This window comes from Cotesia glomerata, linkage group LG4 (assembly GCF_020080835.1).
Source record: "Cotesia glomerata isolate CgM1 linkage group LG4, MPM_Cglom_v2.3, whole genome shotgun sequence".
Lineage (NCBI taxonomy): Eukaryota > Metazoa > Arthropoda > Insecta > Hymenoptera > Braconidae > Cotesia > Cotesia glomerata.
In genome coordinates, this window is record NC_058161.1 from 18603323 (window position 1) to 18675411 (window position 72089).

The window sequence follows — 72089 nt, forward strand, 5'->3', positions numbered from 1 at the left end:
ACAATTTAGGAAAAAAAAGTACCGTAGAATTAAATAAAATTTTGCAACCTCAAAATACCGTTCTGCTTACAGTAAACATAGTCGGTAGTCTGGCGCTCCGTTTACAGCAGATTTGAACGGAACTTGGCGCCAGATTCTACCGAATCTGTGGATTAATTGGAATTTTAGTTTTATATTTTTTATTTTCTGAAACTTGGACTAAAAAATTAAAGAAAAAAACTTTTCACAATCATTTAGTTGAACCTCTTATAATAAAATTGAGGTGAAATGTATATTGCATCAATTTATTCATGATGTGATTGGTCAAATATATCATAAGCATGAAAATATATGCAAGCTCTACTTTCAAGTGCGCGCAAATTACTTTCTGGTGTATAAAATAACGTAATCAATAATTATATATTATATGGGTGATTCTCTGTAAGGATGTTTTTTGCTATCCCAGGTATTTTTTTATGAGAAAAATTGTTATTTTGTTACTAAAAAAAAAATTTATTACGAAAGTAAAAAAACATTTCTATTTGGAGCATTGAAAACTAAAATGAAATAAATTTTGGTTTTTTTGCGATAAATTCGTAAACCACCGAAATATCAGTTCCCTAGGCGGTCCCATTCCCAAAATTAAAACATTAAGATTAAATTTTAAGTTATTCGTCAATAATATATAATTTGGTCCATAATGTTTATAAACTTAATTAGTTAACTAACAATCTTTTTCAATAAAAAATACCGAAAATTAATTTGTTTCATTAAATTCATTAAACCAAAGTTTGTCACAGGTATTTTAAGAACAGTCCCCTGCCAGAAGTTCAAAGCCAAAAAAAAAATCCAGCGTGTTATTTTACCTTTTGTAAGGTTTATAAGGATCTAACTAGCCTTGAGTTAATAAACATAGGGCTGTTAGCGCTTTATCGCCATTTTATTTAGTGTCAAAGCACAGTTTGTGCTGGAAATATGTGTTTGGGCCACCTCAAAACTCAGTCCCCTGGCAGCTATTTTTATTTATAATTTATTTATAAAATTGGATCCATAAGTCTTAATATTATTCTAATTCATGTGAACATTCATTGAGAACTTTAAAAGTTGAATGCATTGGAATAGTTTGCTTGATTTTTCTCAATTTGATAAAAAAAACAGTCCCCTGTGATGTTATATGGCAAAAGATACACAAATATCGAAAAAGCAAAAATTAAATCGGCTGTTTATTTATTATGATTAAGCTTATAGTTTTGTAGCCCTTGTTAATTTTTTTTCTGATAAAATCGAAAATAATTTGGTCGGACAATTTTGGACAGATTTAAGACGTCCTTAGAGAGAATCACCCATGTATAAAAATAAAATACACTTCTCACAGAAATTAAAGAAGTAAAAAAAGAAATTTAAAAAATTTTAAACCGTATTTTTTTAACTAACCATATTTCAGAAACTTATTTATTTATTTTCAATGCCAAGGCAAAGGCCAAATGGCAAAAACACATATTTTATGAAGTAAAGTAAGTTTACTTTTTTTGTTTTTTTTTTTTTGGTTTTTTTTTTTTTTTTTTTTTTCTAATAATGCCAATGAGAAATTAACAATTTATGTACCATGGATTATATTCAGGATAGACATTCCTACAATTTATATCTATCGACGTATTCTTTGACTATTTTGGTCATTATAGTTATCAAAGCAAGCTATGTTTAATGACTTAAAAAATTGTTGAGAAACAGTAATAGTGCACTTTATAATTTTATCAACTTTGTGACCTTGTCATCATCGATTTGACAAGTCAGCCGATGTTTTCTTGCTTGAAGATTCCCTAAAGTGGGGAATTCCAAACAACAGTTTTATATTCTTTATGTGCCGATTGCTATAAAAGCTATTTGATATTGACATTAAAATTAGAACAAGACTTGTTTTGTTTAGCTAAACCTCAAAATGAAGCTAACATTTTCGTTTGTGGTGTTAATTTTTTTGTAAATTTTAAGATTAGTTTATTATAAATAAATCTGTTATTTAAATACCACTTAACAATTATTTTACACAAATAAATTTATTTATTTAAGATAAAGATATCGTTTATGAAGTGTATTTATTTTAACTAAATAGTTACTTGTTTATAGTTAAAAAAGTTTATTTTAATGAAATAAAAAATTAGTAATACGGTTCACCCTAAAGGCCATTCCTGCAACTTCCCGCTAATTCCATACCTGGGTGCTTAAAATTGTACTTATGACGTTTTTGATATTTTTGAGCTCAAAATATAATTTATGCAATATTTTGAGCTCACAGAGCTCAAAGAGATAGTATTTCTATGCATATGAGCTCTTCGAGCTCAAAAGTCTGATAAAAGTTTCATAGAACACTACTTTTGGAATTTTCAAATCGCAATAACTTTTGAATGGATCAACCGATTTCGACCAACTTGATGGCGATCGACGTGGTTTTTTATTGTCTAAAGCTGATTAGTTTTTGGAATCGATCGGTAAAGCCGTTTAGAAGTTATCCAAAAAAACCACATTTGAAAAAATTTTTTTTCTTAGTTTTTTTAAGATTTCTCAAAATCTACTGATCCGAATCGGTCCAAATTATACTCAAAATCTGAGTTTGGCCAAGCCCTTTCAAATGGCACCAACCGTGATGAAATCGGATGAGCCGTTCAAAAGTTATAAGCGGTTCACATACTTTTACACACACACACACACCCACACACACACACACACACACACACACACACACACACACACACACACACACACACACACACACACACACACCGTGATAACCTCGTGGGAGTAGTCAGGGAAGCTTCCTATGACCTTCAAACGTCAAGATCTGATGAAAACTCGATTTTTGCAAAACGGTGTGAAAACAATAACTTCCCGATTTTTGAAAATCTTCGATTTTTTTAGCGGGAAGTTAAAAAAAGAATTAAATGAAATAAACTGAAACAAAATAGTATTAGGTTAAAAATAATCCATATTTAAATAAAACAAATTTTTTAATATTAAATACGTATGTTTAAATTATTTTAAATAAATCTACAAATTTAAGGAGATCCACGTGAAGCAGTGAAATTTTTAAAACTTCCTAAAAATTTTTAAATTCAATCTACGTAGCCTAATAATTAATAAAAAAAATTAGGAAAACGGTTGACCCTAAAGGCCATCTCTGCAACTTCCCGCTAATTCCGTTAATACATGGCCGTTTTTTTGAGCTCTTCGAGCTCAAAAATACAATCTGTGTGTTATTTTGAGCTCAAAAAGATACCTTTTCTGTGCTTTTGCGCTCTTTGAACTCAAAAGTCTGATAGAAGTTCCATATAACACTATTTTTAGAATTTTCAAACCGCAATAACTTTTGAATGAATAAACCGATTTTTACGCGGTTGGTGGCATTTTACGCAGTTTTTTGAGCCTCATAAAAAATTTCTAAGTTTTAATTTGTCAAACTAGAAATTTCGGAGTAACTCCGAAAAAACACTTTTTTCGGTTTTCGTTCGTTCACGATATCTCTCGAACGAATCAACCGATTTTGACCGGATTGGCGGCGATTGACGTGGTTTTTCAAGGTTGAGAGCTTATTAGTTTTTGGAATCGATTGGTAGAGCCGTTTAAAAGTTATTCCAAAAAAACCACTTCTGAAAAAATTTTTTTTCCTATTTTTTTTTAGATTTCTCCAAATTTCTCAAAATCTATCGGTCCGAAACGGTTCAAATTTTCAGGAAATCTAAGTGTAGCAAAGCCCTTCCGAATGGCACCAACCGCGATGAAATCGGATCAACCGTTCAAAAGTTATAAGAGGTTTACATACTTACACACACACACACACACACACACACACACACACACACAGTCCAGAAAAACCACTGAACCGATCGATCTAAAAAAATTAGGGGGTTCTTCAGGGTACATTGGGCTAAAGAATTTTCCTCTGACCAAAGTCTTTCTCCCAATATTGACGAAGATACAGTCGATTAACCAAAAAAAGGGAAAATGGCATTTTTTTGCTCTTTTTTTACGTTAACGTTACAGGTGGAAAAAAATTTTTAACTTCCCGTTAAGAAAATCGAAGATTTTCAAAAGTCGGGAAGTTATTGTTTTCACCCCGTTTTGCAAAAATCAAGTTTTCATCAGATCTCGACGTTTGAAGGACATAGGATGCTTCCCTGACTACTCCCACGAGGTTATCACGATGTCTGTGTGTGTGTGTGTGTGTGTGTGTGTGTGTGTTTTGTTTTTTTTTTTTTTTTTTAGGGGGGGAATCCTTTTTACGGATTCTAGGCATAGCTGTTTGGCCTGGATATGTGGCGACTCGACGCAGCGTCATACTAAAACTCGACACTAACGCCCCTACCCACTAAACCCTAAACCCCTTTTCCTTCTTTCCTCTAATCCCTCATGGAAACCGCCGTCAGGCATTACTTCGTGAAGAGAGGATCTAGCTACTGCTCTTCCTTCTGGTGGCCAAGGTGTTAACTACCTTCCTTCTATCTTCTGCTATTTGCTCTTTTTCTTTCGGTGGAACGCAAGTCTTTAAGGACTTCTGTTGCAAACGTGTTGGTAGCGTTCCAGGCAGCTTCTGATGACAACATTGCTTCTACTAGTGAATCTGGTTGCATTCTCTGGTTCAGGATCCTCTCCAGTTCTTCACGCTGTGGATCGAAACGAGGACATACAAAGAAGACGTGCTCCGCGTCTTCAGCAGCTCCTGGGCAGGACGGGCACTCCGAAGAGTCATCGTGCTTAAAGCGGTGTAGATACTCTCGAAAACACCCATGTCCCGACAACATCTGCGTAAGATAGTAATTGACCTCACCGTGATTCCGGTTAAGCCAAATGTCGATCCGAGGTATGAGACGGTGCGTCCACCTACTCTTCTCTGCAGCATCCCATTGTAGTTGCCATCGGCCTATGCTCTTCTGCCGTTCTTCAATTCTAAGTTCTTGAGAGCTCAGTGCCGTTGACCTTTTTCGTTGGTAAAGGGTCCGCCTTTCCTCTGCTAGAACTCTAAGAGGTAGGGTTCCAGCAATGACGCACACTGCTTCTTCTGATATAGTGCGAAAGGCACTAGCTACTCGTAGGGCACTCAGTCGATATACTGGTCCAGCCTTTCTCCATGATTCTTGCGTCTTTAATGCGTCGGCCCAAATGGATATTCCGTAAGTGAGCACCGATATGACTACTGATGACAATAATAGCCTCCTGCTCTGTTTTGGGCCTCCGACGTTCGGCATCAGTCGTGCGAGACTAGCCCTCACTACTGACGCTTTGGCACTGATATGTTCCACTTGCTGCTTGAAGTTGAGTCGGGCATCAAGCATCACTCCCAAATATCGGATATAAGGTTGTGATGTGATTTCTTGTTCGCCGACTTTCAGCTTAATGATCTCTACCACTTTTCTGCTGGTAATAAGCACTGCCTCAGTCTTGTGTTGCGCCAGTTGCAGGTTCACTGCGTCCATCCACCGGTCAACGCGCTCAAAAGTGAGATCGAACATATGGTTTATCTCGTCAAGGTGTTTGGCAACAATCACTACGGCTACGTCATCTGCATATGCTACGAGTTTGACGTTTCTTGGCAGAGTTAGTCTTAATAGACCGTCATACATAATATTCCACATGAGCGGGCCTAGGACTGAACCTTGTGGTACACCTCCAGTAATATCATACTCCCTCGGACTGTTCTTCGTGTCATACTTCAAGACCCTATTTTCAAAGTAGCTTGTTACGATCTTAAGAAGGTATTCTGGTACATTCTTCTCTTGGAGGGCCTGCATGATGCATTCCCAATTGGCGGAGTTGAATGCGTTTCTGATGTCTAGGGTCGCCACCAGGCAATACTCTTTCGTTCCACCCTTCCATCTGGTTGTGTGTGTGTGTGTGTGTGTGTGTGTGTGTGTGTGTGTGTGTGTGTGTGTGTGTGTGTGTGTATGTGAATCGCTTATAACTTTTGAACGACTAAACCGATCGGAACCAACCAAACGGCGTTCTAAAGGGTTCTCTCAAACTTATATTTCCTGAGAATTTGAACCGATTCGGACCGACAGATTTTGAGAAATTTTGAAAAATCTCAAAATAAAATAAGAAAAAAATCATTTTTGAAAGTGGTTTTTTTGGAATAACTTTCAAACGGTTCGATCGATCAACTCCAAAAACTAATCCGCCCTTTACCTTAAAAAACCACGTCGATCACCGCTAATCCGATCAAAATCGGTTGATTCGTTCGAGAGATAGCGTAAACGAAAAAAAAAACCGAAAGAAAACCGATAAAAGTGTTTTTTTCACATAACTTCGACATTTCTTATCGGATCGTTTTTGATAAAATAAAATAATTTGTAGAGCTTAAAAAACTGCATCGATAGCCGCCTAAAACGTAAAAATCGGTTGATTGGTTCGCGAGATATTCTCGACGAAATATTTGGAAACAAGTGTTTTTTCAACATAACTCCGACATTTTTTGGAATAACTTTTAGACGGCTCTACCGATCAACTCCAAAAACTAATCAGCTCTTAACATAAAAAACTACGTCGATCGCCGCCAACCGCGTAAAAATCGGTTCATTCATTCAAAAGTTATTGCAGCTTAAAAATTTGAAAAATAGTGTTTTATCAAACTTCTATCAGACCTTTGAGCTCGAAGAGCTCAAAAGCATAAAAAGTTATCTCTTCAAGCTCAGAGAGCTCAAAATAACAAATAAATAGTATTTTTGAGCTCGGAGAGCTCAAAAACATCATTAGTGCAATTTTAAGCAACTAGGTAAGAAATGAGCGGGAAGTTGCACGGATGGCCTTCAGGGTCTACCGTTTTTCTAATTTTTTATGTCAAGTTTTTGGAGGAGTTTTTAATAGTTTTTTGGTTCTATAAATTTATTCCGTCACATTTGTTCATTAAATTATTTTTTATTGATCCTGTAATATAGCACTATTATTTAAGATATAAGCTCATTCCGATGTTACACTCATCGAGACATTTCATTTAAGTACCCACACGCATTATGAGTCCTGTAAAAATATTTCTTTTTTCCATAATTTTTCTTTAACCTCAAACTAATTTTAATTTTTTTTCTTAAAATTTTCTACAATTTTTATCAAATTCAAGTTAATTTAGTCATTCAATATTATAAAAGGTTAAAAATTCAAACAATTAGTCTTCAATAATCCAATTTATTTAACAAATACCACTTACAATTTTTACACAAATTAATTAAATTATTTCGCTTAACAACACAATTGTGAATTGTAAGAAATTGTGTGAATTATTAACCTAATTTTGCACACGATAAGTACTAAATGACACTATAAGTTGACCTTTCTCATACATCAATAATATCGGCATTGTTGGATCTAGTTCCAAATCCACCGGACTGATCTTCTGATAATTACCAAAGTGCGATTGAATAACTTCGGTTCCGGCGCTTGACGGACTGAGGTTGTAAGCTGCGGTAATTGCACCATCAGAGTCCATATAATTTTCCTCCAATGAATGATTGCTTCGCCACTCTTTGGGAATTCTGATTTGGACATTCCAAGCATCGAATGTCTGATTAGGACTTGGCTTCAAGGTCCAAGAATTACGATTGTCCATCTGTGCCAAAAGATAATCAGAGACGTTATCAAACGGCCTGTCAACAGGATGGATGAATTCAGCTATCCATTCGGTCGGGAAACTTTCAGAATGTTTGAGGTAATAGATCGTATGAGTTTGAACTCCACTTGAGTTTATATATAACATTAAGATGTTTGGTGCTTCTATTGACGAAAATAAAACGTGAGAAACTGATTTTTCAACTGCCATACCTCCGACGAAAGCTGCAAACTGACCAATTTTAAATAATAAACAGTACCCCGAGAAAAAATATTTATATATAAATTGGTTATATGTATATGATTATATATGAAAAATGGCCAAATATAATCATATATAACTATATATAACAATAATTATTTATATATTTATCACATCTTATTAATTATTGGGTTAATTTTATGGATAGAGTATTTAATATGGTCCTACTCAATTGTCTGTAACCAATTAAAATGCAATAAAAAATCTAGATATAATTTTACGACTATAACACCAGCGGTCACCCATCTAAATATTAACCCTGCTCAATGCTGCTTAACTTGGTGATCTCCGTGCGTTTTGAAGTTTCTGTCTGCTGTGCTGCTGTCTTAGATGATAACGATTGTATGATCTACTTAATGTATCATATGAGTTTATCATAAGTATAATATAAAAATTGATTTTATAATATATTTGGATAGTCATAATTCATAATTTATTTATTTGACCGAATCTCATTATAATATAACACTTATTTAAATAATAAAATAAATAATGATTTTACTACTAGGTAATAGCAAAGCAGACCAAAACATCTCATAGGAAATGTAACAAATTTTGTATTTCCGAATTATTTAAACGTAATTATAAAAATCATTTTACACTTTTTGGGATTACCAAAAAAAAAATTTTTTTCAAAGAAAAAATTTTTATATACGTTAATTATATATAATAGCATATATAATTATGTATACTTAAATATAATTATATATTGGACTACATTTATTCTTGCATGGCTGTATATTGCTCCATATATAGTCATATATAATTATATATGACTTCATATACAATTCCATGTATAATCATGTATGATTATATATAATTATAAAGAATTATATATAATTGTATATAATTATATATGTGATTTCATATATAATCATACATGATTAATTGATTATATACAATTTTGTATGATTAGATAGAAAAATTTTTTCTCGGGACTAAATTTTATGATCACTGATAAACAAAATATCTTCATTCAAGAAAAATATTCTTGCTCCAAGAAAATTATTTTGAAGAGAACTAATTGACTTATTACAAGAAATTCTTGTCTTGAATTAATGTTTCTTGGAGTGAGAGATCTAATCACTTCGATCGATAACATTTTTACTTTATTCAAAAACGTGAAGAGAATTGTTTTATTCAAAAACGATTCTCTTCAATAAAGAATAATTTTATTTCATTTCAAGAATTATTGATTGTTGATTCAAGAACAAATTTTTTTATTCATAATGTGAAAAATATTTATTAATACAGAGAATAGCAAAAATACAAAAATTTATATGCTTAAAACAAGTAAAATAATATGTTAATTTTCGAGTCGCACCATACTTGGAACAAGTCGGTAATATCTTGAACCAATGTTACCGTCTATCTTGATCCAAGAGACAGAAATTCTTGGGCGAATTTTTATATATCTTATTTTAATACAACCAAGTTTTTTGATTCGAGAATTAATTTCTTAATTTAAGAGAAATGGAAAACTTAATAAAAGAATTACATTTTGAAGAAAAAGTTATTTTTGAGTTAAGTAATTTTTTTATCAGTGTAAACTTACCAAAAAGGAGAGCGCGACATTCATCTTGATACTTTGTTAGCCGAAACAAAACTTGTTCTATGCGTTTAGTCAGTTTTGGGCAGCTTTTATACCATCAAGTATCAAAGGAACATCAAATTATCATTTTGGTTTTTTCCATCATGAGTCATTTCTGACAATTCCAATAGTCAATGAATTATTAAATTAATTACTAAATACTCGCAGTCTTCCTTTGTGTTCAATGTTTTTAAAGGTGTTCTGTGAATGTCTTTTAGTTATCTTATTTTTGATACACTTATTTAGAAACTAATAACAAAGATAGAGATAGGTAATTATTAATTAATTGGAATTTTAGTTTTATATTTTTTATTTTCTGAAACTTGGACTAAAAAATTAAAAAAAAAAAATTTTTTACAATCATTAAATTGATCCTCTTATAATAAAATTGAGATGAAACGTATGTTGTATCAATTTATTCGTGATGTGATTGGTTGAATATATCATAAGCATGAAAATATATGCAAACTCTACTTTCAAGTGCGCGCAAATTACTTTCTGGAGTATAAAATAACGTAATTAATAATTATATATTATATAGGTGATTTTCTGTAAGGATGTTTTTTGCTATCTCAGGTATTTTTTTAATAGAAAAATTGTTATTTTGTTACTAAAAAAAAAAATTTATTACGAAATTAAAAAAACATTTCTATTTGGAGCATTGAAAACTAAAATGAAATAAAATTTAAGTCATAGGGCGGCATTTTCTTCAGTGCCCCAGGGCGGCACAAATTTAAATCCGACCCTGCTGGGCCACCTCAAAACTCAGTCCCCTGGCAGCTATTTTTATTTATAATTTATTTATAAAATTGGATCTATGAGTCTTAAGTGCCGGTCTTATCTTTTTCTCGCGTCGCACTCACGGCGAAAAACGGTACTATCTTTGTTGCACTCGTGATGATAAAGCTAATTGCAGTTTGATGTTTTTCACTTAAACAAATGAGAATTTCGAAAGAAACGCTCTGATATATAATAGATAATTAAAAAATCTATTACGTAGCAGAGCGTTTTTTTTCGAAAATCTTCTTTGTTTAGAAGAGAAATGAAAAATTGCAATCATAGGAACCGGTTCTTAACATTATTCTAATAAATGTAAACATTCATTGAGAACTCGAAAAGTTGAATGCATTGAAATAGTTTGCTTGATTTTTCTCAATTTGATAAAAAAAAACAGTCCCCTTGCAAACAGTCCCCTGGCAAACAGTTCCCTGTCATGTTATATGGCAAAAGATACACAAATATCGAAAAAGCAAAAATTAAATCGGCTGTTTATTTATTATAATTAAGCTGATAGTTTTGTAGCCCTTATTAATTTTTTTTCTGATAAAATCAAAAATAATTTGGTCGGACAATTTTGTACAGATTTAAGACGTCCTTTCAACGAATCATCCATATATAAAAATAAAATACACTTCTCTCAGAAATTAAAGAAGTAAAAAAAGAAATTTCTAACTTCCCGCTAAGAAAATCGAAGATTTTCAAAAATCGGGAAGTTATTGGTTTTACCTCGTTTTACAAAAATCGAGTTTTCATCAGATCTCGACGTTTGAGGGTCACAGTAAGCTTCCCTGACTATCCCCGTGTATGTAAGTATGTGTGTGTGTGTGTGTGTGTGTGTAATATGTAAACCTCTCATAACTATTAAATGGCTCCACCGATTCGATCGCGGTTGGTGCAATTCGAAAGGGCTTGTCCAAACTTAGATTTTGAATACAATTTGGATCGATTCGAACCGATATATTTCGAAAAATCTAAAAAAAACTAAAAAAAAAATTTTTTTTTAAGTGGTTTTTTTGGAATAACTTTCTAACGGCTTTATCGATCCACTTCAAAAACTAATCAGCTCTTAACCTTGAAAAACCACGTCGATCGCCGCTAATTCGGTCAAAACCGGTTAATTTGTTCGAAAGATATCGTGCAGGAAAGAAAAACCAAAAAAGTGTATTTTCGGAATTACTCCGAAATTTCTAGTTTGATCAATATAAACTTAAAAAATTTTCATAAGGCTTCAAAAACTACGTCGACTACCGCCAACCGCGTGAAAATCGGTTCATTTATTCAAAAGTTATTGCGGTTTAAAAATTAAAAAAATAGTGTTCTATGAAACTTGTATCAGACCTTTGAGCTCAAAGAACTCAAAAGCATAGAAAAGGTATCTTTTTGAGCTCGGAGAGCTCAAAACAACACACAGATTGTATTTTTGAGCTCGAAGAGCTCAAAAACGTCGTAAATGCAATTTTAAGAGCCCAGGTATGGAATTAGCGGGAAGTTGCAGGGATGGGCTCAGGGTCAACTGTTTTCCTAATTTTCTTAATTTTGAACCAAAAGCACATATTCTATGAAGTAAAGTAAGTTTACATTTTTTTTTTTTTTTTTTTTTTTTAATAACAATAATGAAAAATTAACAATTTATGTACTATGAATTATATTCAGGATAGATATTTCTACAATTTATATCTATCGACATATTCATTGACTATTTTGGTCATTATAGTTATCAAAGCAAGCAATGCTTAATGACTTAAAAAATTCTTGAGAAGCAATAATAGTGCACTTTATAATTTTATCAACTTCGTACGCTTGTCAACATCTATTTGACAAATTAGCTGTAGTTTCCGTGCTCGAAGATTCCCCAAAGTGGGGGATTCCAAACAACAGTATCACGTTCTTTGTGTGCCGATTGCTATAAAATCTATTTGATACTGACATTAAAATTAGAATAAGACTTGTTTTGTTCAGCTAAACCTCAAAATGAAGCTCACATTTTCGTTTCTGGTAAGTATTAATTTTTTTGTAAATCTTAAGATTAATGTATTATTAATAAATCTGTTATTTAAATACCACTTAATAATTATTTTACACGAAGAAATTCATATATTTGAGACAAAAATATCGTTTATTAAGTGTATTTATTTTAATATAATTAAATCTTTAATTGTTTATAGTTAAGAAAATCTTTTTTTATTACTTTAAAATCATATATTTCAGTCAAATCAGATTTGTTAACTATAAACAAATGTGATATTTAATGGTGATAAAGAAATCATGCTTTGTAATATAGTAAATAATATCTGAGATATTTTTAGGGTTATCGAAACAATGAGGAACAGTTTATTTCTATAATTTCTATTAGGGTAATTTCTAATAAACTAAAATTATTAGCTAAGAGTTGGATTTTTATAGTTTTTTTTCCATTATTAAATTCATTTAAAATTTATGTATGTATATAAAATTAGTGAATTATAACAGGCGAGGATAAAGGTATTAAAATTATTACAACTCAAATAGCGACAAGCGACTCAAAGGTCTTTTGATTTATTTCAAAGGAGATTTGTTAACTATTAAAAAATATTTTATTAATGAAATAAATAAGCAAATTAAATGAAATAAACCAAAACAAAATAGTATTTGGTTAAAAGTAATCCATATATAAATAAAACAAAATTTGTTACTATTAATTACGTATGTTTAAGTTATTTTAAATAAATCTACGAATTTAAGGAGATCCACGTGAAGCAGTAAAATTTTAAAACTTCCTAAAAATTTGTAAATTCAATCTACGTAGCCTAATAATTAATAAAAAAATTTTAAAAACAGTAGGTTTCCGGGATATTTAATTAAATAATTAGGTTTGGAAATTTCAATTTTTACATGTAGGTAAATGGAGATTCCACCAGCCGTGTATTTGGCTGAGAATTTAATGCAATTAACGATGTTAACAAAATTTTATTTTCATTAAATTTGATTGAAAAAATAATAAGCTTTCGATTAAAACAATAAAAAAGTAGCTTTCCGAACATATTACGAGGATATTTTATATTTTTTATGAAAAATCACAAGGAACTTCCGTTTTTTAAAGTCTTATTGTATACGGAAAAAAGTAAACTGTAATATTCACTCGGATTCCGGTTAATTCTTATAGTTTCAAACAGTAAAGCGGACATCGGGGTGGCAAAAATATAAATATTACAGAACTTAATGTAGAAAGTATAAAAGCCACAATTCATCATTTAATATCCAAAATAAGTTATTAGTAGCTGTCACTATAGTAAATAACGACTCTTTCATCTTTAAAAATTACAGTTTTAAACAGTAAAAATTGCCATTTCAATATATAGTCGATATTATGAGGAGAAGGGGAACTCAGATGAAAGAGAAGGGGGTCTCACTTTGGGAGAATTTAACATTTCAAACAGTAAAAATTATACTTTAAAATATACATTTTACCAGTCCAAACGAGACAATAATTACAGTTTGATTTTTAGCGTTGCGTTTAAAATTTACCATTTTACTTTGTAAGTATTGACGATGCTTGTGTTAGAAATTTACTAACTTTATTGCACGACTCATGATGCGAAGCATCAGAGAGTGCTTTAGATCGAAAAATTTTTTTCGCCTCATTTTGGCGGCTATTTTTATTATTATAGCCTTGTTAGTTCACGGAATCAAGATATTTTGCATACTATTGTCGAGATAATTTAATGGAGATTATTTTCATACTTTTTAAAAATTGATTTACTGCAATAGAATTGGAAAAAACACCAAAATAGGTCAAAAAATTTTCCTGTCTGTCATGTGTGAAACCCGGAAACACTGTAACTTGTGAAAAAATCCATTATTTGAGTTAAATTTTTTTTTTTTTAATTCTAATCGACGATTGTAGGTCACTGAATGCGAATGATTAATTAATTCAGTGTCGTTTAATTGCAATTAATAAAAAACGAAAACTACAAGACTGTATATCTATATATATCCATGTAAAAATAACATGAATGGTGACATATCTATAGATATTATGTACATTTATTCCACCAGAGGCGCTTGTGCAGTATCTTCCTAGTACAGCTGTTTTTTCGGCAACTAATTTTGAACGACTTATGTTTTTATTTTTTTTTTTTATTTTATAATTAAATGAGCATCATGAGTCGTGCACTTTTGGATTTTCCAAACTTTTGTTTATACTTTTTACATATCATAAGATCATTTTTTAGCTACGAAATGATAAATATCAAAGTCTGAATTTCTTAATTATTATACTTTAACATTTTAGACATTTACATAGCGAATATTACTGTTTAAAATAGTATTTTCTTCCATGTAAAGAGTAAATTGTAACGTTGAAATGGTAAACATTATATAGTGAATAGTAAAATCACGATTTTACTGTTTGAAATGGTAATTTTTAGCAGTTGATCATTACTTATTATACATCGACTGTTATTTATTACAGTTTACTTTTTTCCGTGTAGTCAATTAAATGTTAATAATTATTTGATGAGTAAATTTTTCGGAAATTTCCTCAAAAATGTTATTAATTAATTTAAAAATTAATTTTGAGATAACAAAAGTATTTCTACGTATTACTTTTTATGGACATTCTTTACATTAGGCGAGTACTTGGATCTCCTTAAATCAAACTGTTTTCTCAGTATAGCCGCTGTAATAATTTCTTAAAATTTTGTTTAGTTCGCAGCTACAGTTCTTGGTTTGGCGGCATGTTTTCCACAGGTTTTTTTATATTACAATAATGAACTGAATACTATAATTTCATCTTGGGACTTCGAAGGAAATCATGTCGAGGTAATAAATAGGGAGATTGGAAGCGTTCCTCTTCAATGGACTGTTGAAGTCATCAATCCTGTCGACAGACCAAGCAAATATTCAGTTAATGATTTTCTATCGCTATTAGTCGATACTGAATCTTGGATTCTGAAGCCGTACTTTGAAAATCCGAGTAAAGCATTCGATTCTTGGAATGTTTGGATCCGAGTTCCAGTCTACTGGCGATATAATAAAATCTTACTATTCTCAGGACAGAAGAATTATTTCTATGCGAATTTCTTACTCAATAATGATTTCGTTCGATATCAGACTGTTCTATCACGTTCCGAAAACATTTCATCAACCGGCTGTCGGGAATTTCTGGATATAGATTCAACATTTCCGTTGTCATTGACGTACAGAAACAATAAGCTCACAGTGGGATTTACCGCCCGACATTTGCAATTCTCTAGATCTGAAACAGTGAAAATCACTGGAAATTAGTGGTATATTCACTATTTCACAGTTATACCACTTGGTATACTTATAGCTGTGAAACAGTGAAATCCCGGGAAAAAATGATCAGATATGAACAGGCATGAGTCTTCAGGTCTGATCAGATATGAAAAATGACCGGGTCTGATCAGACCTGGCCAGGCATGTTCATGTCTGATCAGACCTGTTCATGTCTGACTGGATCAGGTCCATAAAAAAAAAAAAAAAAATTGGCGCCGACGGGGATTCGAACCATGTTGCGCTCTTCAGACTGATACTTTACCTGTTGACCCAATGACTTATCTTATCTTTAATGTACCTTTCAAACTACTTTAAGTAATTTAAATTTTATACATGACTTATCCTTATAGTTAACGGAGTTCTATACTTAATTTATTAATTATTAATAATTAATTATACACAGTAAAAAATTTCGCGTCATTGCGTCAAAAAATTCGTGATAAAATTTTATGTTAAATATTTAACACTTTTTGTGTTAATTTAACAAAATAAATGTTAAATTTACACATAAAAGTGTTAAATATTTAACACAAAAATTTTTAACACAAAATTTTTTGACGCAATGACGCAAAATTTTTTACTGTGTATATTAGAGTGATTTATTTGGGACGGGAATGTATTTTTTTCGATCCATTAACATATGGTTCACTGTAAAGTAAAAAAAAAATTTCTTCAAGGTTTATTCCGCAATTATAATTTTATTGTTTTTTTTTTAAAATTGAAGTTTTTTTTTAATTAAAACGTATAGGAAATGAAAAATTATTTGTGTGTTCTACAATTTAGCAGCTTTTGACACTACTGCAATGGACCAAGGCGGTAGCTTAAAATAATAACAGACACCTTGGAAGGACTTATTGCCTATCGATATCAACTGATATATTTTGGTATTTTCACGCTATCAAACTCAAACTTTTAATAAATAATCTTATTTTTCGCGTATTTAATAGAACTCAGTAAAAAATTTTATGTCACTGCGTCAAAATTCATCGTTAAAAATCATCGTTTTGGCATGGAAAATTAAAAAGTTCATGCTTATATAAGCCGAAATTTTAGATGAAAGTTGTACATTTAAAATTTATAAGGGGATAGAAACTGGTACGTCATACGGAACAAATTAATTTTAAAAATAGAACTGCAGTCTATAGTTCGATAAAATTTTTCTTCCAGATTTAAAATATCATTTAAGAGGGCAAATCATGCATGAAAAGTTCTTGTCAGCTGATATATGGAGTTTTAATCCTTATCTATTTTAGGCTAGATCAGACATGATTAGACATGGACAGGTCTGATCAGGTCTGAGCGTTTTTAACGCTTTAGACATGAACAGGCATGGACAGGTCTGATCAGGTCTGAGCATATTTAATACTTCAGACATGAACAGGCTTGATCAGATCTGATCAGGTCTGAGCGTATTTAATGCATCAGACATGAACAGGCATGAACAGACATGAGCAGACATAAGCAGGCATGATCAGGTCTGATCAGGTCTGAGCGTATTTAACACTTCAGACATGAACAGGCATGGACAGGTCTGATCAGGTCTGAGCATATTTAACGGTTCAGACATGAACAGGCACGGACAAGTCTGATCAGACCTAATTTCAGGACTGATCATACATGACCAGGCCTGATCAGGTCGGATTTCAGGCCTGATCAGATATGAACAGGTCTGATCAGTCCTGATCATTTTTTCCCGGGATTCCATTGATTCATTTTAAGAGAGTAAGATAGTTTTCCTATTCACGATTAAACGTTAAAATAAGTCTCAAAATATTATTGTTTATTATGTAAAAATTTAAATAATGTTTGTTTAATAAATTTTGTTGGGATTCAATACTTTTAGTTCTTATTTAGATAAAAAAAATAACTTCATTCAAAAAAAATATTCTTGCTCCAAGAAAATTATTTTGAAGAAAACTATAGTTGTCTTATTTCAAAAAATTCTTGTCTTGATTTCATGTTTCTTGGATTAAGAGATCTAATCACTCCGATCGATAACATTTTTACGAGGCTCAAGACTATATTATCTTCGATCGATACAAGTGAATTCTTTATTCAAAAACGATTGTCTTTAATACAGAATAATTTTATTTCATTTTGAAAATTATTGATTGTGGATTCAGGAAGAAATTTTTTTATTTATAATGTTATAAGTTTAAGTCAGAAAAAAACTTTGAAGTAAAAAAATTTCTATGTCTCTATATGCCGAAAAATATTTATTAATACAGAGAGTAGCAAAAATACAAAAATTTATATGCTTAAAATAAGTAAAATAATATCTTAATTTTTGAGTCGCGCCATACTTGATACAAGCCGGTAATATCTTGAACCAATGTTACCGTCTATCTTGATCCAAGAGAAAGAAATTCTTGGGCGAATTTGTATATATCTTATTTTAAAACAACCAAGTTTCTTGATTCGAGAATCAATATCTTAAGTCAAGAGAATTGAATTACTTAAAAGAAGAATGACATTTTGAAGAAAAAGTTTCCTTGAGTCATTTTTTTTATCAGTGTATATGTTAATAAATATGTTTTTCTTATCATGTTAATTAAAAAATTATTAACCGACTGAAAGTTTGTTACCGACGATTTTTTAAATAGCTTAACTGAAAGAGCTCTCAATGCGTAACCGTAAGATCCGGGTTCGATTTCCGGTCCGGGCTGTCCGAATTATTTTTCTGTTTTCTGAGTTAGAGTTAATCAAAATGACTACTAAAGCCCATAAAAATAGTTTCAGTTACTATACTGTATATAGTCGCTACTCTCTAACCTTAGAGGCGCCAATTAACTGCTTTCTTATTGGCCTACTTTAATTAGCTGTCATTTAAATTGCGATACAAATTTTTTTAAATCGTTCAGGAACTTTTGATTGAAAATTTCCATCTCTATACCCTATTATAAAAGCTCTTATAGTAATTTTGGGACACTTAGTGTATTGAAGTTAAACATAATAAATAATTTTAGGTGTAAGAAGTTTAATTAAGTAACGATGATGCTATTTAACTAGATTTTTATAGTTCATAGGAATTGTTACATTCTTTGATTCAATAAAAAAATAAAAAACGAAATTATTATCAATACCCGAGAAAAAATATTTATATATAATTATATATATTAATATATAAATTGGCTATATATGATTATATATGAAAAATGGCCAAATATAATCATATCTAATTATATATAACAATATTTAATTATATATTTATTACATCTAATTAATTATTGGGTTAATTTTATGGATAGAATATTTAATATGGTCCTACGCAATTCTGTGTAACCGATTAAAATGCTAAAAAAATTATCGAGATATAATTTTATAGCTATAACACCAGCGGTCACCCATGAAACTATTAACCCTGCTTAATGCTGCTTAACTTTGGTGATCTCCGTGCGTCTTGAAGTGTCTGTCTGCTGTGCTGCTGTCTTAGATGATAATGATTCTATGATCTACATAATGTATCATATGAGTTTATCATAAATGGAATATAAAAATTGATTTTAATATATATTTGGATAGTCATTATTCATAATTTATTTATTTTACCTAATTTCATTATAATATAACACTTATTTAAATAATAAAATAAATAATGATTTTACTATTAGGTAGTAACAGAGCAGAACATAACATCTCATAGGAAATGTAACAAATTTTGTATTTCAGAATTATTTAAACGTAATTATAAACATCATTTTACACTTTTTGTGATTACCAAAAAAAAATTTTTTTTCAAAGATAAAATTTTTATGTCTGTTAATTATATATAAGCATATATAATTATATATGGGACTATATACAATCTTGCATGGCTGTATATTGCTCCATATACAGTCATATATAATTATATATAACCTCATATACAATTCCATATATAATCATGTATGATTATGTATAATTCTATATACTTATATATAATTGTATATGGAACTATATATAATCCTGCATGGTTGTATATTGCTCCATATATAGTCATATATAATTATATATGATTATATATAACCTCATATACAATTCCATATATAATCATGTATGATTATATATAATTATGTATGATCATATATAATTGTATATAATTATGTATGTGATTCCATATATAATCATATACAATTATATATAATTATATAGAAACATTTTTTTTCGGGTAATTTTAATTATTTATCTAAATTATCCAGTATCCAGTCTAAATAATACGATACACTTGTATAAATTCCATAGTTATTCATTCCATAACTAATAATGCCATGCTGAATAACTCGTGCATCATTATAATATCGACCTGTTGATAAAAGCGGACCACCACTGTCGCCAGAAGCTGAATCTCCGCGGCTTATACCGATAGCGCATATCTCTTTGTACCAAATAATAGTACTACTGGGTCCTAAGGCTTCGGTACATTTTTTAATAGGAAGAGGCTGTACGTCAACCCTTAAAAGTTTCTTACTAAGAATATCAAACTCAGTGGCGCCCCAGCCGGTCACTGTTAAAGATTTGTAATCCATCTTTTGATTTTGTTCAATTGGCAAACAAATAGGCTTGGTATTTATTGGCAGAAAGTCTATATTTTTGTGCAGACGTATCAGTCCTACGTCATTCCGCAGCGTTGATAGCTTGAAGTCAGGGTGGAATTTTGTGCTCTGCACAAGAAAATCTTGATATGAATCGTCGGAACACATGATTTCCAGGCCATCTTTATCGACGTCACAGTCACGTTTCGTACTCCAGTCATGCTCTCCGACTCGTACTCCGATTAGAGTTCGACCTACAAAAAAATATTGTTGAGGAGTAATTTGTAATATTGTAATTCTTATTATGATCCTACCTTGTCCACATTCCTGAGATAAAAAATTTATTGCTAAGGAGGTTCAAGCGAATCTAATGTGAAAAAAAATTTCCAACTTTGAGCTTTGAAATTAAGTATCTGTATGAATAAATACGCTATTTATCTAATCCCAAAATTTTAAAAAGATTCACCGTTTAGTTACTTAGATATTAAATTTCAAAAATCACATTTTTTATCTCCTTATACACGGGCTCTTATGGCGGACAAACGTTTAGTCGAGACTTTAATTATTTTTTTCAATATTAACCTCCCAACTTTAACGAATAAAAAATTATACACAAGAAACTTGGATTATCTATATATATATAAGAGATTCCCACCTATATATTGACTCATCACGATATCTCTGGAACCATTAGAGCTAAAGACTTGAAATTTGGTAGGAATATTCTTTTCACCGAGTAGAGGTCAGCTAAGAACGGATTTTACGAAATTCCACCCCCAAGAGGGGTTGCGGGGGTGTTAATTGAAAAAAATTCACATTTGAAAAATACAGCTCTTATAGGTATTAAACTTAGTCAGGATATTCTTTTTGGCATGTTTGAATTTACTAAGAACTAATTTTATGATATTCCACCCCCAGAAGGGAATGCGGGGGCGTTGAAAATTAAAAAAAAATTTTTATCTTCCAATCTATAGCTTTTAGAACTCTGAAACTTGACCAAAAAATTTTTTTTAGCATCTTTGAGTTCACTAACAACTAATTTTATGATATTTCACTCCTAGAGGGAGTGCGGGGGCGTTAAAAATTAAAAAAATTGTTTTTTCCAATCTATAGCTTTTGAAACTCTGGAACTTGGCCAGAATATTTCTTTTGGCATGTTTGAATTTACTAAGAACTAATTTTATGATATTAAACCCTAAGGGGGTTGTGCGGGGGCGTTAAAAATATTAAAAATTTGTATCTTCCAATCTATTGCTTTAAGAACTTTAAAACTTGGCCAAAATATTTTTTTTGGCATGTTTGAGTTTATCAAGAATTAATTTTATGATATTCAACTCCAAGAGGGTTGTGCGAGGGCGTTAAAAATTTAAAAAAAAATGTGTATTCCAATCTATAGCTTTTAGAACTCTGAAACTAGGCTGGAATAGAGTTCGGGAATAATGCCCTTAGAAAAAATGCATGGTGTAAAATAAAAATAAAAAAAAAGTCAAAATATTTAATTAATAGCTGCAATAGATCAAAACTTGAAACGATTTTTTATTTCGTCCTGTTAAACAACCAAGAATAAATACTTATCTATATATATATGAGAGATTCCCATCTATATATTGACTCATCACGATATCTCTGGAACCATAAGGCGTAGCGACTTGAAATTTGGTAGGAATATTCCTTTCGCCGAGTAGAGGTCAGCTAAGAACGGATTTTACGAAATTCCACCCACAAGGGGGGTTGCGGGGGCGTTAACAATAGAAAATTCCCATTTTTAACCTATAGCTCCTATCGACTTCAAATTTGGTAGGAATCTCCTATATGTGATGTAGAAATGATCTAAGAGCGGATTTTACGACAATCTACTCCCAATATGGATTGCGGGGGTGGACGTTAACAATGAAAATTAAAAATTTCCGACTTCTAGCTCCTACAGACTCCTAATTTTGTATGAATTTTGTGTAAGTGATGTAAAAATAATTTATGAACGAATTTTACGATATCCCACTCCACAGAAGAATGCGGGGGTGGGTCTTAACAATGAAAATTTTAAATTTTTTAGCTGTAGCTCCTAAAGGCTCAAAATTTGATAAATATCTGCTATATGCGAGGTAGAAATGATCTAAGAGTGGATTTTATGACAATCTACTCCCAATATGGATTGCGGGGGTGGACGTTAACAATGAAAATTAAAAATTTTCGACTTTTAGCTCCTACAGACTCCTAATTTTGTATGAATTTTGTGTAAGTGATGTAAAAATAATTTATGAACGAATTTTACGATATCCCACTCCACAGAGGAGTGCGGGGGTGGGTCTTAACAATGAAAATTTTTAATTTCCGAGCTGTAGCTCCTATAGGCTCCAAATTTGGTAAGAATCTGTTCTATGGGATGTAGAAATGATTCAAGAGCGGATTTAATGACAGCCTACCCCCAATATGGATTGCGGGGGTGGGCGTTAACAATGAAAATTTTAAATTTCCGAGCTACAGCTCTGACAGACTCATAATTTTGTATGAATTTTCTGTAAGTAATGTAAAAATCATTTATGAACGAATTTTACGATATCCCTCCCCACAGGGGGGTGCGGGGGTGGGTTTTAACAATTAAAATTTTAAATTTTCGAGCTGTAGCTCCTATAAGCTCCAAATTTGAAAAGAATCTGCTATATGCGATAAACTGAAACTAAGGAAACGACCCAAAGTCGAAGAAAGTATTTACTAGCGTTATAGATTGAAATATAGATTAACTATCAAGTTGAAATACTAAAATAAAATAATAAATTATAAAATTAGTGTAAGAAAAGTAGATTTAAGCGAAAGATGTATCAGAGTTTGTTAGACAAGCTGTACATCTGGTGCCAATAAATCTATCTATATATATATATGAGATTTCCACCTATATATTGACTCATCACGATATCTCTGGAACCATAAGGCGTAGAGATTTGAAATTTTGTAGGAATATTCCTTTCGCCGAGTAGAGGTCAGCTAAGAACGGATTTTACAAAATTCCACCCACAAGGGGGGTTGCGGAGGCGTTGACAATGGAAAATTCCCATTTTTAAACTATAGCTCCTATCTACTCCAAATTTAGTAGGAATCTCCTATATGTGATGTAGAAATTATCTATGAGCGGATTTTATGATAATTCATCCCCAATAAAGATTGCGGGGTAGGGGTTAACAATGAAAATAAAAAATTTCTAAACTATAGCTCCTATAGGTTTCAAATTTGGTAGGAATCATTTATATGTGATCCAGAAATGATCTAATAGTGGATTTTATAACAACCTCCTCCAAATATGGATTGCGGGGGTGGGTGCTAACAATGAAAATTTTAAATTTCTAAGCTAAAGCTCCCACAGGCTCTAAATTTGGTAAGAATCTGCTATATTTGAGGTAGAAATGATCTAAGAGCATATTTAATGATAACCTACTCCAAATATGGATTTCGGGGGTGGGTGTTAACAATTACAATTTTAAATTTCCGAGCTATAGCTCCCACAGACTCGAATTCGGTGAGAGTCTTCTATGTGTGATGTAGAAGTGATCTAAATGAGGATTTCAATAAATTCTACCTTCAATAGCGATTGCGGGGATGAGTGTTAGAATTTTCAATTTCAATTTCCAAACTGTAACTTTTATAGACTCTTAATTTGGTAGAAATCTTCCGGTATAATTTTCCTGTCAAGTTCAGCTAAGAATGGATTTTATTAAATTCCTCCCCCAAAGGGGTTTGCGACCGCGTTAACAATGAAAAATTCCCGTTCTTAAACTATAGTTCCTATCGACTCCAAATTTGGTAGGAATCTTCTGTAAGAGATATAGAAATAATCTATAAACGAATTTTACGATATCTCACCCCACAGGGGTTGCGAGGATGGGTATAAACAATGAAAATTTTGAATTTTAAAGTTGTAGCTCTTACAGACTCCAAATTTTGTAGGAATTTTCTGCAAGTGATGGAAAAATAATTTATGAACGAATTCTACGATATTATACCTCAAAGAGAATTGCGGGGGCGTTAACAATAAAAAATTTCCGTTTATAAACTACAGCTCCCATATATTCCAAATTGGGTAAGAATTTTCTGTAAGAGATGTAGAAATAATATACGAACGAATTTCACGATGGTTCACCTCACAGGGGTTTGTAGGGGTAGTTGTTAACAAATAAAATTTTTATTTTCCAAGCTATAGCTCCTACAGACCCCAAATTTAGTAAAAGTCTTCTACATATAATATAGAAATTATTTAAGAACGGACTTTACAACCAATTACCTCCAATAAGGATCGCGGGCGTGGGTGTTAACAATAAAAAATCTTAATTTCCAAAATATAGCTTCTAAAAACTCTAAATTTGGTAAAAATCTTTTATTTCTCATGTAGAGATCATCTCACAATGAACTTCAATAAAGACTATTTCCGATAGGAATTGCGGGGATGGGTGCTAAAATCTAAAGTTTTAATTTTCAAACTGTAACTTCTACAGACTCTAAATTTGGTGAGAATCTTCGTGTATGATGTCAAGTTCAGCTAAGAATGGATTTTCTCGAATTCTAAACCTAGAAGGGATTGCGGGGGTGTTAACAATGAAAATCTCTCATTTCCAAACAAAAGTTTCTATGGACTTGAAGTTTTGTTGAAACCTTTTGTTTATAATGTAGAAATTTTCTCGAATAGGATCTTATGGAATTCCTCTCCCATATAAGAGTGTGGGAGTGATAATTGTCAAAAAATTTATACTTTTCAAATACAGTTCCTACAGATATAGAATTTGATAGAATCGCAAGAGAAACAGGAACTTACGGGAATGGCCTCCAAGGCCAACGGATTTAAATATTTTCCTTTTTTAATAATTATATTTTCTCACAACAATCATCTCTTTGGCAGCGGCAAAAAAAGTCATTGTAAGGTTTCCAAAATTTAACTTTACATGTAGCTATTCACTCAACGGACTAAGAATTTTACATACATTTTACTTTTGCTGATCACATAACCCATGAATTGTTCTTATTACCGGATCGCGGGAACGTAACAGATTGAAATGAATGCATTTTCTAAGCACTTGAGATGTGAAAAAGGAATTTGGCTATTTATTCTAAGAGAATTCGTTAAAAACATGTACAAATAAGTTTCTATGAAAATTGATGTCACGGAGGAAATTTAAATTAACGGCAAAATTCGTCACGCTTTAAGCTAGCCAAATTTCAACTTCACTTATGAGACACGCAATTACTTTAACTGAAACTTTCAATGATCATTTCAAATTTTTTTCTTCGTTTCAGTCATTATTCATTTTTGGAAAAAAACCACTGGAATGTCATAGTGATTGCACATTAAAATTTACAATGAATATTAGCTAGAATAATCACAGGGATAAAAGGAACGGGCCAATCTGATAAAATTTGAAATCTGTACAAATTTAAACAATACTCCCATTAAATTTCAAGTCTAGATCTCTAAAAATACAATTCTATGAAGTGCCCAGTGGAGCGGGCGGGTAACAGCTAGTTGTAAAATATAAAAAAAATTTAATAATAATACATTACCGATATAATTTTTGACATATTTAAAGTTTAATTTAATGTTTTTGACTCGTTTATCGTCAGCTATTTATTCGAATAAAGATTTGGCAACGTCGCGTCAACAGCTGAGAAAAAAGAAAAGGATCGAAATATAGTTACAGAGAGAGAAATATTTAACTGACACACTCATCCACATCCCTGTAATGGGTATAATCATACGCGCTGTTGCCAAATCTTTATTTAATCCGGCAATTATTAAATACGAAAGTCATTTTATTACTTTATTTTATTAAATAAGTAAAAATCATCAATTATTAAATTGTTCAAATTATTTTAAATTAAAATAAAGAATTTTGACGAACTTTGGGAAGACTGAAAGTAAAAAAAAATTTAAACATTATTTTGACTCATAAGTTACGCTCGAACCTCTTTAATAAGATATAGTACCTAATCCAATTTTGGTTCAGATGACAAAACACTTACCTGACGGTAAATCCTTGATACAATGAGCTGCTGTCAAAATATACCTTTTGTTGATAACTGTCCCACCGCACCCAAATTTCTTCTTTCCCTGGTGAAGATAAATTAGCAGCGCCATCCATGGGTGATCAAATACACCTGCAATTTCACCTCTGTATACTTTAGCTTCATTCACCGGACCACAGAGTTCGTGGTCAAGTAACCTCAAATTAGGATGATTAGACACATCTGGTGGATTTGGAACTAATTCTGACGCTTCTATTGTCAAGTTATCTTTTTTAACGGAATCTGTACAGCATACAAACGGCATTTCTCCTTCTAGTCCACATTGTGATTGACGAAGAAATCTCAAAGTAGCATCCGACAACGGTTTTCTACCTTTGAGAATATTCACTATCGACGGACACTTTACTACCGGAATGCAAACACCGATTTCTTCACGTGGTGTTTCGCAACTATTTTCTGTAACAAGTCATTTAGAATATTAGTTTTTAATTTAAAACTTCAATAACGCTCAATTGATAAAAAAAAATAGCTTACGAGCACTAATAGTTATTATTACATAACTGAATAATATCAATAATTTCATACTGTTTTTCTGATGCGTATCTTCTGGTTCTATTTACGAATGATATATTAAAGTGAAATGGTAGCAAGTTGATATCTATCTGTAATAGCAATAATTTTACGGGAATTTTGGATAGAGTCACGTGGGGTGACTGTGCGCAGTAGGTAAGTGTGCGCAACCCTTTTATTTCCCTGATTAAACAACTGAATTCGACCGAATTAAAAATTTTAATTCTGTTATATTCTGTTAAATTCGGTAAAGAAGAATTCAAAAGAATTAAAAAATTTAATTCTGCTCAATTCTGTTGAATTTTGCAGAACAGAATTCAACTGAATTAAAAATATCAATTCTGTTATATAGTCTAGTCAACAAGTGCCTTTTAGGTCAAAATTTTTTCGCCTTTTTCGAAAATTATGATTGAGGTGTCATTCGATTCGGAATGTCATGTAGATAGTTTTTGAGAAAATGCTAAGCCCGCCCGCAAAAATTGCAATAGTGATAAACAATTAAGTGAAAAAAAAGAGGGTTTGGTTTCTCGTTAATATCTCAAAAACTATTTGAGATAATTTAAATTTGAAAAAAGATTCAAAAAGAGAAAGAAATTTCCTAAAAAAAATTTTGACTTTTAGAATTGTCGAACTAATGTTTATAATTTTCCCAGAGGGTTGAAAATACGCTCGAAAACGGGTACTCTGGCTTGCGCAAGCCACGTCCCTTTCGGACTTTTCATGAATAAATATTATTTAAACTTATTAAATATGAAAATTAAAAATTAAAAAAATTCAGGCGCCTACAGGATAGATTAATGAACAATAATCCGTGGTCAAAAAATTTTTATCGCGATTTTTCAATAAGTTATCCATTAATTAATTAACAATTTTTTGTAGCATGAACATTAACATTGCAAGTGCGATAATTGTTAAACTATCAATCTGAGATTTTTTTCCTTTTGTGGAGCTATATTTTAAAGGTCTTAGAATAGATTTCCGTTGGAAAAATTCAAAACTTGTTAATTTTCGTTTTGTTATTAACAATTTACTGAGGGAAAAAATTATAAAGCTTAATTAAACATTGAAAAAAAAATTTTTTTTGTAATATTATTATTGATCCGTTTTCTTATGATCAGAAGCTACTTAAAAATGATTTTTAATAATTTTTATCTCCTATTGTTTAAAAAATTGTTATAAACAAATGTGTTGTTCATGAGATAATTTAAAATTTTTTTTTGATAACATAATCTTTGATGATTATTATGATTTAAAAAAAAAAAACCGTTTCTTAAAAAAATTTTTTTATTGCTCCAAAACGCATTTGTTAAATAACAATTTTTTTTTTACCACTTATTATGAAAATTAAGGAACCATTTTTTTTTTAATCATTATTTATCTTGGTCTTTGATAATAAAAAAAAAAGATTCGATTATTAATTAAATTTTCATTGTTTATTTAATAAACAATTTGTTATAAACAAATTAATTATCTCTTTGTATTTTTTTTCTTTTTCTACTTGAAAAAACAAAAACAACCATGTATTATTTTTTGAAAAAAAAAATTTATTTATATTTTTTATTGAGCTTCAAATTTTCTGTTATATTTAATTTCACCACTCTGACCTGGTTTTTTATGTTTAATTTTATTATAACTTTTTAACTAATGAAGATACAAAGAGGACAAACAAGACTTATTTATTCCTTATCAATTAAACAACAAATTAAGCCAAAGTTTGAAGCTCTGACACAATTATTTATTTAATTTATACCATTTGTTGATAAAAAAAATCTTTCAGAGCCAGAAATCCGAGTCAGAAATTCGCGGATTATTTCCGAATTTGAAAGAATTGAACCGAATTGAAAATTTTGAATTTGTTTTAATTTAGTCTAACTTGAAGTCAGAACCAGAGATTCCAGGATTATTGCAGAATTCAACAGAATAGAACTAACTTAAATATTTTGAATTTGTTATGGCACGCCGTTTTACTTTTTAAACTCATAATAAAATAGTTGTCATAATAATTCATCGAAAAGACCAATTCCATAATAATTATAACAATTTCATGACAAATCGTACCGATATATTATAATATCGTATTTTTTTACTTTATTAAATATTGTGCGTAAGTAAAATATTTACAAACTATGTATACATATTGAAAATTGTGTGCATTTTTATTCTTTAACATATAATTAGTTATTTCATAAAAAAAGAAATAATTATTTTGATTTATGTGTAATATATACGTTAAGTATTTATTTAGAATGTACAATTTCCAATAGGCGAATATTATTGATGCTGCATCGAATTTTATTTTTTTTGTAGGAAGTGAAATAATATGACGATTTTATAATTTCAGGTATCGTCCAATAATAGCTAAATATTTCAACGATATAAAAAATTAATGGCTTTAAAATTATGTACATAATGCTAATTTCTTTAATTTTTAACTGATTCTAAAGAATTATAACTTATTGTTGAAAAAGTTTTTAATGTTATTTTTGAAGACATCCAAAGTGCTAAAAGATCTATATAATTGACCATTAAATTTCTGTATCTAGTGATTTTTTTTCGCATTATTAAATAAGTAACGAAAAATAAAAAATAAATTACCAGGGAAAACTTTATTTCATAATAAAATATGAATAAATTTTTATAAATCATGAGCTTGATTTCATATTTATTCATGATGTTCTATCATCATAAAAATTCAGCAAGTACACTATAACAAAATATTTAAGGAATTATTTTGACCGTTTGAATAAATAAATAATTCGAAAAATTATTTTTACCGACAGTTACGAATGATTTCATGAATTAAAATTATCAATATTGATAATTTTAATTTAGACTTCAGGTAAAATTATCACTAAATATTTTCAATGCAGCCAATACAAAATGGCGGGATTTCATTGGTCTCATTTAAAAGTGGAAAATTGGCCTTGGGTATTGAGTACCATCCCAGTAGTGACATCTCAGTTATCTTATTTGTTTTAAAAATCAGTGCAGCCCAGTTGTATTATGGTTACGCTCTGCAAAACGCACAAAACGATTAAATCCTGCAGGATACACACATGTGTATTTAGACAAGATTCTGAGCATTATGTACGTGGCCTATATGGTACAGTAGTATTTTATTAGTCGTCTCGTGGCGCGAAATCGAAAAATTCGCCCCTCTCATAAATTCGGTAAAAATTTTTTTTTCCATTTTCCATTAAGTAATGGCCTCTATGATGTTTTTATGATATTTCGAGCCAATATGTAATATGTGGGGCATAATGGACCACTCGAAAAAAAAATGACAAATTTAAAGAATTCATTATTTTAGGACTTTTCTGGTCAATGAATTAGAATGAATTTAATTAAACTAAAAAATATAATGGAAAGTTAAATTATATGGCTTATAAAAAATTGAAAACACAGTTTTTTTTTCAATTAAAACAGTAATAATTATATTATCAATTATTGATCACGGTATCCTCTGCACCAGACAGAAACCTAATCTCAAAGTTTTATTTGAATTCCTCCAAGGATGTCTTACTCTACGCAATTCATATTTCTAATTTTGACTTGATAAAAATATAAAAAAAAGGTCTGGTTCAAGATATTACGTATTTAAAAAGCTCAATCTGAAAACTGAACGTGTGTTTTCAATCAATGTAAACTAATGTTACCAATTCATTGCTAAATAACATCTTTGTATTTTTTCTTGTACGTAGGTTTAAAACCTCTGAGTGCAATAAAAGAAATTAATTATATTTTTGATTATTATCAATTTAAAACTATTTAACAGCTAAACAATAATATAATAATAAAATAAGATCACAAACATATTCGTCATAATAGTAATTTTCGCCAATTCGTGCGCAAAAATCATAAGACCATTTATTACAATTTTTACATTGAATCCATGACTCTGGGGACTCTAAGGAAAGTCCAGTGCAATACAGACAGTGGTAATTGTCATTTTTATACTTAAAATATTTTTAACTTCCCGCTAAGAAAATTGGAAATTTTCAATAATCGGCAAGTTATTGTTTTTACCCCGTTTTTCGAAAATCGAGTTTTTATCAGATCTCGACGTTTTGAGGTCCTAGGAAGCTTCCCTGACTATTCCCGCGAGGGTGTCACTATGTCTGTATGTATGTGTGTGTGTGAGTGTGTAAGTATGTAAACCTCTTATAACTTTTGAACGGTTGAACCGATTTCATCGCGGTTGGTGCCATTCAAAAGGGCTTCACCAAACTTAGATTTCCTAAAAATTTGAACCGATTCGGACCGATAGATTTTGAGAAATTCGGAGAAATCTAAAAAAAAATAGGAAAAAAAATTTTTTTAGAAGTGGTTTTTTTGGAATAACTTTTAAACGGCTTTACCGATCGATTCCAAAAACTAATCAGCTCTTAACCTTAAAAAATCACGTCAATTGCCGCCAATCTGGTCAAAATCGGTTGATTCGTTCGAGAAATATCGTGAACGAAAGAAAACCGAAAAAAGTGTTTTTTCGGAGTTACTCCGAAATTTCTAGTTTGACCAATTGAAACTTGAAAATTCTTTATGAGGCTTAAAAAACTGCGTAGAATGCCGCCAACCGCGTAAAAATCGGTTCATTCGTTCAAAAGTTATTGCGGTTTGAAAATTCAAAAAATAGTGTTCTATGAAACTTCTATCAGACTTTTGAGCTCAAAGTGCGCAAAAGCACAAAAAAGATATCTTTTTGAGCTCGGAGAGCTCAAAATAACACACAGATTGTATTTTTGAGCTCAAGAGCTAAAAAAAAACAGCCATGTATTAACGGAATTAGCGGGAAATTGCAGAGATGGCCTTTAGGGTCAACCGTTTTCCTAATTTTTTTTTTTTTTTTCAAATTTTTTGGTTTTGATCTTATTTTTTTCATTTTTTTTTTGTTTAATTGAGGTCTTTTTTTGCCTCATGTTCACTTTTCTAAAAATTTCAGAATCTTTTAAGATGAGTACAATGTATTATACAAAAAAATTGAGCTAAAATTTTAACTTCGATCATCATTTTTAACGATTTTCAAAAATTTAAAATTTGACAAATTTGGCATTTTTCAAAATTTTTTTCCAAAACGTTTTTTTTTTCAATAGCCCTAAGTGTGTCCCCTTTCAAACAAATAAAAGGCCATTCCCGTATCTACAATAGCGTTCGAGATATTACAAAGATAAAATTGAAAAACTGTAAAAATTTTGAATTTGCATATCTTGTGAAAAAAATTTTTTATTTTTTTTCTTTTGGCAGAAGTTCGTTAAATGATAAACAAAAACTTCTGACAGAAATTTGTCCAAATCGATAGGGGTTGATTCCAACTATTTGTCGATTTGACATGGAATGACCCAATTTATTGCCAACTATTTCTTTAAATTTCGAATTAAGTCATTTTTAAATGGCTGTAACTAGTCTTTTTGTAGAGATAATCATACTTTTGTCTTAGAGTATTGTAAAGCTCAAAGACTCTATTTTTATATTAATTTTAAGAATAATTTTATATTACTATTAAGAATATAAAATGGTTTCTTGTAAAAAATTGCGTAAATTATGTGTAAATTCAATTAAATACAAAAAAGAATTTTTTCCATGTTAATTTAATGGGAAAGTAAAATAAAAATAGCGACCCCTTAGAGTTGAGCTATAGGGATCATGTTTGGTGAGGATTTTTTTTATATCAAACTAGACGACCCGGTGAACTTCGTATCACCTACATATATTTGTGAAAAGTATAGTCAAAATTTAATACAAAATTCTTATTTACATTCAATGCAACATCGTTATACACTTAATCAATTTAAAGCTTTTTGATGGACTACATTTTTTATCTTTTTTTGCGGTGCGTAAATATATAAAGATGATGGTTTTCCGATTCACGAACACAGGACGTATAATTTTCCATGCACGAAATAGGGAAACTCCGATTTGATTCCGTAAATTTTCAACGACTGGCCTGGCGATTTATTTATGATCGTCAGTGCGGTTTGAACGTGAGATAGCTCATCCCACATCTCATTAACTGGCATGACCTTAGTCAGGTTGTCTTCTCCTTGGTATTTTGAAACAATAACAATCAAAAAGTTCTTACGCACTGACAAACTGATAATAGATAAATAGATTTTATTAATCGGCTTGAAATTAATAATCAAGTGTTTGAAAAATGCATTCATTTTCAACCGTTACATTTCCGCAATCATAAAATCAATTAATTAGTTATGTGATTAGCAAAAATAACATGTATAAAAAATTCTTAGTCCGTTGACTGAATAACTACATGTCATGTTAAGTTTTGAAAACCTTACAATGACTTTTTCCCCGCTGCCAAAGAGACGATTATTCTAAGGAAATTTTTATTAAATGTTATTGAAGTTTAATAGATATGTCCTTAATTTCATGTCTCAAAAAGTCCTAGTTTATGAACAAAAATATTTCTTACATTCTACTCACCACTCTGACACAACCTACATATCAATTGAATTATCACGAAATTCGTTTTGGTTGAAATCTAATCATTGACTAAGAAAAATATTTAAATCGGTTGACCTTGAAGGCCATCCCTGTAATTTCCTGTATCTCTTGAGATTCTTTAAATTTTATATCTGTAGGAACTGTATTTGAAGAATATGAATTTTTTGACAATTATCACTTCCGCACTCCTATGCGGGGGAAGAATTTCGTAAGATCCTATTCGAGATGATGTCTACATTGTAAATAAAAGATTCCAACAAAACTTCGAGTCCATAAAAACTATCGATTGGAAATGAGAAAATTTCATGGCTAACGCCCCCGCAATCCCTTTTGAGGTTAGAATTTGATGAAATCCACTCTTAGCTGAACTTAACATCATACACGAAGATTCCTACTAAATTTGGAGTCTGTAGAAGTTACAGTTTGAAAATGAAAACTTAACATTCTAACACCCACCCCCGTAATCCTTATTAGGGGTGGGTTGTAAAATCCGCTCTTAGATCATTTCCGCATCACATATGAAAGACTCCATCTAAATTTGACGTCTGTAGGATCTACAATTTGAAAGTTAAAAATTTTCATTGTCAATATCCACCCCCGCAACTCCCTGTGGAGCGAGCTATCGTAAAATTCGTTCATAGATTATTTCTATATCTCTTACAAAAGATTCCTACCAAATTTGGGAACTATAGGAGCTATAGTTCAAAAACTGGAATAATTCATTGTTAACGCTCCCGCAATCCCCTTTGGGGGAAAATTTTTTAAGAATTTTTTTACATACAAACCTTCTCCTAACAATTCTGACGATAACAAAAAAAAATTTAGCTCAATCGGTCCAGCCGTTCTCAAGTGATGCGTGGACATACATGCGGCATTTTATTTTTATTTATATAGATAGAAACATTTAAGAGGGTACGAGTTAAAAAAAAAATTAGGACGACGGTTGACCCTAAAGGCCATCTCTGCAACTTCCCGCTGATTCCATACTTAAGCGCTCAAAATTACATATTACGTTTTTGAGTTCTTCGAGCTCAAAAATATGATTTTTGCGTCATTTTAAGCTCCTCGAGCTCAAATCTCTAATAGCAGTTTAATAAAAAACAATTTTTAAAACTTTAAAACGTTAATAACTTTTGAATGAATGAATCGATTTTCACGCGGTTGACGGCATTCGACGCAGTTTTGGAAGCCCCACGAAGAACAAGTTTAAATCGATCGAGCCAGGAATTTCGAAGTAATTCCGAAAAAAAACTTTTTTCGGTTTTCTTTCGACAACGATAACTCACGAACGAATCAACCGATTTTGACCGAGCTTACAGTGATCGACGTGGTTTTTTGATCTTAAGAGCTGATTTTGGATTCGATCGGTGAAGCTATTTAAAAGTAATTCCAAAAAACCACATTTAAAAATATTTTTGTAACTTCCCGCTAAGAAAATTGAAAATTTTCAAAAATCGGGAAGTTATTGTTTTTACCCTATTTTTCGAAAATCGAGTTTTCATCAGATCTCGACGTTTTGAGGTCCTAGGAAGCTTTTCTGACTATTCCCGTGGTGATGTCACCGTATCTGTATGTATGAGTGTGCGTGTGCGTGTGTGTGTGTGTGTGTTTAGGAAGTAGTACCAGCCGTTGTTGTTTCCACTTCCGAGGAAAAATCCCTTCCTTCAAGCAGATGTTGTAGACGTCGAGGAATAACGCTGGCGCTGCTTTAATAGATGTTTTCAAAGCAATATTAGGGATTCCGTCCAATCCCGGTGCTTTATTATTCCCGACGCGGTTACAAGCTTCCATCAGTTCTTCTTTCGTGACAGGTGGAATATCATTCAGTTCGTCCTGTGTCAACAGATAGTTGGAAACGCGCTGTCGTGGAAACAGCGCAGTCACGATCTTCTGTAAGAGTTGAGGACACGTAGGAGACGGCATTGGCTGATATTTCAGGTGTGCCATGACTAACTTGAAAAGTCTACCCCACAAGTCTTTGTCCACCTCGTTGATTAGTTCTTTCCAGCAGTTCTTCTTGCTATCCTTGATGGCTTTGTGTAAATGTCGACGAGCTTTCTTGTATTCTGCGACTAGTTCCGCTGAATCAGGCCGCCGATAACCACGCTGAGATATTCTTCTTTTCTTGAGACACTCTTTCCGTAGGAAGCTGATGTGTTCGTTCCACCAGTGCACCGAAGGTCTTTGGTTCATGCCCCGTTTACGGGGCATGCAGGTGTCGCAAGCCTAGGTCACTCTCTTCATCAAGTCCTTGGTCATTTCTTCTGCAGATCCAGTAGTAAGCGGTTCACTATTTAGGGCAGCTGCTAGAGCACCTGGGTCAAAGGATTTCACCTTCCACCCAACGATGTCAAGTTTCTTAGCCGGTCTTCTAGGATTCTGGTCCTTTGATACTTCCCAGAGAATCGCATTGTGATCGCTGGCCGTGTAGATCTCCATCACCTTCCAGTCGTAGTTTCCTCTGATGAGGCTGCTGCTGACAAAAGTAAGATCCACAATAGAACTTGCGTCTCCTTTAGTGTACGTCGGCGCATCGCCGCTGTTTAACAATACTACATCTAACGTAGAAAAAGCTTCCAGTAGTTCTTTACCTCGAGCGTTGGTGTGTTTGCTGCCCCATTCCACTGCCCAGGCGTTGAAGTCTCCAGCTATTGCCACTGGGTAGTACTGCTTCGCGTCCTCCGTCAGTCGATCCAGAAAGTCCATGAATTCAACAATAGTGAGGCTAGGTGGTGCGTAGCAGCTGTAAAAGCGGATGCCATCTACCGATGCTGCTACAAAGCCGGCGCTGCCATTGTTAACGACACTCTGGAAGGGGAACTTGCGACAGGACCACATGACAGCTTTTTTGGTGCAGTCAGTTTCCCATGGTTGGCCGCCGAGGTGTTTATACGGTTCCGATATAAGCACAAGATCAAGCTTCTGTTCACGTACTGTCTGCATGAGCAAATCATGTGCCGCTTCACAGTGGTTGATGTTTAGCTGCAGTATTCTCATTTTCATTTATCAGTTATCTTCTTGAGTGCCTCTTGGTATACTGGGCATCTGCTTGTGCCGGCATGATGGGCGTTATTCTCTGTACCGGATTGATCCGCACACAGTGCGCATTTAGCAGGCTTATTACATTCGGCGATTTTGTGTCCCTCTTCTCCACATTTAATGCAAAGTTTGGAGCGGTCGACTTCACTTGTGCACTGAATCGCACGGTGTCCAAAATGCCAGCATTTATAACATCGGACTGGTCTTAGTACTGTTCTAATACGACAATTGGTCCAGCCGATCCTAATCTTGCTGTGTTCTCCTACCACTTTCTGCGCTACCGTTGCTGCCAGAGTCACCGACGCAATTTGTGTTCTGCTACGTAAGACCTTACGAATTTTAATGGCCTCTACTGTTATACCACAATCGTTTCCAGCTGTCTCTTGTAAAGCTGTTAGGATGTCATCTTTAGTTGTAGTATCGTCAATATCGCGAATTTCCAGGTCTTCTTCAGGTCCTGTACTAATGACATTTGCGTCCTCCTTAAGTATTCCCGCGATAGTCTTCTGCAGGTCTTTACCTCTATCACTACTGCCTTTCGACAGCGTGATGAGAATGTTCCCTGTCGCGGTCCTGCGTATCTTCTCGACTGTGTTGCGGACCTGATCTGGGCGAACGTCCGCCTTGATCCGTGTAAGTATTTCAGAATACTTATCTTTGTTCGCTGGACGAATAATAAGTGCCTCCGGTCTCGTTGCTGTTCTTCTTGGCTTCTGGTTCGGCTTCGGTGAAGGCACCAGAGGTTTTTCTGGGGGCAGTTTCTTACGCTCCTTCTTCTTGTCCTTTCTGGACTGCACCTTTTCCCAGCCTGGCTTCTTGTTCTGTTCACAAGAGTTTTGTGGAAGATCCTTAACCACTTCCTGCTTCTTGATGAGATGACCAGGTCCAACGTCTTTCAGCTTCTTGGGAGTATGAAAAGCTCCGCCTTCGGGAGAACGAATTTTTCTTTTCAACTTCCTCAGGATGCGGCCGTCTTGGTCAAAGGATTCAGTCTCTGCCGTTGTGATAGTTTCACTTTCTTCTTCAGCGACTGATTCTCCGTCACCTTCGGCTCCAGTGTCCATCGCTTCTTCAACAACCACTTGACTGTTTCTCTCCGATGTAGCACAAGGGGTGCGGTGTAATGATGAGCGCCATTCTTCGTCCAGTTTCTTGAATCTTCCAACAGCATTGACTACACCGGTTGTCTTGATCTTTATCTCCTTGTGGATATTGACCTTAGTTTGGACAAACTCTTGCAGCTCAATGGTCAGCTTCTCAAGGCGCTCCAACGCTTGCGTTCTCTTCATGTCAGCGCTTGCTTCAATCGCTGCTTGTTGAGCATGAAGCCCGTTTCTATTCATGTTTGTTTCCTGTAACGTACTCATACTTTTTTGATTTACCAGTGCATCGTACGGAGTGGAGCGGGTTGCCATAACTAGGAACGGGTGTACCCTCGGAGATAGTACTCCTACCCCAGTTCCCTGAGGCCTAGCCGACACTTAGCCAGTCCCGGAATACACGGACGGACTAGACTCGCTCGGAGCGGTGAAGATTCCGATCTCTAACACTCACTGCGTACTTCCTGATCAAGGCCCGAAGTGGCTGGCTCCTGATCCACTGCTGCAACTTTCACCTCGGCAGAGCAAGCTCACATCAGCCGTGGCCTGCATCGTCGGAAACTACGATACAGGTTCCGGACACTCCCAGTGAGTTACAGCAGGAACCAATCGTCTTGCTAGGTCAGTTAGTGTGACCAACCCATTAAAGGGGAGTTTTGTCCACGGGAGCTTATTTTGTTTGGTTATTTTGCTTGGCTCCTACCCGCTGTACCTCATCAACTAAGAGATTAAGTGTCATCCAAGGACAGCGAGCGTTCTCCCATCCGCTCGGGGAGACGCGCCCGGTAGCAGTATCTCTTCTGCCCCGAGTGTGTGTATGTGTGTGTGTGTGTGTGTGTGTGTGTGTGTGTGTATGTGTGTGTATATAATATGTAAACCTCTCATAACTATTAAACGGCTCCATCGATTCGATTGCGGTTGGTGCCATTCGAAAGGGCTTGTCCAAACTTAGATTTTGGATACAATTTGGATCGATTCGAACCCATAGATTTCGAAAAATCTAAAAAAAACTGAAAAAAAAATTTTTTTTAAGTGGTTTTTTTGGAATAACTTTCTAACGGCTTTATCGATCAACTTCAAAAACTAATCAGCTCTTAACCTTGGAAAACCACGTTGATCGCCGCTAATTCGGTCAAAACCGGTTAATTCGTTCGAGAGATATCGTGCAGGAAAGAAAAACCTAAAAAGTGTATTTTTGGAATTACTCCGAAATTTCTAGTTTGATCAATATAAACTTAAAAAATTTTCATAAGGCTTCAAAAACTACGTCGAATACCGCCAACCACGTGAAAATCGGTTCATTTATTCAAAAGTTATCGCGGTTTAAAAATTAAAAAAATAGTGTTCTATGAAACTTGTATCAGACCTTTGAGCTTAAAGAACTCAAAAGCATAGAAAAGGTATCTTTTTGAGCTCGAAGAGCTCAAAACAACACACAGATTGTACTTTTGAGCTCGAAGAGCTCAAAAACGTCGTAAATGCAATTTTAAGCGCCCAGGTATGGAATTAGCGGGAAGTTGCAGGGATGGCCTCAGGGTCAACTGTTTTCCTAATTTTCTTAATTTTGAACCAAAAGCACATATTCTATGAAGTAAAGTATGTTTACATTTTTTTTTTTTTTTTTTTTTTTTTTTTTTTTAATAAAAATAATGAGAAATTAACAATTTATGTACTATGAATTATATTCAGGATAGATATTTCTACAATTTATATCTATCGACATATTCATTGACTATTTTGGTCATTATAGTTATCAAAGCAAGCAATGCTTAATGACTTGAACAAAACATTCATTGAGAACTCGAAAAGTTGAATGCATTGAAATAGTTTGCTTGATTTTTCTCAATTTGATAAAAAAGAACAGTCTCCTGGCAAACAGTTCCCTGTCATGTTTATATGGCAAAAAATACACAAATATCGAAAAAGCAAAAATTAAATCGGCTGTTTATTTATTATAATTAAGCTGATAGTTTTGTAGCCCTTATTAATTTTTTTTTTTGATAAAATCAAAAATAATTTGGTCGGACAATTCTGTACAAATTTAAGACGTCCTTACAGAGAATCATCCATATATAAAAATAAAATACACTTCTCACAGAAATTAAAGAAGTAAAAAAAGAAATTTTTTTAATTTTGAACCAAAAGCACATATTTTATGAAGTAAAGTAAGTTTACTTTTTTTTTTTTAATAATAATAATAATGGAAAATTAACAATTTATGAACTAAGGATTATATTCAGGATAGATATTTCTACAATTTATATCTATCGACATATTCATTGACTATTTTGGTCATTATATTTATCAAAGCAAGCAATGCTTAATGACTTAAAAAATTCTTGAGAAGCAATAATAGTGCACTTTATAATTTTATCAACTTCGTACGCTTGTCATCATCTATTTGACAAATTAGCTGTAGTTTCCGTGCTCGAAGATTCCCCAAAGTGGGGGATTCCAAACAACAGTATCACGTTCTTTGTGTGCCGATTGCTATAAAATCTATTTGATACTGACATTAAAATTAGAACAAGACTTGTTTTGTTCAGCTAAACCTCAAAATGAAGCTCACATTTTCGTTTCTGGTAAGTATTAATTTTTTTGTAAATCTTAAGATTAATGTATTATTAATAAATCTGTTATTTAAATACCACTTAATAATTATTTTACACGAAGAAATTCATATATTTAAGACAAAAATATCGTTTATTAAGTGTATTTATTTTAATATAATTAAATCTTTAATTGTTTATAGTTAAGAAAATCTTTTTTTATTACTTTAAAATCATATATTTCAGTCAAATCAGATTTGTTAACTATAAACAAATGTGATATTTAATGGTGATAAAGAAATCATGCTTTGTAATATAGTAAATAATATCTGAGATATTTTTAGGGTTATCGAAACAATGAGGAACAGTTTATTTCTATAATTTCTATTAGGGTAATTTCTAATAAACTAAAATTATTAGCTAAGAGTTGGATTTTTATAGTTTTTCCATTATTAAATTCATTTAAAATTTATGTATGTATATAAAATTAGTGAATTATAACAGGCGAGGATAAAGGTATTAAAATTATTACAACTCAAATAGCGACAAGCGACTCAAAGGTCTTTTGATTTATTTCAAAGGAGATTTGTTAACTATTAAAAAATATTTTATTAATGAAATAAATAAGCAAATTAAATGAAATAAACCAAAACAAAATAGTATTTGGTTAAAAGTAATCCATATATAAATAAAACAAAATTTGTTACTATTAATTACGTATTTTTAAGTTATTTTAAATAAATCTACGAATTTAAGGCGATCCACGTGAAGCAGTAAAATTTTTAAAACTTCCTAAAAATTTGTAAATTCAATCTACGTAGCCTAATAATTAATAAAAAAAATTTAAAAACAGTAGGTTTCCGGGATATTTAATTAAATAATTAGGTTTGAAAATTTCAATTTTTACATGTAGGTAAATGGAGATTCCACCAGCCGTGTATTTGGCTGAGAATTTAATGCAATTAACGATGTTAACAAAATTTTATTTTCATTAAATTTGATTGAAAAAATAATAAGCTTTCGATTAAAACAATAAAAAAGTAGCTTTCCGAACATATTACGAGGATATTTTATATTTTTTATGAAAAATCACAAGGAACTTCCGTTTTTTAAAGTCTTATTGTATACGGAAAAAAGTAAACTGTAATATTCACTCGGATTCCGGTTAATTCTTATAGTTTCAAACAGTAAAGCGGACATCGGGGTGGCAAAAATATAAATATTACAGAACTTAATGTAGAAAGTATAAAAGCCACAATTCATCATTTAATATCCAAAATAAGTTATTAGTAGCTGTCACTATAGTAAATAACGACTTTTTCATCTTTAAAAATTACAGTTTTAAACAGTAAAAATTGCCATTTCAATATATAGTCGATATTATGAGGAGAAGGGGAACTCAGATGAAAGAGAAGGGGGTCTCACTTTGGGAGAATTTAACATTTCAAACAGTAAAAATTATACTTTAAAATATACATTTTACCAGTCCAAACGAGACAATAATTACAGTTTGATTTTTAGCGTTGCGTTTAAAATTTACCATTTTACTTTGTAAATATTGACGATGCTTGTGTTAGAAATTTACTAACTTTATTGCACGACTCATGATGCGAAGCATCAGAGAGTGCTTTAAATCGAAAAATTTTTTTCGCCTCATTTTGGCGGCTATTTTTATTATTATAGCCTTGTTAGTTCACGGAATCAAGATATTTTGCATACTATTGTCGAAATAATTTAATGGAGATTATTTTCATACTTTTTAAAAATTGATTTACTGCAATAGAATTGGAAAAAAACACCAAAATAGGTCAAAAAATTTTCCTGTCTGTCATATGTGAAACCCGGAAACACTGTAACTTGTGAAAAAATCCATTATTTGAGTTAAATTTTTTTTTTTTTAATTCTAATCGACGATTGTAGGTCACTGAATACGAATGATCAATTAATTCAGTGTCGTTTAATTGCAATTAATAAATAACGAAAACTACAAGACTGTATATCTATATATATTCATGTAAAATTAACATGGATGGTGACATATCTATAGATATTATGTACATTTATTCCACCAGAGGCGCTTGTGCAGTATCTTCCTAGTACAGCTGTTTTTTCGGCAACTAATTTTGAACGACTTATGTTTTTATTTTTTTTTTTATTTTATAATTGAATGAGCATTATGAGTCGTGCACTTTTGGATTTTCCAAACTTTTTTTTATACTTTTTACATATCATAAGATCATTTTTTAGCTACGAAATGATAAATATCAAAGTCTGAATTTCTTAATTATTATACTTTAACATTTTAGACATTTACATAGCGAATATTACTGTTTAAAATAGTATTTTCTTCCATGTAAAGAGTAAATTGTAACGTTTAAATGGTAAACATTATATAGTGAATAGTAAAATCACGATTTTACTGTTTGAAATGGTAATTTTTAGCAGTTGATCATTACTTATTATAAATCGACTGTTATTTATTACAGTTTACTTTTTTCCGTGTAGTCAATTAAATGTTAATAATTATTTGATGAGTAAATTTTTCGGAAATTTCCTCAAAAATGTTATTAATTAATTTAAAAATTAATTTTGAGATAACAAAAGTATTTCTACGTATTACTTTTTATGGACATTCTTTACATTAGGCGAGTACTTGGATCTCCTTAAATCAAACTGTTTTCTCAGTATAGCCGCTGTAATAATTTCTTAAAATTTTGTTTAGTTCGCAGCTACAGTACTTGGTTTGGCGGCGTGTTTACCACAGGTTTCTGTATCTTATAATAATGGACGGAATGTTATAATTTCATCTTGGGACACCCAAGGAAATCATGTCGAGGTAATAAATAGGGAGATTGGAAGCATTCCTCTTCAATGGACTGTTGAAGTCATCAATCCTGTCGACAGACCAAGCAAATATTCAGTTAATGATTTTCTATCGCTATTAGTCGATACTGAATCTTGGATTCTGAAGCCGTACTCTGCAGATCCGAGTAAAGCATTCGATTCTTGGAATGTTCGGATCCGAGTTCCAGTCTACTGGCGAACTAATGAAATCCTACAATCCTCAGGACAGAAGAATTATTTCTATGCGAATTTCTTACTCAATACTGATTTCGTTGGATATCAGACTATTCTATCACATTCCGAAAACATTTCATCAACCAGCTCTTGGGAATTGCTGGATATAGATTCAACATTTCCGTTGTCATTGACGTACAGAAACAATAAGCTCACAGTGGGATTTACCGCCCGACATTTGCAATTCTCCTCTCTAGATCTGAAACAGTGAAAATCACTGGAAATTAGTGGTATATTCACTATTTCACAGTTATACCACTTGGTATACTTATAGCTGTGAAACAGTGAAATTCCATTGATTCATTTTAAGAGAGTAAGATAGTTTTCCTATTCACGATTAAACGTTGAAATAAGTCTCAAAATATTATTGTTTTATTATGTAAAAATTTAAATAATGTTTGTTTAATAAATTTTGTTGGGATTCAATACTTTTAGTTCTTCTTTAGATAAAAAAAAAATAACTTCATTCAAGAAAAATATTCTTGCACCAAGAAAATTATTTTGAAGAAAACTATAGTTGTCTTATTTCAAGAAATTCTTGTCTTGATTTCATGTTTCTTGGATTAAGAGATCTAATCACTCCGATCGATAACATTTTTACGAGGCTCAAGACTATATTATCTTCGATCGATACAAGTGAATTCTTTATTCAAAAACGATTGTCTTTGATACAGAATAATTTTATTTCATTTTAAAAATTATTGATTGTGGATTCAGGAACAAATTTTTTTATTTATAATGTTATATAAGTTTAAGTCAAAAAAAAAACTTTGAAGCAAAAAAATTTGTATTTCTCTATATGCCGAAAAATATTTATTGATACAGAGAGTAGCAAAAATACAAAAATTTATATGCTTAAAATAAGTAAAATAATATCTTAATTTTTGAGTCGCGCCATACTTGATACAAGCCGGTAATATCTTGAACCAATGTTACCGTCTATCTTGATCCAAGAGAAAGAAATTCTTGGGCGAATTTGTATATATCTTATTTTAAAACAACCAAGTTTCTTGATTCGAGAATCAATATCTTAAGTCAAGAGAATTGAATTACTTAAAAGAAGAATGACATTTTGAAGAAAAAGTTTTTCTTGAGTCATTTTTTTTATCAGTGTATATGTTAATAAACATGTTTTTCTTATCATGTTAATTAAAAAATTATTAACCGACTGAAAGTTTGTTACCGACGATTTTTTAAATAGCTTAACTGAAAGAGCTCTCAATGCGTAACCGTAAGATCCGGGTTCGATTTCCGGTCCGGGCTGTCCGAATTATTTTTCTGTTTTCTGAGTTAGAGTTAATCAAAATGACTACTAAAGCCCATAAAAATAGTTTCAGTTACTATACTGTATATTAGAGTGGTCCAAAAAAAAAAAGTTTTTTGCCTATCATCTTAAAAGCTTCTCTAAGGTATAAAAAAAATTCCCTTCAAAGCGCAGCTTGATATCTCAATTCTTCATGAAGCTCAATGAATTTTTATTTTCCCATTTAAATAACACGTAAAAAAATTTTATTTACGTTTTTATCCAGCAATAATACGAAAAAAATTTTTTTTGTATTTTTCGTCAATTATTCTTGTAGGAAATTTAATTCTCTACAAAAAAGTACTGAGGTAGTTTCTTCGTAATCTTAACGAGTAAAAAGTTATTGAGTTTTAAATACTTGCACAAAAAAAATTTGAACGAAGATAGTTTCAAAGCAACTTTTCGAAAACTTTTCGGTAACTGCATGTATTTATTTCAAAATTTATCAAACTAGACTGTTTCTAATATAATTAACACCTGTCTTTTGGTGAAGTATTAACTGTGAATGATGAATAATTTCTCTCATTACAATTTGGATATTTTTTCTTATGAGCAGTGATTTATTAAAATTGAACTTGAATTTCATTACGGAATCTGAATCAAGAGCAAGCTAGTACTTCCGGATGTATACCAAATTTAATTTTTTTATTTAAGAAGATTTAGGACAGGTAGAACAGGTGAATATTTAAATTTTGAACATGATGCTGGGACGCTTTTTGACCGAATGAAAAATCACGAAACTTTGCAGGAGTACGTAAATAGAAGTCCTTCGTGAATTGATTCTTTTATTTTTAAATTTAATCATTGAAAAAAAAAATGATAAATAAACAAGTAGAGTTAGTGCGGAAAACTGCCTTATCTCAGGAGTCATCACATATTTAAGTAAATAAGCTTGACTATAAAAAAATTGCTAATAAACATACAACCAATATAATCTTTGAGACTGATTTAATTTTTTGGTTATTTCTTATTTTAGTTTATATGACTTATAAGACATAATTATTAAAATGCAGCTAGGTTGAAGTAAAAAACTAATTGTCAACAAAAAATTTAATTTACTATATATCTTCATGTAGGCCGCAAGAGAGTGCTAAAAGTAAATTATCTAGTTTAATTTTTTTAAGCAGTGGTTAGAGTATTTACAAAGTCTGGTAATCTCCTTCAGTGCATTTAACATGTGGTTCAAATAAACAAACCGATATATTGAATTGTCATTTGTTATCACTGGTCCAGACTGAATGACCGATATCAGACTGTATACTATGTTTTTAAGAAAAAAATATAAATTACTTAATCAAATACTTTGAAACAGAAAATGTGATACAACATGAATTCTAAAATCATATCTGATTAAATTTTCTTTTATTGCGAGTATTTAAAGCTTAATAACTTTTTACTTGTTAGGATTACGAAAAAACTACCTTAGTACTTTTTTATAGAGAATTAAATTTCCTACAAGAATAATTGACGAAAAATACAAAAAAAAATTTTTTTCGTAGTTTTACCGGATGAAAACGTAAATAAAATTTTTTGATGTGTTATTTAAATGGGAAAATAAAAATTCATTGAGCTTCATGAACAATTGAGATATCAAGCTGCGCTTTGGAGAGAATTTTTTTTATACCTTAGAGAAGTTTTTGAAACAGCAGCACTTGAAAAAAAAAATAAAAATGTTTTTTTTGGACCACTCTACTGTATATAGTCGCTACTCTCTAACCTTAGAGGCGCCAATTAACTGCTTTCTTATTGGCCTACTTTAATTAGCTGTCATTTAAATTGCGATACAAATTTTTTTAAATCGTTCAGGAACTTTTGATTGAAAATTTCCATCTCTATACCCTATTATAAAAGCTCTTATAGTAATTTTGGGACACTTAGTGTATTGAAGTTAAACATAATAAATAATTTTAGGTGTAAGAAGTTTAATTAAGTAACGATGATGCTATTTAACTAGATTTTTATAGTTCATAGGAATTGTTACATTCTTTGATTCAATAAAAAAATAAAAAACGAAATTATTATCAATACCCGAGAAAAAATATTTATATATATTTATATATAAATTGGCTATATATGATTATATATGAAAAATGGCCAAATATAATCATATCTAATTATATATAACAATATTTAATTATATATTTATTACATCTAATTAATTTTTGGGTTAATTTTATGGATAGAATATTTAATATGGTCTTACGCAATTCTGTGTAACCAATTAAAATGCAAAAAACAAATATCGAGATATAATTTTATAGCTATAACACCAGCGGTCACCCATGAAACTATTAACCCTGCTTAGTGCTGCTTAACTTTGGTGATCTCCGTGCGTCTTGAAGTGTCTGTCTGCTGTGCTGCTGTCTTAGATGATAATGATTCTATGATCTACATAATGTATCATATGAGTTTATCATAAATGGAATATAAAAATTGATTTTAATATATATTTGGATAGTCATTATTCATAATTTATTTATTTTACCTAATTTCATTATAATATAACACTTATTTAAATAATAAAATAAATAATGATTTTACTATTAGGTAGTAACAGAGCAGAACATAACATCTCATAGGAAATGTAACAAATTTTGTATTTCAGAATTATTTAAACGTAATTATAAACATCATTTTACACTTTTTGTGATTACCAAAAAAAAATTTTTTCTCAACGATAAAATTTTTATGTTTGTTAATTATATATAAGCATATATAATTATATATGGGACTATATACAATCTTGCATGGCTGTATATTGCTCCATATATAGTCATATATAATTATATATAACCTCATCATATACAATTCCATATATAATCATGTATGATTATATATAATTATGTATGATCATATATAATTGTATATAATTATATATGTGATTCCATATATAATCATATATGATTATATACAATTATATATAATTATATAGAAACATTTTTTTTCGGGTAATTTTAATTATTTATCTAAATTATCCAGTATCCAGTCTAAATAATACGATACACTTGTATAAATTCCATAGTTATTCATTCCATAACTAATAATGCCATGCTGAATAACTCGTGTATCATTATAATATCGACCTGTTGATAAAAGCGGACCACCACTGTCGCCAGAAGCTGAATCTCCGCGGCTTATACCGATAGCGCATATCTCTTTGTACCAAATAATAGTACTACTGGGTCCTAAGGCTTCGGTACATTTTTTAATAGGAAGAGGCTGTACGGCAACCCTTAAAAGTTTCTTACTAAGAATATCAAACTCAGTGGCGCCCCAGCCGGTCACTGTTAAAGATTTGTAATCCATCTTCTGATTTTGTTCAATTGGCAAACAAATAGGCTTGGTATTTATTGGCAGAAAGTCTATATTTTTCTGCAGACGTATCAGTCCTACGTCATTCCGCAGCGTTGATAGCTTGAAGTCAGGGTGGAATTTTGTGCTCTGCACAAGAAAATCTTGATATGAATCGTCGGAACACATGATTTCCAGGCCATCTTTATCGACGTCACAGTCACGTTTCGTACTCCAGTCATGCTCTCCGACTCGTACTCCGATTAGAGTTCGACCTACAAAAAAATATTGTTGAGGAGTAATTTGTAATATTGTAATTCTTATTATGATCCTATCTTGTCCACATTCCTGAGATAAAAAATTTATTGTTAAGGAGGTTCAAGCGAATATAATGTGAAAAAAAATTTCCAACTTTGAGCTTTGAAATTAAGTATCTGTATGAATAAATACGCTATTTATCTAATCCCAAAATTTTAAAAAGATTCACCGTTTAGTTACTTAGATATTAAATTTCAAAAATCACATTTTTTATCTCCTTATACACGGGCTCTTATGGCGGACAAACGTTTAGTCGAGACTTTAATTATTTTTTTCAATATTAACCTCCCAACTTTAACGAATAAAAAATTATACACAAGAAACTTGGATTATTGTAAAATATAAAAAAAATTTAATAATGATACATTACTGATATACTTTTTGACATATTTAAAGTTTAATTTAATGTTTTTGACTCGTTTATCGTCAGCTATTTATTCGAATCAAGATTTGGCAACGTCGCGTCAACAGCTGAGAAAAAAGAAAAGGATCGAAATATAGTTACAGAGAGAGAAATATTTAACTGACACACTCATCCACGTCTCTGTAATGGGTATAATCAAACGCGCTGTTGCCAAATCTGTTTATTTAATCCGGCAATTATTAAATACGAAAGTCATTTTATTACTTTATTTTATTAAATAAGTAAAAATCATCAATTATTAAATTGTTCAAATTATTTTAAATTAAAATAAAGAATTTTGACGAACTTTATGAAGACTGAAAGTAAAAAAAAATTTAAACATTATTTTGACTCATAAGTTACGCTCGAACCTCTTTAATAAGATCTAGTACCTAATCCAATTTTGGTTCAGATGACAAAACACTTACCTGACGGTAAATCCTTGATACAATGAGCTGCTGTCAAAATATACCTTTTGTTGATAACTGTCCCACCGCACCCAAATTTCTTCTTTCCCTGGTGAAGATAAATTAGCAGCGCCATCCATGGGTGATCAAATACACCTGCAATTTCACCTCTGTATACTTTAGCTTCATTCACCGGACCACAGAGTTCGTGGTCAAGTAACCTCAAATTAGGATGATTAGACACATCTGGTGGATTTGGAACTAATTCTGACGCTTCTATTGTCAAGTTATCTTTTTTAACGGAATCGGTACAGCATACAAACGGCATTTCTCCTTCTAGTCCACATTGTGATTGACGAAGAAATCTCAAAGTAGCATCCGACAACGGTTTTCTACCTTTGAGAATATTCACTATCGACGGACACTTTACTACCGGAATGCAAACACCGATTTCTTCACGTGGTGTTTCGCAACTATTTTCTGTAACAAGTCATTTAGAATATTAGTTTTTAATTTAAAACTTCAATAACGCTCAATTGATAAAAAAAAATAGCTTACGAGCACTAATAGTTATTATTACATAACTGAATAATATCAATAATTTCATACTGTTTTTCTGATGCGTATCTTCTGGTTCTATTTACGAATGATATATTAAAGTGAAATGGTAGCAAGTTGATATCTATCTGTAATAGCAATAATTTTACGGGAATTTTGGATAGAGTCACGTGGGGTGACTGTGCGCAGTAGGTAAGTGTGCGCAACCCTTTTATTTCCCTGATTAAACAACTGAATTCGACCGAATTAAAAATTTTAATTCTGTTATATTCTGTTAAATTCGGTAAAAAAGAATTCAAAAGAATTAAAAAATTTAATTCTGCTCAATTCTGTTGAATTTTGCAGAACAGAATTCAACTGAATTAAAAATATCAATTCTGTTATATAGTCTAGTCAACAAGTGCATTTTAGGTCAAAATTTTTTCGCCTTCTTCGAAAATTATGATTGAGGTGTCATTCGATTCGGAATGTCATGTAGATAGTTTTTGAGAAAATGCTAAGCCCGCTCGCAAAAATTGCAATAGTGATAAACAATTAAGTGAAAAAAAAGAGGGTTTGGTTTTTCGTTAATATCTCAAAAACTATTTGAGATAATTTAAATTTGAAAAAAGATTCAAAAAGAGAAAGAAATTTCCTAAAAAAAATTTTGACTTTTAGAATTGTCGAACTAATGTTTATAATTTTCCCAGAGGGTTGAAAATACGCTCGAAAACGGGTACTCCGGCTTGCGCAAGCCACGTCCCTTTCGGACTTTTCATGAATAAATATTATTTAAACTTATTAAATATGAAAATTAAAAATTAAAAAAATTCAGGCGCCTGCAGGATAGATTAATGATTAATAATCCGTGGTCAAAAATTTTTATCGCGATTTTTTAATAAGTTATCCATTAATTAATTAACAATTTTTTGTAGCATGAACATTAACATTGCAAGTGCGATAATTGTTAAACTATCAATCTGAGATTTTTTTTCTTTTGTGGAGCTATATTTTAAAGGTCTTAGAATAGATTTCCGTTGGAAAAATTCAAAACTTGTTAATTTTCGTTTTGTTATTAACAATTTACTGAGGAAAAAAATTATAAATCTTAATTAAACATTGAAAAAAAATTTTTTTTTGTAATATTATTATTGATCCGTTTTCTTATGATCAGAAGCTACTTAAAAATGATTTTTAATAATTTTTATCTCCTATTGTTTAAAAAATTGTTATAAACAAATGTGTTGTTCATGAGATAATATAAAATTTTTTTTTGATAACATAATCTTTGATGATTATTATGATTTAAAAAAAAAAACCGTTTTCTAAAAAAATTTTTTTATTGCTCCAAAACGCATTTGTTAAATAACAATTTTTTTTTACCACTTATTATGAAAATTAAGGAACCATTTTTTTTTTTAATCATTATTTATCTTGGTCTTTGATAATAAAAAAAAAAGATTCGATTATTAATTAAATTTTCATTGTTTATTTAATAAACAATTTGTTATAAACAAATTAATTATCTCTTTGTATTTTTTTTCTTTTTCTACTTGAAAAAACAAAAACAACCATGTATTATTTTTTGAAAAAAAAAAATTTATTTATATTTTTTATTGAGCTTCAAATTTTCTGTTATATTTAATTTCACCACTCTGACCTGGTTTTTTATGTTTAATTTTATTATAACTTTTTAACTAATGAAGATACAAAGAAAAAATTGTAGACTTATTTATTCCTTATTAATTAAACAACAAATTAAGCCAAAGTTTGAAGCTCTGACACAATTATTTATTTAATTTATACCATTTGTTGATAAAAAAAATCTTTCAGAGCCAGAAATCCGAGTCAGAAATTCGCGGATTATTTCCGAATTCGAAAGAATTGAACTGAATTGAAAATTTTGAATTTTTTTTAATTTAGTCTAACTCGAAGTCAGAACCAGAGATTCCAGGATTATTGCAGAATTCAACAGAATAGAACTAACTTAAATATTTTGAATTTGTTTTAATTCAGTTTAATTCGGAGTCAGAGCGAGAAATTCGAGGATTATCTCCGAATTTAACAGAATTGAACCGAATTGAAAATTTTGAATTTGTTTTAATTCGGTCTAATTCGGAGTCAAAGCCAGTCATTCAAGGATTATTTCCGAATTTAACAGAATTGAACCGAATTAATAATTTTGAATTTGTTTTAATTCGGATAAATTTTGGCTCACCTGCCGAATTAAACAGAATTAATTTTAAAGTTAGGTACCGAATTAACAGAATTTAACTGAATTCAAAAGAATTAAAAATTTAATTCTGTTCAATTCGATCGAACTCAGTTGTTTAATGAGGGTTATGAACAGGGAGGGGGAAGTTCATAATATGTTTAGGTAAATTAAAGGTTTGTTTCTGCTTTGAGATGTAAGGGTATATATGTGGTAGAGATCGATAAGAGATGATAAGGATACATACAGTTAGATGTAACTTCCTGAGAGTAAGGACTTACATAGACGTCCGTTTTTCCCGTTTCTTCTTAAGTCAGTCAGTCGAGAAATAATCTAAAAGTTAACTTCGGGTCACTTAAATTTAATGGTTTTAGTGCCCTTCAAATTTTGTAAAGGAAATAATGAGTTTATTAGGGACAAAAGTAAATCTTGTAATGTAATTTTAATGATACTATAGCCGAGTCTACGGTGAAAGTTAAAATTCACCGTGAAAATCATTAAGTTTTTGAATTTTGGGCGTTTCCAATTTTTACTATTTGGAGAAAACAGTGTCCATTATTATCATGATAATAATAATTATCAAAATTAAAATAAATATTAAATTACAAAGGAGTGGGTGTAAGATATGACCCCCACAGTGCAAAATTAGGATATGCAAGAAAAATCAATATGGTGTTATTTGTTTAGTTAAGAAACTATTCCTTGAATCGTTTATCGAGGGTGACCGTCCTTTTTTTTTTCATGCAATAATTTCTTACAAATTTCTTGTACAATATTTCTCATTGTCAATATTTATTCGGTATTATTTTCTTATAGGGGAGAGGGGGGGGGGCAAAATGGGGTACTTAAGAAACCGTTATGATTTTAAGGACTTAAATATGCTGATTTTTTTCGTTTTCAGTCGTAATTGGAGGAAAATAATCAAATTTCAAGTTGACGTAAAAAAAATTTTTTTTTTTTGCGGGAAAAAGGGGTACCCCCTGAAAAAGTGAAAAAAAATTTCATTATCCGAAAATGAAATGTCGTTAAAAAAATAACATTTTCTTATCGATAAGTCTACGAAAGAACCCAGAGAGATAAACAAATCACCCAAAAAAGAAATATTGTTATAGTTGACGCAATATACTCCTAACAAAAATTGAGGTAGCAAAAAAAATTTTTTAATTTTGTAGTAATTTTTGACGGGTTTTGCTTGAGTAAAAATAATATCAAGATAAAAAAAAGAGTTCCCTTGAGAAGATTCTAATTTTTGGATCTCCCGGTGAAAAATTTTTTAGACATAGATCTCACGCAATTCCAAGCAATAGCACGAAAAAAAACATTCGTAATTTTTTTGCACTCTCTTTCTTGGTTTAGGGATTCAGGAAAATTTTTTCAAGTTGAATGATCTTGTAGGCCTAAAGATCTTACTTTTTAAATTAAATATCTCACAAGTCCACCAAATGATTTTGAAGAAATTGGCGGCCTCTGACACAGTTTTCTGAGCATTGATAGTTAAATTATGACATCAAAAATTATCCTAGAATAAATTTCGAAGTTGGTTGAAAAAGACAATCTTTTAGAATGGTTAGTTTACACAGAAAAAAAGGTTCACTTCAGTCTTCCTTCAGGCACCTGAAAATTTTCTTGAGCCAAGAATTTTGTTCTCCAATCAAGAAATTTTTCTTTCTGTGTAAGATTTTTCTTCGACACATTAGAGGTTTACACTCACATAGAGACACGCCGATAGATATCCTCGTAGGAATATTAAGAACTAGTTCCTAGGACCTTAAAAATGTGAAGATCAGATTAGAACTTGATTTTCGAAAACTGGCATGGAACCAATGACTCTCCCCGATTTTTTTTTTTTTTTAATCATTCATTTGTAAAGCGAGAACTTAAAAATTTAGAAAAAGTAATCGTAGATGTGAAAAAAAATTTATTACGATGCACAATGACGATAAAAATTACTGTAAGAAACGTTAGAAAAAAAAATTTTTTTTTGTTTTTTTGATTAAAAAATTTTTTTTTCTTTTAAATTGTAGGAAATGACGTTAAAATATATTTTAAGAAGCTGATAGAGCTTTTTGGAAAAAAAAAATTTTCTTACGCAATTTTGGGGGTACCCCATCTTGCCCCCCCTCCCCTATTTGATCTTCCTATTTAACATATTAATCAATAAAAATATTAATGGAAATTTACTTCTATCTTTGTATTTAATTTTTTGGAGCAAGAGAGAAATTTTCTCAAAACAAGAAAATTAACTTCTATCAAGAACTAAATTTTTTGGAGCTTCGAGGCTGAATTTTCTCAAAACAACAAGATTTTCTTGACTTAAATAAATTTTCTTGGATCAAGATACGTATTTCTGAAAGCAAGAGAATTAATTCTGTTGGAATAAGTGATTCCAATGCCATATATCCTGTTAGGTGAATGTGGAACGCTTCACATAATAATTACCGTAACTCCTATTCTTTCCCGCTTCACAGTATTATTTATATTTGTAAGAATTTCGAGCTCAAAAATACAATCTGTGTGTTATTTTGAGCTCTTTGAGCGCAAAAAGATGCCTTTTCTGTGCTTTTCCTCTCTTTGAACTCAAAAGTCTGATAGAAGTTCCATATAACACTATTTTATGAATTTTCAAATCACAATAACTTTTGAATGAATGGACCGATTTTTACGCGGTTGGCGGCATTTTACGCAGTTTTTTAAGCCTCATGAAGAATTTCTAAGTTTCAATTGGTCAAACTAGAAATTTCGGAGTAACTCCGAAAAAAAACTTTTTTTGGTTTTCTTTCGTTCACGATATCTCTCGAACGAATCAACCGATTTTGACCGGATTGGCGGCGATTGACGTGGTTTTTTAAGGTTGAGAGCTTATTAGTTTTTGGAATCGATCGGTAGAGCCGTTTAAAAGTTATTCCAAAAAAACCACTTTTGAAAAAATTTTTTTTCCTATTTTTTTTAAGATTTCTCCAAATTTCTCAAAATCTATCGGTCCGAATCGATTCAAATTTTCAGGAAATCTAAGTTTAGCAAAGCCCTTTCGAATGGTACCAACCGCGATGAAATCGGATCAACCGTTCAAAAAAAAAAAAAAAACACACACACACACACACATACATACATACAGACATAGTGACACCCTCGCGGGAATAGTCAGGAAAGCTTCCTAGGACCTCAAAACGTCGAGATCTGATGAAAACTCAATTTTCGAAAAACGGGATAAAACCAATAACTTCCCGATTTTTGAAAATTTTCAATTTTCTTAGCGGGAAGTTCAAAATAAAACGGATTTTTGTTGTTGTTGTGCATATAAAAAATATAGAAAAAGTTTGGAAAATCAAAATTTACAAGATTCATAATGATAATTTAATTATTAAGTAATAAATAAAATGATGTCTTCAATGATATAAGCTCATCCCGATGTTACACTCATCAAAAGCTTTTATTTGAGTACCCACATCAATTTTTCATATATTTATATATATTATATATATCGCGTGCTTAATGCCAAAAGGGCGGATAATAGTTATACGCCTTTTTGGCATTACAAAACCAAAAGGGCGTATAATTTTTTTTTGGTGCCAATCGTTTTGTAAATATGTTCTAAGCCTAAAAATGAAAAAAAAATTTCTAAAGCCAAAAGGGCGTATGTCTGAAGTTATACGTCCTTTTGGCTTTAGAACACTGAAAATTTAATGATCTAAAGCCAAAAGGGCATATAATTTTTAACTTCCCGTTAATAAAATTAAAAATTTTCTAAAAGCGGGAAGTTATTGGTTTTACCCCGTTTTTTGAAAATAGAGTTTTCATCAGATCTATATTCAGCTATACTTAGCTCAAAAAATTTTTTAACGATTAGTTAATAATTTTTTACTTATAATAAGATGTTTTTCATTCTATATATACATATTATGGATTTTAACGACAATTTTATGCAACGAATAAGAAGGAAACTTATAAAAAATATAAAATTTTAGTACGCGAAAAAATTTTTAATTCATATGCTTCTTTAATCATTGGAGTGTCCAAAATGATGAAAATTTAAATTTACTACTATCGAAAATGTTGACTTTTTCAAAATTTTTTTTTCACAAACTTTCTCCAGACAATTTTGAAGACTGTTGTTCGAAATTATGAAAAATCCTGATTTTTTTTATACGCCCTTTTGGCTTTAGACCGATAATTTCCTAAAGCCAAAAGGGCGTTATATCTTAAGCTACGCCCTTTTGGCGTTAGTATGTCAAAAATTTTTTTTCTGCAGAACTTTACGTTTCGAACGATTATTAAAAGAATGACAAAAATAAATTTTTTTATACGCCCTTTTGGCATGGAACTCTATCTAACTGCTGTAATACGCCCTTTTGGCATTAGACACGGGATATGTATATATGAAAAATATATAAAAATGAATGTGAGTACTCAAATGAAAGCTCTTGATAAGTGTAACATCGAAATAAGCTTATATCTTTAAAAATGTCAATAATTAATAACTGACATTGCTATCTTGTCTACCATTGACATTTTCAAAGATATAAGCTCACCCCGACATTACACTCATCGAGAACTTTCATTTGAGTACCCGCATCAATTTTTCATATACTTTATCTATATAAATAAAAATAAAATGCCGCATGTATGTCCACGCATTACTTGAGAACGGCTGGACCGATTGAGCTAAATTTTGTTTTGTTGTCTTCAGAATTGTTAGGAGAAGGTTTGTATGTAAAAAAATTTTTAAAAAATCCTCTCCCAAAGGGGATTACGGGGGCGTAAACAATGAATAATTCCCGTTCTTAAACTATAGCTTCCCCCACGAAAAAAATTTATAATTAGAATATAAAAAAAATATATTTCATTTTATACACAAAATATATGTGAAATATATTTGAATTATATTCAAAATATACTTGCATATATTTCAAGTATATTTCAAATATAAGCAAATTGTAATCGGTTTACTGAACTTTTGGCTGTTTTTGGTATATGAGAAATATATTTCAAATAAAAGTAAAATATATTATTAAGGAAGTACGAGCACCAAGACAACTTTTGATAAAAGGCTTGATTTTTTTTTAATATGAAGTTTAAATATGTCTTAACAAATTCTGAAAATTTGAAGGAGATTGCCCGATTATTTAAATAAATAATTAACTTTAAAGTTGAGCAATTTAACATTGGTCTTATGGGGTAACCTCCAAACATTGATACATTTCTGTATTTTTCTCGTAAAACTGTCGGTGAATATTTTTAAAAAACTTATGGATGAAAGTAAATATATTAGTGATAAATTTAATTCAAAAAAATTAACACTTGCCCGACTAATTAAAGTGTATTAATTAAAAGAAAAATAAATCCCGCCATTAGCCAATGTTAAATGTATATCTATATATTGAGAAAAATCATATGGTTACTGCTTTCCCCTTACCGCGCTAGAGTGGATACCTATCCCCACCCCGCCTAGCGCTCGTACTTCCTTAATATATTTATTTTATATGATAAATATAAGTTATGAAATATAATCGGAACATATAAGAAACATACTTACTGTGTATGAAAAATACAAGCTGCAAAATATATTCAAAATATATCCGAATTATAATTTTTTTATATGAAAAGTATAATAAAAATATACGGAAATTATAGTTAGAATATGTGCGTCATGAGTCGTGCACTTGATAACATATTCATTTAAATAAACATTAGTTCTGATCAGTTTCTGGTGCATCCGAAAATTTCAGACATTTAAAATTTTAATACATATTTCAAATATATAATTTTCGTATATTTTTTATATAAACAAATTATAATTCGAATATATTTTGCAGCTTATATTTTTAATATACAGTGAGTTTATTTCTCATATATTCCGATTATATTTCATAACTTACATTTATCATATAAAATAAATATATTAATAATATATTTTACTTTTATTTTAAATATATTTCTCATATACCAAAAACGGCCAAAAGTTCAGTAAGCCGAATATAATTTGCTTACATTTGAAATATACTTGAAATATATGCAAGTATATTTTGAATATAGTTCAAATATGTTTCAAATATATTTTGTGTATAAAATGAAATATATTTTTTCTATATTCTAATTATAAGTTTTTTTCGTGGGGGTTCTACAGTTCCCAAATTTGGTAGGAATCTTCTGTAAGAGATATAGAAATAATCTATGAACGAATTTTACGATTGCTCGCTCCACAGGGGGTTGCGGGGGTAGATATTAACAATGAAAATTTTTAACTTTCAAATTGTAGATCCTTCAGACGGCAAATTTAGGTGGAATCTCCCATATGTGATGCGGAAATGATCTAAGAGCGGATTTTACTACAACCCACCCCCAATAAGGATTGCAGGGGTGGGTAGTAGAATGTTAACTTTTCATTTTCAAACTGTAACTTCTACAGACTCAAAATTTAGTAGGAATCTTCGTGTATGATGTTAAGTTCAGCTAAGAGTGGATTTTATCAAATTCTAACCTCAAAAGGGATTGCGGGGGCGTTAGCTATGAAAAACTATCATTTCTAAACAATAGTTTCTATGGAGTCGAAGTTTTGTAGGAATCTTTTATTTATAATGTAAAAAGCATCTCGAATAGGATCTTACGAAATTCCTCCCCCATATAAGAGTTCGGGGGTATTAATTTTCAAAAAATTCATATTCTTCAAATACAGTTCCTACATATAAAATTTAAAGAATCTCAAGAGATACAGGATATTACAGGGATGGCCTTCAAGGTCAACCGAGTTAAATATTTTTCTTATTCAATGATTAGATTTCAACTAAAAACGAATTTCGTGATAATTCAATTGATACGTAGGTTGTGTCAGAGTGGTGAGTATAGAATGTAAAAAAATGTTTTTGTTCATAAACTAAGACTTTTTGAGACATGAAATTTAGGACATATCTATTAAACTTCAATAACATTTAATAAAAATTTCCTTACAACAATCGTCTATTTGGCAGCGGGGAAAAAGTCATTGTAAGGTTTTCATAATTTAACATGACATGTAGTTATTCAGTTAACGGACTAAGAATAGTTCATACATGTTATTTTTGCTGATCACATAACTAATTAATCGATTTTATGATTGCGGAAATGTAACGGTTGAAAATGAATGCATTTTTCAAACACTTGATTATTAATTTCAAGCCGATTAATAAAATCTATCATCAGTTTGTCAGTGCGCAAGAACTTTTTTATTCTTATTGTTTCAAAATACCAAGGAGAAGATGACCTGACTAAGGTCATCCAAGTTAATGAGATGTGGGACAAGCTATCTCACGTTCAAACCGCACTGACGATCATAAATAAATCGCCAGACCAGTCGTTGAAAATTTACGGAATCAAATCGGAATTTTCCTGTTTCGTGCACGGGAAATTATACGTCCTGTGTTCGTGAATCGGAAAACCATCATGTTTATATATTTACGCACCGCAAAAAAGATAAAAAATGTAGTCCATCAAAAAACTTTAAATTGATTAAGTGTATAACTATAGTGCATTGAATGTAAATAAGAATTTTGTATTAAGATTTGACTATACTTTTCACAAATATATGTAGGTGATACGAAGTTCACCGGGTCGTCTAGTATATTTATATATATTATTTATATGCATATATGAAAAATATATATCAAAATGCATGTGGATACTCAGATGAAAGCTCTTGATGAGTGTATCGGGATGAGCTTATATCTTTAAAAACGTCAATATTTAAGAAAGTACAGTGCAATTTATTATGATAAGTTTTCGAAGTAGTTATAAATAGATTAAAATTTCGCGATAAACAAAATTTGTTTATTTATTTATTTTGTCTTGTACATGTCAATGTGGTTATATGTCAAAAATTAATTTATATAATTAAGAGACTAGGAAAAATTTTTCAACGGGTATATCTTTATCGTAAATTGGGTTTGATATTTTTTCAGCGACAGTTATTTATGATTTAAATAATTGAGAGAGTAAGAAAAATTTTGTAACGAGCATATTATTATTTTTAAAGGAATTTTTATAGTTTAATTTGGTATCATCAGAAAGGTCGAGACAAGAATTAGTGCCTTTTCTCGGTTTTATATATTTTTCAATGATAGTGAATTTTTTGTTCACTAAATTATTTGTTCATTAAATTATTTGTTATTGATCTTGTAATATAGCACTATTATTTAAGATATAAGCTCATTCCGATGTTACACTCATCGAGACGTTTCATTTAAGTACCCACACGCATTATGAGTCCTGTAAAAATATTTCTTTTTTCCATAATTTTTCTTTAACCTCAAACTAATTTTAATTTTTTTTCTTAAAATTTTCTACAATTTTTATCAAATTCAAGTTAATTTAGTCATTCAACATTATAAAAGGTTAAAAATTCAAACAAGTAGTCTTCAATAATCCAATTTATTTAACAAATACCACTTACAATTTTTACACAAATTAATTAAATTATCTCGCTTAACAACACAATAGTGAATTGTAAGAAATTGTGTGAATTACTAACCTAATTTTGCACAGGACGGGTTATAAATGACACCTTAAGTTTATCATTACAGTACAACAAAAATATCGGCATTGTTGGATCTAGTTCCAAATCCACCGGACTGATCTTCTGATAATTACCAAAGTGCGATTGAATAACTTCGGTTCCGGCGCTTGACGGACTGAGGATGTAAGTTGCGGTAATTGCACCATTAGAGTCCATATAATTTTCCCCCATTGAATGACTGCTTCGCCACTTTTTGGGAATTCTGATTTGGACATTCCAAGTATCGAATTTCCGATTAGGATTTGGCTTCAAAGTCCAAGAACTACGATTGTCCATTGCTGTCAAAAGAAGATCAGAGACGTGAACGAACGGCCTTTGAACAGGATTGATGAATTCAGCAATCCAATCGGTCGGGAAACCTTCAAAAATTTGGCTGTAAGAGATATTGTAAGAGATCCTTTGAGTTTGAACTTTGTTTATGTATTTATATGACATCCTGATATTTGGTACTTGTATTGAAGAGTCTGTAACGCGAGGAGCCGGTTTTCCAACTGCCATACCTACGACCAAAGCTGCAAACTGACCAATTTTAATTAATAATTAGTACCCCGAGAAAAAATATTCATATATATTTATATATAAATTGGTTATATATGAAAAATGGCCAAATATAATTATCACATCTTATTAATTATTGAGTTAATTTTATGGATAGAGTATTTAATATGGTCCTACGCAATTTTTTGTAACCAATTAAAATGCAAAAAAAATTAGGAAAACGGTTGACCCTGAAGGCCATCCCTGCAACTTCCCCCTTATTCCATACTTAGGCGCTTAAAATTGCACCAATGACGTTTTTGAGCTCTTCCATACAAGCTTAAGAATACAATTCATGGGTTATTTTGAGCTCTCCGAGCTCAAAAGTCTGATAGAGATTTAATAAGACACTATTTTTTTAATTTTTAAACCGCAATAACTTTTGAATGAATAAAGCGATTTTTACGCGGTTGGCAGCATTCGACGCAGTTTTTCAAGCCTCACGAAGAATCTCAAATTTTGAATTGATCGCGCTAGGTATTTCGGAGTTATTCCGAAAAAAACACTTTTTTAACTTCCCGCTAAGAAAATCGAAGATTTTCAAAAATCAGGAAGTTATTGTTTTCACCCCGTTTTGCAAAAATCGAATTTTCATCAGATCTCAACGTTTCAAGGTCACAGGAAGCTTCCCTGACTATCCCCGCAAGCTTGGCACGGTGTGTGTGTGTGTGTGTGTGTGTGTGTGTGTGTGTGTGTGCGAAAGTATGTGAACCGCTTATATCTTTTGAACGGCTTGACCGATTTCATCGCAGTTGGTGCCATTCAAAAGGGCTTGACAAAACTTAGATTTTGAAAACTATTTGGACCGATTTAGATCAATAGAATTTGAGAAATCTTAAAAAAATTGAAAAAAAAAATTTTTTTCAAATGTGGTTTTTTTGGAATAACTTTTAAACGGCTTGATGGTTCATTTCCAGAAACTAATCAGCTCTTAACCTCTAAAAACCACGTCGATCGCCAGCAGCCCGGTCAAAATCGGTTGATTCGTTCGAGAGATATTGTGAACGAAAGAAAACCGAAAAAAGTGTTTTTTCAGAATGACTCCAAAATTCCTAGCGCGATCATTTCAAACTTTAAAATTCTTTGTGAGGCTTGAAAAATTGCGTCGAATGCTGCCAACCGCGTGAAAATCGGTTTATTCATTCAAAAGTTATTATGGTATAAAAATTCAAAAAATTGTGTCTTATCAAATCTCTATCAGACTCGAAGAGCTCAAAAGCATAGGAAAGCAATCTTTGTGAGCTCGGAGAGCTCAAAATAACCCATAAATTGTATTTTTGAGCTCGAAGAGTTCAAAAACGTCATTGGTGCAATTTGAAGCGCCTAAGTATGGAATTAGCGGCAAGTTGCAGGGATGGCCTTCAGGGTCAACCGTTTTCCTAATTTTTCGGTTTTCTTTCGTTCACGATATCTCTCGAACGAATCAACCGATTTTGACCGGACTGGTGGCGATCGACGTGATTTTTTGAGGTTAAGAGCTGATGAGTTTCTGGAAATGAACCATCAAGCCGTTTAAAAGTTATTCCAAGAAAACCACATTTGAAAAAAAATTTTTTTTCAGTTTTTTGAAGATTTCTCAAAATCTATTGATCTGAATCGGTCCAAATAGTTTTGAAAATCTAAGTTTGGTCAAGCCCTTTTGAATGGCACCAACCATGATAAAATAGGTCAAACCGTTCAAAAGTTATAAGCGGTTCACATACTTTCATACACACACACACACACACACACACACACACACACACACACACACACACACACACACACACACACACACACACACACACACACACACACACACACACACACACACACACACACATACAGACACCGTGACAACCTCGCGAGGATAGTCAGGGAAGCTTCCTGTGACCTTCAAACGTCGAGATCTGATGAAAATTCAATTTTTGAAAAACGGGATAAAACCAATAACTTCCCGATTTTTGGAAATTTTCAATTTTCTTAGTGGGAAGTTAAAAAAATATCTAGATATAATTTTACGGCTATAACACCAACGGTCACCCATCTAACTATTAACCCTGCTCAATGCTGCTTAACTGGGTGATCTCCGTGCGTCTTGAAGTTTCTGTCTGCTGTGCCGCTGTCTTAGATGATAACGATTGTATGATCTACATAATGTATCATATGAGTTTATCATAAATATAATATAAAAATTGATTTTATAATATATTTGGATAGTCATAATTCATAATTTATTTATTTTACGGTATCTCATTATAATGTAACACTTATTTAAATAATAAGATAAATAATGATTTTATTACTAGGTAATAGCAAAGCATACCAAAACATCTCATAGGAAATGTAACAAATTTTGTATTTCAGAATTATTTAAACGTAATTATAAAAATCATTTTGCACTTTTTGTGATTACTAAAAAAAAATTTTTTTTCAAAGAAAAAATTTTTATATACGTTAATTATATATAAGCATATATAATTACATATACATATATAATTATATATTGGACTACATATAATCTTGCATGGCTGTATATTGCTCCATATATAGTCATATATAATTATATAGTGTATAGTACAGAGCGGACGTTATTTTTTCTATCCGATTGCTGGTGGCTTTTTGTCTATTATTTTGCTTATTGTCTGACTTTGGGTTGTTTATTGTTGAAGTGTGGATTATTGTGAGTATTTTGTGATATTAATCTCTACTGTGGAGAGTGTAGTTCTTTAGTTTTAATTAAAACATTTATTGCGTTTTTTTGGATTGAGGTTGTGTTTTCTGCGGGGCACGTTTTCTCTTGCTGCTTATTGACTGCATTGTGCTGCCATCTAGCGGTGTCTGTTGCAATGACTGCTTATTGTGTGATCTGTGTTCGCGGTATTACCGACGTGTCAGCTTTGATTCAAACTAAGGCTGAATGTAAGCATTATTATCATGACTCTTGTGTAAAAGTTCGTTGTAATTTGCCGAGTAAGTCGCTAGCTGCTGCGAAGATTGTAAACAAGTGTCCGGTCTGTGTTCCGGATGTCTCTGACATATTGAATAAGATTAATGAGCGACTGAGCAGTGTTGAGAAGATTGACGTGATGAGCAAGAAGCTTGAGGGTATCAATGTTAATGAGATCAATGAGATCAGTGCTAAGCTCGAGCAAATTGATAAGATTGGCGACATCGGCATGAAAGTGGATGGGATGGTGGCTAAGGTTGATGGTTTCGTGAAGTCTATTGCGTCAGTCGAGGGAAAGATTGATCATTTGAGTCTTGAGTGTAACTCGCTGAAGATTACAGTTAAAGAGCTTCAGGAGCGCTTGATTGAAGTTGAAAAGGGCCAACCTGGTCTCTCTGCTGACCTTGCTGAAGAGATTAGGGGTGCTGCGCAGAGGGTGTGCGATGGTAGTCTTGAGTTGAGAACGCTGCAGCTTGAATCTCAATTGCTAGCTGATGAGATTACAATTGGTGGGCTTCCAGAGGGGTGCGGTGAAAGACTTGTGGACACATTTATGTCATTTACCACTGCTATTGGAGTTCAGGTTGCTGAGAGAGATGTGGTTAAACTGGAGCGGCTTGGAAGGGCTGGTGCTATGAATCGCAATGTACGCGTTAAGTTCGGCAGTCAGAGGTTTGTTGATGAGGTTATGAAGAGTGTAAGGAGTAATCCTGTGAAGCTGGGTGCTGTAATGCCTAAAGCGCAAGTTCCTGATGCTCCTGTGTATGTTCATAGGCGTTATCCTTCTTCTCTTTACAAGCTTCGTGCTGATGTGCGTAAGGCTTATCCTAGGATCCAGGCTAGGAGTGTCTGGATTTCTTTTGCGTGTGTTAACGTCCGGTATGCGGAAGATAAGCCTCCAGTGAAGCTGTTACCTTCAACGGGAGTAGGTCCTTTGCGGGGTCTGCTTGATTAGCAGCGAGTTGCTCCCTCGGTATCATCATCATCATCACCTGGAGGCGTGTCTGACATTGTGGTTGGCACTCTGCGACCTCTGTTTAATAAAAAGTGTTTGAGAGTGTGTCATGTTAATGCTCAATCGTTAAGGAATGAGCGTCATTTAGAGATTTTTAAAGAATATTTTCGTGGGAATAAGTATGATGTTATTGCTGTGTCTGAGACTTGGTTAAATCATTTAATATCTGATGATATGGTGTTCCTGCCGTCGTTTGTGCTTCATCGTCATGACCGGTGCCTGCGGAGCGGTGGTGGAGTTGCTCTCTATGTCAGGGATGACCTGATGTCTAAGTGTGTATAATAGGAGGGGTGATGTAAGGGAGGATTATTTACGCCTGCCTAGATCTAATTGTCGGATATTTGAGAACTCTTTTCTTATCCGCGGGATACGCATTTGGAATGCGCTACCCCCAGAAGTAACTAAAGCTGAAAATTATGAACTGTTCCGTAGTGCGTGCTATAATTGTTATTTGCAAAAGTATTAATTTATGATATTGAGCTTTAATTGTCACTATTGTATGCTGCTGTGCCTTGAGTGATATTGAATGATATTAGTTTTGCTTAACTGTGCTATTACCAGGTTTTCTGGCAACTTGTCTCATATCTACCACGATTATAATTTATAATTTATAATTCACGTTATTATTTCATTATAATATGTTATTATTTTATTATTTTCAATTTATGTAATTACATGCTCTGTATTTTACACTGATTATAATGTATAATTATGATGGTCCTGAGGGAGCTAAGGCTCTAGGGTCAATAAAGTTTATTATCTATCTATCTATCTATCTATATATGATCATATAGAAAAATTTTTTCTCGGGACTAAATTTTATGATCACTGATATAAAAATTTCTTCATTCAAGAAAAATATTCTTGCTCCAAGAAAATTATTTTAAAGAGAACTAACTGTCTTATTTCAAGAAATTCTTATCTTGAATTCATGTTACTTTTCATTATTTATATTTGATATAAATAATATAAATATAAATATAAATAATAACATGTATAATAATACAAATATAAATAATGCTGTGAAGCAGGAAAGAATAGGAGTTACGGTAATTATTACGTGAAGCGTTCCACATTCACGTAACAGGATATTGGTAGGAAAGGATTGAGAAAGGAATGTGGAGAGGATCATCTTAATGTGAGTTTATAAAATATGCGAGAAAAAATTATTAGATAGCTCGGACTGGGATTCGAACCCAGAACCTTTCGAAGACATGTCGGCTACTCTACCATTTGAGCTATCCGGTCTATACTAAATTTCCTTTCGCTTATTCTATATACATTAAGGTAGTTGTAGCGTGATAGACATTTCAACAGAAAATTATAAAATTTTTTTTATCGAAAGATAAATATATTAATAATTCACTACCAAAATTTCAGATCAATTGACCGCACCGTTTTTAAGTAATTAAATTTCGAAATTGCATCTTTTACACGTAGAGGTATAGAGAGAAGGTAAAGTTAGTATGAAATCTTTGGCCCACTCGAGTGGTACGAAAGATTTCATACTATTTTATTTCAAGAATTATTGATTGTTGATTCAAGAAAAAATTTTTTTATTAATAATGTTATAAGTTTAAGTCAGAAAAAAACTTTGAAGTAAAAAAATTTGTATTTCTCTATATGCCGAAAAATATTTATTAATACATAGAATAGCAAAAATACAAAAATTTATATGTTTAAAACAAGTAAAATTATATGTTAATTTTCAAGTCGCACCATACTTGGAACAAGTCGGTAATATCTTGAACCAATGTGACCGTCTATCTTGATCCAAGAGAAAGAAATTCTTGGGCGAATTTGTATATATCTTATTTTAAAACAACCATGTTTCTTGATTCGAGAATTAATTTCTTAATTTAAGAGAGTTGAATAACTTAAGACATGAATTACATTATGAAGAAAAAGTTATTTTTGAGTCAAGTAATTTTTTTTATCAGTGTAGACTTACCAACAAGGAGAGCGCGAAATCCATCTTGATACTTTGTTAGCCGAAACAAAACTTGTTATATGCGTTTAGTCAGTTATGGGCAGGTTTTATACCATCAAGTATCAAAAGAACATCAAATTGTCATTTTGGGTTTTTCCATCATGACTCATTTCTGACAATTCCAATAGTCATTGAATTATTAGATTAATTACTAAATAATTGCAAATTCTTTCTTTGTGTTGAATGTTTTTAAAGGTGTTCTGTGAGTGTCTTTTAGTTATCTTATCTTTTTTTTGATACACTTATTCAGAAACTAATAACAAAGATAGAGATAAGTAATGATTAATTAATTGGAATTTTATTTTTATATTTTTTAATTTCTGAAACTTGGACTAAAAAATTAAAGAAAAAAAATTTTTCACAATCATTTAGTTGAACCTCGTATAATGAAATTGAGGTGAAATGTATGTTGCATCAATTTATTCGTGATGTAATTGAAATAACGTAATCAATAATTATATATTATATGGGTGATTCTCTGTAAGGATTTTTTTTGCTATCCCAGGTATTTTTTTATGAGAAAAATTGTTATTTTGTTACTAAACAAAAATTTATTACGAAAGTAAAAAAACATTTCTATTTGGAGCATTGAAAACTAAAATGAAATAAATTTTGGTTTTTTTGCTATAAATTTGTAAACCACCGAAATATCAGTCCCCTAGGCTGTCCCAGTCCCAAAATTAAAACTTTAAGATAAAATTTTAAGTTATTCGTCAATAATATATAATTTGGTCCATAATGTTTATAAACTAAATTAGTTAACTAACAATCTTCTTCAATAAAAAGTACCGAAAATTAATTTGTTTCATTAAATTCATTAAACCAAAGTTTGTCCCAGGCATTTTAAGAACAGTCCCCTGCAAGAAGTTCAACGCCAAAAAAAAAAAAATCCAGCGTGTTATTTTACCTTTTGTAAGATTTATAAGGATCTAACTAGCCTTGAGTTAATAAACATAGGGCTGTTAGCGCTTTATCGGCATTTTATTTAGTGTCAAAGCACCGTTTGTGCTGGAAATATGTGTCTGGGCCACCTCAAAACTCAGTCCCCAGGCAGCTATTTATATTTATGATTTATTTATAAAATTGGATCCATGAGTCTTAAGTGTCGGTCTTATCTTTTTCTCGCGTCGCACTCACGGCGAAAAACGGTACTATCTTTGTTGCACTCATGAAGATAAAGCTGATTGCAGTTTTATGTTTTTCTCTTAAGCAAATAAGAATTTCGAAAAAAACGCTCTGACATAAAATAGATAATTAAAATATCTACACTACTTACAAAAATTAAGGGAATAAAAAAAAATGCAAATTTTTTTTTAATTTTTGATGGGCTGTATTTCAGCGGAAAATGATCGTATCGCAAAAATAAAAATGAATTTTAAAGCTCAAAGACGCTAGTTTTTAGATCTTTGGATCAAAATTTTTTAGGAATTACGGTTTCGACATGATCCGAAGAAATAGAGCGAAAAAAAAATTTTCCAAATTTTTAATTTTTTTTTTTTGCTCTAAGGGCTCGGAAAAATTTTTTCAGACAAAGCGACCTTATGAAACAGATAGCCTGCTTATTCAGCTTTAATTGCATTTTTTTTTTTTTTATTTAGCTTGATACGACCATTTGTTGCGGAGATATCCGAGGTTAAACGAAAAAGAACGTTTATGTTTGTAACCATCAATATCTCTGCAACCAATAATTGCACAGCAAAAAAAGGACAGTTTTGAAAACTGAAAGAAATTCCTAATAAAATCCTATAAAAAAATTCCAGAGAAAAAAATCTTATCGATGCACGATACTGCTTTAAAGAAAGTTGAAAAAGTGACTTTTTCCCTTATTTTGGTTAATCGGCTGTATCTTTACAAATATTGACGGGGAAGCTAGACATTGCAGGAATTTTCACACCTTAATGTAACCCTAAAAAAGTTAAGGGAATAAGATTTTATCCATTATCGTGCTGCAATCTTTAGAACAATAAAGAAATGATTTTTTTTTTGTTTTGCACTCAATTTGCCTCGGCTCATCAGTAAATTTGAATAATAAAAAAAAGACAAACAGCTCTATTTCTTCGGATCATGTTGAAACCGTAATTCCTTAGAAATTTTGACCCAAAGATCTTAAAACTAGAGTCTTTGAGCTTTAAAATACATTTTTTATTTTTGCGATACGATCATTTTTCGCTGAAATACAGCCCGTCAAAAATTAAAAAAAAATTTGCATTTTTTTTTTATTCCTTTAATTTTTGTGAGTAGTGTATTACGTAGCAGAGCGTTTTTTTCGAAAATCTTCTTTGTTTAGAAGAGAAATGAAAAGTTGCAATCATAGGGACCGGTTCTTAATATTATTCTAATAAACGTAAACATTCATTGAGAACTCGAAAAGTTGAATGCATTGAAATAGTTTGCTTGATTTTTCTCAATTTGATAAAAAAAAACAGTCCTCTGGCAAATAGTTCCCTGTCATGTTTATATGGCAAAAGATACACAAATATCGAAAAAGCAAAAATTAAATCGGCTGTTTATTTATTATAATTAAGCTGGTAGTTTTGTAGCCCTTATTAATTTTTTTTCTGATAAAATCAAAAATAATTTGGTCGGACAATTTTGTATAGATTTAAGAGGTCCTTACAGAGAATCATCCATATATAAAAATAAAATACAATTCTCACAAAAATTAAAGAAGTAAAAGAAGAAATTTTTCAAATTTTGAACCAAAAGCACACATATTTTATGAAGTAAAAAAGTTTACTGTTTTTTTTTTTTTTTTTTTTTTTTTTTTTTAATAATAATAATGAGAAATTAACAATTTATGTACTATGAATTATATTCAGGATAGACATTTCTACAATTTATATCTATCGACATATTCTTTGACTATTGTGGTCATCATAGTTATCAAAGCAAGCAATGCTTAATGACTTAAAAAATTATTAAGAAACAGTAATAGTGCGCTTTATAATTTTATCAACTTTGTAACCTTGTCATCATCTATTTGACAAGTCAGCCGATGTTTTTGTGCTCGAAGATTCCCCAGAGTAGGGAATTCCGAACAACAGTATCACGTTCTTTGTGTGCCGATTGCTATAAAAGCTATTTGATACTGACATTAAAATTAGAACAATACTTGTTTTGATAAGCTAAACCTCAAAATGAAGCTAACATTTTCGTTTTTGGTAAGTGTTAATTTTTTTGTAAATCTTAAGATTAATTTAGTCTTAATAAATCTGTTACTTAAATACCCCTTAATAATTATTTTACACAAATAAATTTATTTATTTAAGATAAAGATATCGTTTATTAAGTGTATTTATTTTAACTAAATAGTTACTTGTTTATAGTTAAAAAAGTTTATTTTAATAATTATTAAAATTCGGACCCATATATCTTTATGTATTTCGACACGCTGAATCCGAATTTGAGGTCAGTTTGACCCGTACACCGTCAAATTTTCGAGAAAACTTTGAAAAACCGAAAAAAATGACAAAAATCGGCTGTTTAGGCGATTTAAAAATTTTTTTTGACCTAAACGAAGCATTATTTTTATGTATTTCAAACCGCTCAATACTTATCTGAAGTTTATTTAGACTATAAGCCATTAAAAGTTTAAGTAAATTCCAAAAAACCCTGAAAAATTGCAAAAAAAGCAAAAAATAGCAAAAAAAAGCTAAAAATTCCGGATATTGTGTTAAAAAAAATTTTATAAAATTAGATCAATCATCATTCTCATGTATTTCGATTTGCCGAATATAAATCTCGAATTTATGTGGCTCAGACATCACTAAAAATCTAAATAAATGGCAAAAAACCATTAAAAATTAAAATAAATAAGTCCGCTATGATAAAAATTAATTTTCAGATAAAAATAAAAAATTTTTAACATGTTATCCGATCTGTGAAACATAAATTTTAAATTTTTTGACCTTAATCCTCAAAAAATTTTAGTTAATTCTACTTTTTTTGATATTATTTTTATTACACCTGTGTCTTGGTGGAATCCTCTTGCAACACAAAATATCTCTGCTTTTTATGTTTGTGAGATAGTCGCGATCGAAAAAATCACTATCTTAAAAAAGAATGGCCAACGAGAACGAATTTGAATCCTGGTTCTCACAATGTTACCCGAGAACCTCTAATTGATCCTTCCAAGTACTTATTACCGCCACTTCATATGAAGCTTGGTCTTATGAAGCAGTTTGTCAAAGCTGCTTAGTGAATTGTATCAGGCGAGGATAAAGGTATTAAAATTATTAGAACTCAAATAGCGACAAACGACTCAAAGGTCTTTTGATTTATTTCAAAGGAGATTTGTTAACTATTAAAAAATATTTTTTTAAAGAAATAAATAAGCAAATTAAATGAAATAAACCAAAACAAATTAGTATTTGTTTAAAAGTAATCCATATTTAAATAAAACAAAATTTGTTACTATTAATTACGTATTTTTAAGTTATTTTAAATAAATCTACAAATTTAAGGAGATCCACGTAAATCAGTAAAATTTTTAAAACTTCCTGAAAATTTGTAAATTCAATCTACGTCGCCTAGTAATTAATAAAAAAAATTATAAAAACGGTAGACCCTGAAGGCCGTCCGTACAACTTCCCGCTCATTTCATAACTAGGTGCTTCAATTGCACTAATGATGTTTTTGAGCTCTCCGTGCTCAAAAATACTATTTATGTGTTATTTTGAGCTCTCTGAGCTCAAAAAGAGAACTTTTTATGCTTTTGAGCTCTTCGAGCTCAAAGGTCTGATAGAAGTTTGATAAAACACAATTTTTCAAATTTTTAAGCCGCAATAACTTTTGAATAAATGGACCGATTTTTACGTGGTTGGCGGCGATCGACGTGGTTTTTTATGTTAAGAGCTGATTAGTTTTTAGAATTGATCGGTAAAGCCGTTTAAAAGTTATTCCAAAAAATGTCGGAGTTATGTTGAAAAAACACTTGTTTCCAAATATTTCGTCGAGAATATCTCTCGAACCAATCAACCGATTTTTACGTTCTTGGCGGCGATCGACGCAGTTTTTTAAGTTCTAAAAATTATTTTATTTCATTAAAAACGATCCGATAAGAAATGTCGAAGTTATGGAAAAAAAAAACACTTTTTTCGGTTTTCTTTCGTTCACGCTACCTCTCGAACGAATTAACCGATTTTGACCGGATTAGCGGTGATCGAAGTGGTTTTTTAAGGTTAAGGGCGGATTAGTTTTTGGAGTTGATCGATCGAGCCGTTTAAAATTTATTCCAAAAAAACCACTTTCAAAAATGATTTTTTTCTTATTTTTTTTGAGATTTTTCAAAATTTCTTAAAATCTATCGATCCGAATCGGTTCAAATTCTTAGAAAATCTAAGTTTGAGGGAACCCCTCCCCACACACACACACACACACACACACATACAGAGCGTGTTAACCGGTGGATGGACGCAGTGAACCTGCAACTGGCGCAACACAAGACTAAGGCAGTGCTTATTACCAGCAGAAAAGTGGAAGAGACCATTAAGCTGAAAGTCGGCGAACAAGAAATCATATCACAACCTTATATCCGATATTTGGGAGTGATGCTTGATGCCCGACTCAACTTCAAGCAGCAAGTGGAACATGTCAGTGCCAAAGCGTCAGTAGTGAGGGCTAGTCTCGCACGACTGATGCCGAACGTCGCAGGCCCAAAGCAGAGCAAGAGGCTATTATTGTCATCAGTAGTCACATCGGTGCTCACTTACGGAATATCCATTTGGGCCGACGCACTAAAGACGCAAGAATCATGGAGAAAAGCTGGACCAGTATATCGACTGAGTGCCTTGCCCTACGAGTAACTAGCGCCTTCCG

General features: G+C 31.4%; 2 protein-coding genes and 2 long non-coding RNA genes across 4 annotated transcripts; 1 reads left to right on the forward strand and 3 right to left on the reverse strand.

The window, feature by feature from the left end:
- Positions 1-19628: 19628 nt before the first annotated feature.
- Positions 19629-39048, reverse strand: LOC123263916 (serine protease easter-like). The gene is made up of 4 exons (XM_044726962.1): positions 39036-39048; positions 36661-36983; positions 25991-26459; positions 19629-20241 (listed from the first exon to the last, which is right to left on the reverse strand). Exons 1-4 carry the CDS (start codon positions 39046-39048, stop codon positions 19634-19636), a joined length of 1413 nt encoding a protein of 470 aa, XP_044582897.1. The 3' UTR covers positions 19629-19633.
- Positions 39049-39600: 552 nt separating this feature from the next.
- LOC123263767 lies at positions 39601-42462 on the forward strand. The gene is made up of 2 exons (XR_006509220.1): positions 39601-39740; positions 42430-42462. It is a non-coding gene; the product is annotated as an uncharacterized LOC123263767 (long non-coding RNA).
- Positions 42463-47041: 4579 nt separating this feature from the next.
- On the reverse strand, positions 47042-48992 carry LOC123263766 (serine protease easter-like). Its single transcript, XM_044726740.1, has 2 exons — positions 48529-48992; positions 47042-47654 (listed from the first exon to the last, which is right to left on the reverse strand). Exons 1-2 carry the CDS (start codon positions 48833-48835, stop codon positions 47047-47049), a joined length of 915 nt encoding a protein of 304 aa, XP_044582675.1. The 5' UTR covers positions 48836-48992; the 3' UTR covers positions 47042-47046.
- Positions 48993-50373: 1381 nt separating this feature from the next.
- LOC123263769 lies at positions 50374-56042 on the reverse strand. Its single transcript, XR_006509221.1, has 3 exons — positions 55845-56042; positions 54674-54683; positions 50374-50389 (listed from the first exon to the last, which is right to left on the reverse strand). It is a non-coding gene; the product is annotated as an uncharacterized LOC123263769 (long non-coding RNA).
- Between the last annotated feature and the right edge of the window lie 16047 nt (positions 56043-72089).

Coding starts and splice junctions, on each gene's coding strand:
- LOC123263916 (XM_044726962.1), bottom strand. Junction 26,460..36,660: donor CGGACGTTCGCCCAGATCAG/GTCCGCAACACA, acceptor TATTCTAAATGA/CTTGTTACAGAAAATAGTTG. Junction 20,242..25,990: donor TATCAAGGATTTACCGTCAG/GTAAGTGTTTTG, acceptor ATTTTTTTGTAG/GTCGAACTCTAATCGGAGTA.
- LOC123263766 (XM_044726740.1), bottom strand. CDS start 48,835: ATGCCGTTTGTATGCTGTACCGATTCCGTTAAAAAAGATAACTTGACA. Junction 47,655..48,528: donor TATCAAGGATTTACCGTCAG/GTAAGTGTTTTG, acceptor ATTTTTTTGTAG/GTCGAACTCTAATCGGAGTA.